A 72,089-nucleotide genomic window follows, 5' to 3' on the forward strand; every position below is an offset into this window, starting at 1 on the left:
CAGATGCTCCCAGTGGATGTGCCCAGTGTGTTCTTGGCAAGGCTAAACTATACAAATCAGTATCTTGACAACGTATGTGTAGCATCCCTTTTTCTGTGAAACACTATATACATAGCCAGCATATTATAAATATAAAAAGGAAGATTAAAAATATTTCCCAATCAATAAATATATACAGTTCTCAAAAAATGAAGTCAACCCCCAGTGAGTAAAAGCAAAATGGGGGGGGGGAACGATGGTTTGCTACGGTCAGTATAGTGTGTGTTTCGTTTCAAATGAGAAATCTGATTTGCTTGGAGAATGACAGTGTGGTTTTGCCTACTGCTTGCCTAATTAAAACAAGGCAGTTTTCACACAATCACTCCAGTACAGGAATTCCAAGTTGAAAAATAAAACCAGCAGAGACATAAGTTCAGCTTTTTGCATGCAACAAATACCCACTCAGTTTGATTTATTATATTGGTGAACTGTTTTCTGTTTAGCACCTTGTGGTTGTCAATAGAATGGGATCAATCCACTTTAAGGGAATGGAACATTGGTCTTGAATAGAGGTGCTTCTGTTCTCTTCCCAACAGGAATTTAACAGTTACAGATAGGTAGCCGTGTTGGTCTGCCATAGTAAAAAAAAAAAATTTTTTTTCTTTCCAGTAGCACCTTAAAGACCAACTAAGTTAGTTCTTGGTATGAGCTTTTGTGTGCATGCACACTTCGTCAGATACACACGAAGTGTGCATGCACACGAAAGCTCATACCAAGAACTAACTTAGTAGGAATTTAACAGTCCCTCGTGCAATAACCCTAACCTTGAGTGTATAGATGAGGCGGAAAACTCGGCTACTGAAAATCATGGGCAGTTTGTAACAAATATTCACCTCTAAGCTTCCACATGCTCCTCTAAAAGTACTTAATGCTAAAATAGACTTATTCTTTTCCTTTTTAAAAGAAATTCCTCTGTATTTACTAAGATAATGTTATTTTACAGGAGACAAAAGTTGAGCAGCAGCAATAAAAGTGAGAATTTAAATACTGAGCAAATGTCATTTGGCCAAAACCAAATCCACCTTTCATGTGAGCTTGGGGTTGCACTGATACACTGTGTGTGTGTGTGTGTGTGTGTGTGTGTGTGTACCCATCCCACATATATGCAAATGAATTGTGCTCAGTTTGCATTGGCCCTGTGAGTGCAAGGTGGAAGAAGGGTAATGTAGGGATAAGGTGATTTCTTAGCTTAGCTTTCACCAACCTGGTGCCCTCCACATGTTGTTGGACCACAACACCCATCAATCCCAGCCAACATCTGGAGGGCACCAGGTTGCCAAAGGCTGGTTTAGGCTCATATGCTGTAAGTACTAATGTGTAGCTCAATTAAGCTGAACATAGTTTATTTCAAGGAGAGGAGGGCTGCCACAATTGGACATTGGAGGGTTTATGATATTGGTGCCTTCAAAGCCTTTTTTTCTTCTTTTCTTCGCCTTAGCAAGATCTCGTTGTGTGATACCCTAAATGTGCCATTTGATTAGGCAAAGTAATTTATTGGTGTTAAATGTGTGCTCAGAAGCAAATGCATCTGAAACACGTGGCTGAAAAGGGGCCTCGTCTCTCAAGCACTCCTGTTACTGGAAGCTTTGCTCAGAGAACAGGATTTTAGCTGCCAGGGCTGCCTGTGCACTTCAAGAATCAAAACCTCAAAGAGTAGCCTTACTGAAGGCAGTGGATTATCTCCATATCAGTGATTGCAGGTCAGAGATCTTCCTGTCACTGGCAAAATCGTTGGGGGGGGGGGCACACACACCAATAGCATCCAACTGATGTTAAATGAGGGACAGATCATGTCCCTAGGCAAGATGCAGTCTTTGTATACACTCAATGAAGCCAACAAAAGAGAGAGAGAGAGAGCAACAAAGAATAAAATGGCCTTAAGAGGAGGAAACTGGTGGGGTTGACCACTTTTCCATCTGTGCCTCAACTGTAGCTTGATATGCATCAATCAGCTAAGGGCAACATCCTCTCCGTGCTGTAAAAAAGTAGCATTTGCTGATTTCTGCCTATCAAGTTCTATCATTTCGGCCCATGGAGGCTGACTGAAAAGGACTTAGGGAATGGATAGAAGGATCTTTTTCAATAACTGCCTTAAAGGGGGGGGCGGATATTGAGGGGTTGGGCAGGGTCCCTACTAAAGTGTTGAGAACATTAACTCTCGATTGCCAGTGGTCTACAGGTAATAAATAAAAGGTTGGAGTAGTGTGGGGGAGGGGGCTGAAATGGATATCACCTTCTAGGAATAAGAACCCTGTTTCAGCTGTTGATGTACCTGCCAATCCCATCTGTTAATTATTCTTGTGGTATGTAGACTTAGCAAGCAGCCAAGACTAAGAAATGAACAGAAGCAGTCTTCAGATTGCCCTATCTAGTAGATTTCTGCCTTTGCTCTGCAAAAAAAAATATATATTCAGAAAGATCCTTCAGATCCCTACTGCATAATAAGTACAGATCACCACTTCCACAACCCCCTGAATAATCCCAAAGTGCTTCAGTTCCTGGAAAGAGACATTTCCCTTCGTTTGTTGAAAGCAAAAGGCTGACACGTTACACTCGCAACGCAGGTTATGAAACTCCCTTTCCTGTTGTTTTTCGGCACTTCTCACCCCCACCCGCCCCTCCTCCTCACTCCAGAGATCAAAATGGCTTCCCTGGCCTGCTGCCAACTTTCCCTTCAGGTGATGCTTTGCAAATCACACTGTTTGTGTTTTTGCACCGGCATCCAGGCCGACTCACTTGGTCGTAGCATCGCTGCGACAGCTTCACGCAGCCGGTGGCCGGCAGGTAGCACAGCAAGCAAGGCAGAACCAGAGAGAGGGCGCTCATGAAAGACCAGCGAGCGCAGCAGTTCGAATGCGAGCAGGAGCAGGGGTGGTCTGCGCAAGAGCCCTCGTCGTCCTCGTTGGTACAGTGGTAGAAGACGCCCTTCACCAGACACATGCAGGTGGAGTAGTTGACCAGGTTCTGAGCCGAGCACAGGCACTCCTGGTTGCACACCCAGCAGGAGGGCAAAGTCCTGGGCAGGGCGCACTCCTTGCATTTGCATTTCCCACAGGCTTCACACAGCAAAAAGTGCTTGTCCATCTCCTGAGAAGCAGGTCCCTTCAGGTCCAAGGGCTTGCAATTAATCGCCTTGGGCTGTATCCGGACAGCCCTCGGGGAGGACTGGTCTGCTACCGGGGCTGGAACCATGTGATCCAAAAGCCTCTGATCCGAAGATGTGCTGCTGCTACTGCTGATGGAACTGGGCCGCCCGCTGAAAGAGATCCACGGGTGGGTGATGTCCTGCTCACATCGCGGGGGGTGGGCGGGCTCGTGGTGGCCCCGGGGATGTTTCTGAGCAGCCAGTTGGGCCAGGGTGGGGTTGTCTATGTAGTCGTTCTCCAGGTGCGTGGTCTTCATTTGGTCAATTGGAAGGATGGTCAGAGGATGCTGCAGCCTGCCGTAGGGGATGCGGCTGTCCAGGAGAGGCTGGACCACCACGGTGGAATTGGGAACCCCAGTAATGCTGTGAGGCGTCCGAGGCTCCATTGCTCAGGCTGTCCTTCAGCACCGAGAAACGCGGCTTTTAAGTGTCCTGAAAGAGATTGAGGGAAAGGGAGAAAGGAAGGAAGGGGGGGGGGGGAAGCGTTCAGACATTAGCTGTTGCTGTCACAGTTCCAACGAAGCCTAATTGCTTCAGCTGTTCCCATGCCAGCACTGGTCAAAGAGCCAGTTGCAGTGTAACTCTTTGTAGTGCCATCCCTGTGGAAGCGATGGTAACACAGACCATGTTACGTGTATTGTGGTGGCATTCCAAGCGATGCTTTGCCACCACAAAGGGCAAGGCCAGGCCTTCCGCTAGAGGGCCCTGCTGCGACTGCCACCACCACCTGCCCAGCAAGGCTCTCTTCCTCCATCACTTCCTCCCGTTTTTCAAGAAGGGCCATGGAGGTCCTTCTTCAGAGCGAGGCATTCTGGGAGGGATGGCTGCGAGAGCTCAAGTGACACTCCTGGGGTTTGCTGCCGTGGCGAAAAATGGAATGTTACTGAACTTTGATGCCTATTGTTGGAAGCATTTCATGTAAACCATTTTGTGAGGGCCACCTGAAAAACCGTACAGAAATATCTTAAATAAGTGAATACACCTGCTTTTAGATATGTACTACTTATCTTTGTGAAGTCTCTCCCCCCCCCCGCTCAAATCACTCATGCACACAAACACACCAAGGCAACCAATCCAGCAAAAAGCCTAGTGACCATCCATAAAGAGACCACATGTTCATTCTGAACACTGTTCAGTCTTGCCCACTGCTGGAACTGGGTTTATAAACACTAGCTTTAAAAAACACAGCATTATCTACCCACTTTCCCCCACTTCAGGGATTGAACTGCCTAACTAGTCATGGAGAAAGAGGAACACTCAGACCTGTTGGGGTGTCTTTGCACATGCCTAGAATTAGATGGTGTCACACTCTTTCCGTTCTTTACCTGGAGAGCCAAATAGTTTCAGACCAACAAATTAAAAGCAGATATTTAAAATATGCACCCATACAAAATGGGGGGATGACGACCTTTAATTTGTGAACTATGAAATAAAACTATTCCCTAAAAGCCTGGTCAGGCTTTGCCATCTTATCATGAAATACACTCATCCTGAACATTAGGGTTAGAAAGGTTGGTTATTAATCCACTCAGGAAAGAAAACTAAGAACACACACACCACCCTAATGCTTACAGCAGCAGTTTTCAACATTTCTTCTGATATGTGGAAATCACATATGAACTCACACCCCAAATATTCACTTAAGTATAACAAATGATCAGAAGCAATAAGCAATTTTGCAACTCGTTTTTACTTCGGCTCTGGCCCATTTGCTCTTAAGAGTCAGAACGGTGCACAGATTTGGAGCAATTATATAATGGGTACTTACATTCCTCAAGCATCCATTACTTTCAGATCGGTAAATTCTTGACTAGGACACAGCTGCATCTTCACGCAATATTGTCCCTCCTTTCCTCCAACACATATTGGAAACTTCCACTTCCATTATAGATTATCCACAATTTACTGCTATGTCCAAACCCTAAACTGAGATTAGCTTTAACTATGCTTTGTTGAAGCAAGTTAGCTTCATAAACAATGGTTTGAAGTTGGCTTGTTTCAACAAGGCATAGCTGAGATTGCATGAAGCCTGAAAGCTGAAGTATGGTAAATCTAAAATAAAAGCAAAAGCTTCTGGTCTCCTACTTGTGACTGTGCTGAAGGAGAAGCAGGGAGTGGTGCATAAGGGAGTGCAAGTTTTGTAAGGTGTGATTTAGCATTAAGTTTTTGAACTGCCAACGCTTTCTGCATTTTCACCTTTCTCTTCCCAGTAGTAACAGTAACCAGAATACAAATTTCTTAAAAGCAGATTTCTTAGTTTCAGTTTCTAAAATCATTATTACTAGTCCCCGACGTAGGGCTAGAAAAGTAACAGAAGGTAAAAAATAACTTCAGAGAGGATGGATGAAAACAAAGTTTAGTGACCTAGCTGAAAATCGGAGTAGAGGGCACAAAATCCTTTCAAATATTCAGACTATTTTTCATCCAAACACCAAGCAGCATAGTATTTGGTTTAAATGCTGTTTACTAGCTGACCCATCTATTGCTAGTCTCTAATTTCATTGGAAGAGTGCAATTTATACTGGAGCCCATCCAGAGATTCAACTGGAGGGCAGGACATGAAACCACAGGAAGCAACTAAACTTAAATCAAAGAGCGGAAATGGCTTGGTTCAAATTTAGAGAGTACACATTGTTTTCTGGTGGAGCTGCCACTTCCTCACTGTGACCTTTATATTATTTATTAATTATCTTTTTAAAAGAACAATTTAAAGAAGCAGCCGACCAAAACCATTCCTAGCTAAGGGTGAGAGGGGAGGCTCTTAAAATCCGTAGAAGGACTGAGAGAGAGAGACAATTAGAGGAGGAAAACTAGAGCTTCAGAAACCCAGAGAAAAATGTGAGGACTGGCACAGTGCGCCTCATCAGAAGTAACGCACAGAGAAAAAAATAACCCAAAAGACCAAATATAGACACAGACACACAGCACATTTAGAGTAACAGTGAAATCCTATATGCAATCTACTCAGAAATAAGTCCCATGGGGTTCAATGGGCCTCACATGCATCTAGGATTGCAGCCCTATGCTTTTTAAAATCTCATTTATTTTAGATAGGAAAGCATGTACTTAAACACTCTTCCCCATGAAATCAGTGGGACTTGCAGTGCTTTACTCTGGCTCGATTTTGGCTCACAGTCCACAGAGTTAAACCAGGGGTCAGCAACCTTTTTTAGCCATGGGCCGGTCCACTGTCCCTCAGACCTTGTGGGGGTCCATACTATATTTTTTTGGGGGGGGGAATGAACGAATTCCTATGCCCCACAAATAACCCAGAGATGCATTTTAAATAAAAGGACACATTCTACTTATGTAAAAACACGCTGATTCCCAGACCGTCTGTGGACCAGATTGAGAAAGCGATTGGGCCGCATTCAGCCCCAGGGCCTTAGGTTGCCTACCCCTGTTAAACAAATAAACTTTTAAAAACAGAGCTCATCTTTTTTTGGCTTGTGGAGTCCGCCTTCCTCCTTTGCCCCCTTCTCCATTTCAAAATGCATTGGAGCAGATGTGCTTTTCAGCAATTATAATGTTGATCGCAGTTGTCTACCTCACCCCTTCTCCCAAAATCCTCAGCCAGGCTTTCCAGCTATTTTGTTTTTAAATTATAGTAGGATTAATTTATTTAAACATTTATTTGGCCCTTTTTATTTTATAAAAGAAGAAAGTACATTTTAAAGAGCTACCCAAAACAAGTCCCCAAGGTTGGTGGGTTTCTGATGCTGCAAGCACTGGCCAATCAGTGCTGAGCATGATAGGTTTCTACCACAAACTGGCAGTTTCTCCTGAGTTTGATCCTGGATAGGGAATTTTATGCCTCTCTACAGAATGGTGGCCATGCTGTTGCAGTAGCAGCAACAAGCACAGATGACATTCTTAGCTAATCCTCAACAAGTACAACTCCTACAAATTTAGGGGTGATTATGATTCCTCCGCACATTCTTGCTCTCTGGAGGGGCTACAGTGCAACAAATGTGGAGCAAAAATAAGCCAGAACCTTTGCTGTATAAAGAGTTACAGGATTTCAGCAGGATGCTACAGGGTACGCACAGACTGGAACCACACCATGGGACCACCCTGACACTTTTGAAGGTGCATCAGGAGCACAAATCCTCATGAATGTGCAATTAAAAGGACATCTGGAGGAGTCCTTTGTGACATACCGGTGTGAATATGAGAAAAAAACCCTAAGAATAAAATTAATTTTCATGACCTTCTGCGAGGAACAATAATCCTGCACAACAGCAGCATGACTTGGTGGGGTCTTCTAGACTGCAGGGTTCCTCAACTCTGACATGGGGCCAGAGCAGAGGTTTAAAATGAAACTGAGCTGAGGAACCTCCATCCATGGTCAGGACATATTGTACTTTAATTTTCTGGTTTAGGTCTCACTATACTGGAAGCTTGGTAACAACATGTGCCCAAGAACAAGATAGACATTATCTCTAGATTTCTGGTGGCACTGAACTGCATGCCAATGTCAGATTTTAACAATATTTTGAGGAAAAGTCAAACACCTATTATTATTATTATTATTATTATTATTATTATTATTATTATCCTTTAAAAAACAACAAGCACCCCATTTGTTGTCAATTAATCTTTTAAAGTTAGGAATTTTTGAAACCTGTAAAAGAAATATGCTAGATCTAAAAACATACACACACAACTAAAACCTGTCAATATGCATGGATTCAGGGAAAATTGCATTTTCTTTTTGTTCAAAGGCCCAATGTCAGCAGTATTTGCTGAAGGTTGGAATGTATTAGCCATAACAGAGCTTAGGGAGCTATGCTATACAGCTTAGAAACATGATTTTTTTTTCATTGAGGAGCTACGGTAGTTTTCAGCCTTGATTGTTGATGGTTCAAATGCTGACAGAAATATATAAAAGGATTGAGGTTAAGCAAGCCCACCAGTTGCCCTTTATTTCAGTGTTGATGGAATCACCAGCCCAGATTTTAAAGGTTGAGCGTATAACTTCAACTGGGACAGAAAATATATTTTTATTTTATAGCTTTTGAAACAAAATGTATAGGTGAACTGCAGATAGAGCTCTGGCTGACAAGATATTGAAATAGTTAGATCTATTCACCACCACCTCAGCACATTGGGTTTTCAGAACAGTCATCTATAACTAAATTTCAAATATGCAGCAACCATGTGTCATTCTTCATTCTAAACTATATCACTTTAGAAGGCAAGTGGGAGAATACGTATTTGAATGTTTCCCGCTAAAACATTTTCCTGCTTCACTTGGAAAGCTCAGAGTGCGTTTCTCCTTGCCTTCTTCCTGACTTGCTAGCTTTTTACATGCAGAGATCTTTTCCTGCTTTTTTTAAAGCACTGAATGCTCAGACATACAATTCTCCACCAGCACTCTGGAGAACTGAACCTCATGCTATTCTTGCACATTTGAAATGGCCCTGAACTAAGAAGCATTGCAGCCTATGGACAACGAAAAAAACAGCAAATTACTCCCTACGCAACAAATATACATCCAGTTTCTTAAAATTAAGTCTTTCCATTTGCTCAGCAACTTTCAGTGTAGATCCTTGAAATTTGTCCACAAGGTGTGTCATTTCAACTCAAATTTTAAATGTAATGCATTGTTTTATGAGGCTGCATCTGAATTCCACTCAACTCTCCAAACTGACCTGAGTGGTTTTGGGGGTGAGGGGGTGTCAGTCATGTGTTCTTTTCCCATTCAAGAACATTCTGCACCAGCTTAGCTTCAAGAGATGCAACTACATCAGATACTTTCAGGACATTGAGTGCAACGATCTAGTGTTAAGATGGGCACTAACAGTTCATGCCCGATGTGGGGAAACATCAAAGACAGAAAGGGATGCATAAGATAGAAGACATTACAGGTCCTCCTTTAAAGACAATAAAAAAGATAAATAAAATGTTCATGTAGGTGGAATAAGCTTTTCCAATATAAAGTACAAACTAGACATTTTCACCACCTGCATGTTTCAGCTCAGCTGGAAGCCCCCAGCTTTATTCAGGAATTCTAAATCCTGGCATACTGAAAACTGCATTATTGCTAGCTAAACATTTGTTTGCTGATCTGGTAAGTCAGAGGAAGCAGATTTAACATCGCTTGCAGGTTCTGAGTGTTTTAGGTCACCTTGCAAGGTCTGGCAGAGCTCTTGGGCTCTATGTGTGATGCAGGAGACAAAACTGTGTCCCTGGCTAGGCACATAGGTCTCAGACACTGAAAGGTATAGAGCACAAGTTGAGAACTAGTGAAATGTTTTAAAAGAGTTCTTCAACAGGGCCATACAGTGCAGTGGCATATTAAAGCCTTTATAAAGATCTATTTGTATACACACATTGCTCAAGCATCCCTTTAGACCACTGTTAAACCTAACTATGGTTTAAAGGTGAGTGTGCATGGGAGGTGCATGGGAGTAAATCACAAGCACTTCACTTCTCATCCGCTCCTGCAGCTTTAGGGATGGCATAGCTATTGCAAGGGACCACATGGCCACCTATTTTTAAATCACTAGCACTTGGATTCCGTGATTCAAACTTGCTTTGGGGGTCGTCAATGGATTGTTCATCAGTGCAATGGGGCAAGAAAGGACAGAGTACACCAGCCGCCATCGAAATCATTAGCACCTTGAGTCACTTCTCCAGACTTTGCCACTGCTATGTATACTTACTTTTTCACCTCAGGATTTCAATCAAGCACACACTCAGCTTCAGCCTGAGCTTGTCAAGTTCAACGCTTGCCCCCTTTTGAAATGCGACCCAAGATTCTAGAAGTGTTTCAGACCACATCTGTCTGCCCTTAAGTATTCCAATGCAAGTCTCACTGATTTAAAATGAAACTTGATTGAAAATGGAATCCTAGTACACCTAGAAGAGAAAGGATCCTGTCCCTAAGAAATGAAATCAGTACAAGTAGCACTATAAACAGGAGTCCAGAAATGATTCTATTACTTTAACTGTTTTTTTTTTTGGTTTTGGTTTTAACTGTTTTAATGGCCATGTTTTTTCCTTAAAAAATAAACTTTAAAGAACAGAATTAGACCAGTTACAACAAATAAAGAATAAAACCAAAATGCCTTGTGAGAAAATATTCACTATGACTGGCATGCTTTTTAATTGCTTGTTTTGTTGTATAACTTAATTAAGGATGTTTTAGTGACCTGGTAGAATTGTTGTTGTGTATTTTAATTATATATTGATTTCATAGTTGTAAACTGATTACATAGTTATAAAGTCGTATCTTGGTTTTCAAATGGCTTAGTTCATGAACAACTTGGAACTCAAATGTCGCAAACCCGGAAGCAGGTGTTCCAGTTTGCAAACTTTACCTTGGAAGCTGAATGTCCGGCATGACTTCTATGACTTCTGATTGGCTGCAGGACACTCCTGCAGCCAATCAGAAGCCACACCTTTGTTTCTGAATGTTTCGGAAGTTGAACAGACTTCTGGAACGCATTCTGTTCGAAAACCAAGGTACGACTGTATAAGTGGTAAATACATTTAATAATACATGTAGTTGCTATTTTTTGAACAGAGCTGCCTGTTTGGATTTCCTCCCGCAAAACCTGTAGCACTTGGAGAAGATGTTCTGTTTAAAATCCTTGTTTTCCCATTTTACCCACATTTTCTTGCTGAAAAACGTGATTTGATGGCCTCAAGATTTACTGTGTCATAGGAAGGAAACAAAGCAGGATCTTTTACTATATTAGGTTTGTCAGTCGCAGATGACCTAAATCCTCTCCAAATTGTACCAAAGCCAATAATATATTCTCTGAAGAAAGAGGGATGGGGGAAGATTAGTTGTTTGTATTTTTCCTGTGTTCTATACATCCAATAAAATCCTTGGTTCAGGGGAAGCCAACAATATATTCTGATTACAAACACGTAACTCTTCATTAGCCTATAAGGGGCGGTGGGGTGGGGTGAGGTGAGAGGATAGAATCCATAGTCCTTTTCATTATTTACCCTATACTTCCTTTAGAAAGACTTACATGAGGTATCTCCCCCACCCCCATACAGGCAAGGGTCTAGTTCACACCTCCTTAGCTTCAAGAATGCTAAAGTATTTGGTGCTCCCAGGCCTATGAATACATGGTGCAATAAGAACAGAAGGGTAGCGTGTTCCACCACTACTGACATTGTCGGGCTCCTCCATCAATTGTCACTTAGCAGCAGCTACCTGGTCAGGCTACAGGGATGCAGGAGCTGCAACAGCTCACCTGATAAACCAGCAAATTTCAGCACCTCCTCTCCTTGAGGTCTTTCTGTTCCAGCAGGTCATTCCAAGAACTTAACAAAAAAAGGACTAGCCCTTAAGTCTGTTTTTTCCTCCCTCCAAACCCCTTTTACTTTTGTGACATGCCATTTAAATTGTAAGTCTGTCTTATTATTGGTATTCCAGAAGCTGCTATGGGTGGGTGGGGGGAATGCTTTAAATTTTAAAAAGTTTAAAACTACAAATGGACCGTTAGCCAAGAGTCAACGTAGCGCTAGGACACGGGAGACCTGGGTTCAGATATGCGCTCAGCCATGAATCTCACTGAGTGACCTTGGGCTAGTTGTTACTTCTCAGCTGAATCTACTCCACAAGGCTGTTGCGAGGATAAAATGGGAGAGATTGTGTCGATGCCTTGAGTTCCCTGAAAGAGAGCTAGGAATAAATAAAAAAGCCTCTGCAGACGTCCAGACCTCAAAAGGGGGAAAAGGGGAGGGGGGATGACAATAGGAAAGTTACAAAAATGATGGAACCCATCAGGCACACTGCCCTGGAGTCTTGATTCGTTTACGTGGGTCTTCTGCATATGTGTACTATTGAGACACACTGAGTGTGCAACAGTGGTAGCTAGTAGGCTATGCACTGCTTTGAGATGCCCATTGAAATAAAAAGGACTGTCATCCTGAAATGCCCAAGGCTCCGGATGGCTCTAGTGCAATTCATTTGTTGTATGTATGGAAATCTGCCTCTATGGTTGGAGGCAGCAATCCTTCTGAAAACCAGTTGCTGGAAACTATAGGAGTGGAGCCTGCGCTTGTGTTCAGGCCCAGCTAGCAGGTTTCCCATGAGTCACTGTGAGAACAGGATGCTGGACTAGATGGGCCTGCAATGGCCTGATCCAGCAGAGTTAACTTACGTTATACTACACTAGATGATCCTTGAGATCCCTTCTAACTCTAGAGTTGTATAATTCTAAATTGTGGCAGAGAACACCAAAGCTCAGAGATCACGAGGAAATTCACCCACTCTTATGCCAGGGGAAGTACAAATGAGAACATCTCAGGCAGATCAGGCTGTGATAACATCTCAGAATGGATGGAGCACTCAGTGGTCTGAGATGGATTTTTGAAATAAGAACCTTCCTCCAGGAACGCATCAGTCCACCCACTCCATGCAGTTACCTTCCGCTCAACAGCTCACCAAAATGGGACTCTGAACACCATAGAAACTGCTATGGGACTGCCCTGGATTTCTTCTTACCACCTTTTTCTTCCAGGAAGGTCAAAGTACTGAAGTAAGGCTGCACTTCCTTGCACCCATACTTGGGGGTAAATACCGTGCAACAGAATGGGATTCACTTCCAAGCAGATAGTAGGAGAGCCAATTGAATGGCAGAGGATATTAAATGTATAGTCTAAAATGAGTGCACATTCACATAGAAGATTGATTTCTCTGGAAACCAGCCCTTTGGCCTCCTCCAGAAGCTCAGGAGACATTATTGCATATTCATAATAAAAAGGGGTGGACTGTCTAATTAAGTCTTATTATTATTATTATCTCCATTTATATCCCACCTTTCCTCCAAGAAGCTCAAGACGGCATACATGGCTCTCCCCCCCCACTCTGTTTAACCTTCACAACAACCCTGTGAGGTAGATTATGCAGAGACAGTGAGTGACCCAATGTGAAGGACATTGCTGGGTGCAGATTTGAACCTGGGTCTTTCTAGCCCAGTGCTCTAAGCTCTACACCACACTGGCTCATCATCCTATCTACGCTTTTCCATCTTGGTCACCCCTTACAGCGAACTATAGCAAGAAGCTAGCATATTTCGCAGGATACTAGCCAAGAATTATGTTTTGAACAACACATGCAGGCATGATTCAGCTAAGGGCTTCCAAGTCCCGTTGAGTGTGGTTGGATTGTGGATTGTGCCCTTGGAACAGAGTGCACTGTACCTCTGAATGTAAAGCAATGTAAATCGTGGGAAGCTTGGAGAACTTGTAAGTTGTCCCCAAAAAAGAACAGGTCAAGAAAGAGCAGCAGAAGCCTTCTGAACGGAGCAAACATACAATAGCTGTGGAACTTTTAACGGCTCTTGCTGAATGTCCCAGAGAAGCCTGGCAGGAATCGAGAGGGAATAAGAAAGTATTCATTCCTCTTGAACAAAAGAACTTCTGGAAACGAGCAAGGCAACAGGGAAAGAATCTGAAGAGAAGCTCTTTGCTTTTCTGAGTAAATGCAGGGTGCAAATTGTTTGTGCGGTCATGAAAACAGAAGACAGCTTACCTGTCAAGAGGGGTCAAGCAATTGTCATGCTGCAGAGAAAAATCAAACTAGAAAGATGCTATGGCGAGTTCATTTTTTAAAAACGCACACACACAACCAAACAGGTGTCACTCCAACAAGCCACAATTCTTGATAGGGTCATGACTGCAGTCTCCCTTCTATGCCTGAGCAGGTAAACCTTCTGGAAGCAAAGCAGAGGGGCCCAGCGTGAAGGTCAGCTGGATTTCCAAGCACATCCCATCTCCCTGCATTGCACAGCACTTTGTGTGTCCTATGAGGAACAGTTGGAGAGCTGGCTCTAGTTAGCCTGGGGAAAGAGAAGGTTAAGGGGAGACATGATAGCCATTTCTATATCCCTGGAGGGCTGGCATGTGGAAGATGGAGGAGACTCTGCTAACCCAGATGGCAGGACTAGAATGGAAATGGTAATAGGAAGAGATTTTGGTGAAAGCTCAGGAGAAATGTCCTCTTGCCAAGAGCTGATTGCCTCTGGTAGTGGTGGACTCTCCTTTTCTGGAGGTTTTTAAGGAAGGTCAACTGTCAGAGATGCTGTAGTTGCAGGCTGCACAGAGCACGGGTTTAGGCTGGATGACCTTCAAGATCCCTCCCAGCTCTGATGAGTTATACTGCTGCATGCAGTTATTGTTTTTCCAGTTGCCAGGGGAATGCACCTTTAAGGAGGAAATGGCCCCTGCTGAATTGGACCAAAAAGTCTACCTGTAACTACACTGTGATGTGTTGCCTGGTGACACTTCTAGCTTTACTAGTTCCAACTGTGAGGACAGGAGCTTGAAAGCTGAAACACGACTATAAAAAGGGCAGAAAACTGAATCACACAGCAGGAAAGCCCTAAAGGGCATCAGAAGGATTTCCCAGCTCACCTTCCACTGGAAGGAAGCAGCAGATTCTCAGGAACTGACCAGGCCAGCAGTAGGAAAGGAGCCACTGTTAACAAGACTCAAATTACATGTAAGCACTGTGGGATAAGGGGAAGGGAGGTTGGGAGGAAAATAGAGCATCCACCTTCACAAAACGTCCCAGAGTGTTAAAAAGCTACATTAAAGCACTTTCTTGAAACCTATCAGCAGGTATGCATTAAAAGGTTTGCTTCCAACCCCACGTATTTTACCAGGTCTAAACAACACCCTACAGTAAAGCAAACTAGTATCAGATTTCTTCACCAACCATTTTTGCCCTTTCCAAGCCCTGCTAAATCAAGGGAATCGAGTGGTCCTTGTGCCCAGCAGCCTTGGCTTCTTGGAGAGAAACTAAACAAATAAGCAAGACCAGAAGGATGAGGTCCTTGAGAAAAGGCACCTGAGTGCTCAACGCAAGACATCAAATGGTTGCTGGCGATTGTGAAATCCTGAAGTGACTGAACAACTCTTTTGGAGAATCATGGCCAACTGTGCATTATTTCAGCTCAAACACGGCTAGACCTTTTTTTTTTTTTGGCAGGATATCCAAATCTCTGGGAACTCCTTTTTTGTTGGCCTCTAATATACGCACCAAGCAATACCTGATTTCACATTGGCAAACATCTCTGAGGTTTCGCTTTGTTTAAACTTTGAATTATTGAGATGCCAAAGTACAGGAGACTGTGCTAAGTACACAACCCTAAGCACGCTTACCAGGCACATTGAACTCAGTGGTTCTTACTTCTGAGTAAGTGTGTTTGGGATCAAACCTCCAGCAGCCTTTTAAGGTTTCCACAACCTCCACACTCCCATCTGTCAAAAGCGAGAGGCAAATCTAACAAGAATCCAGGCCTGGTAAATTGTGCTCTCAATACCTCTAATGAATTTTATGCTCAATTTGAGCCAGACTTGAGGAAAACTAGATATTGTAATGGAAGAAAAAAGGCTCCTTGCTGCCATTTTATGAAGCCCGATGCTAACAGGCTTCCGAAGATAACATCATCCTGCATAAACAGAGTTAGTCATTACTCAATAGAAACACTTTTGTTTTTTATGTTTTCAAAGATTAGCCACAGCTTTGTTTTTTTCTTCCAGGGAAGGAGACATTCCTTTTAAAAGGTGCTTTTATTTAACGTGTCAATATCAAACTAGGGCTCCTAGTATGAATGGGACACAGCAGGCTGTAGAAAGCGGCACATTTATCAAATGGAGACATCCTCAGAAGGGTTCCAAGAACTTGAGAACTGCCTCTCCCTCACCAGACACCATTTCTACCATTCATATACCGGTGTATATATATGTGTGTGTGTGTGTGTGAGCATGTGTTTGGAAGACAAGTGGGTTGGTGAAAAGGAAGCCAGTGGTGGAGATCATAGCCATTCAGTCCACAAGCTGACACTACTTTTAAACACATCATGGAAGCTATGTTAAATATTGAACATGCTAATTAAGGCTGAAGGACAGGGGTTGGGGGAGAGGAAGGGGAGCTTTGAAGCCCACTTGGAAATCTCTGCAAACAGCTGGCTTTCCCTTGCAAATTATTTTCTCTGTCGAAATCCTTCGGAGATACTAAAAAGAGGCTCCCTAGCAAAATCACCTCAGAGCGGAAATCAGCTGAGCAAACCGTCCTTTATTCCCCCCCCCCCACCTCAGTTTAGCAAGAGGAGATTTTGACATTGACATTTCAGGCCCGATGGGAAGGTTGGGTTGCAGGCGCGTCAGGCTCTCCCTTGCAATGCATTGCATGCTCTCCTCTCAAGGAAAAAAAATGAGGGTGGGGAGGGGGAGAAGAGAGGAGAAGAGATTGATTTCCTCCCCTCTCCTCCCTCCCCGTAGCATTCATCCCGGTGATGCCCTTCTGCACGCCCACTGACAAGCTCTACAGGCCGGCTCGCCCTCCTCGCTAGCAACCAGGGCTGCTGCCTTCGAGGTCCTGGGTGGCCAGAATCTGCGAAGGGTTCTAGGCTCCTCTCGGTTTGCCAGGCGCTGTGACGCCACGGCTGCTTCCAGCACAAACGCCAGCCTCGCCTATAGATCTGTACTACGCCATAGGTGGAGAAGGCCCTGAGCAAGAGAGCCAGGCGCTATTTTATTTCTTCATACTCCTTTTCTCCCCTCCACATACACACACACACTCCGGGTTCGCTGCGCACAAGTCCAGGAGAGAGCCCCTTGGCGCACCCAACCTGCGCAGTTTTATTCCAGATCTGATCCCCCGTTTCTCTCCAAGTTCAACATCACAAGATGGACAGAAAGGTGAAGTGAGGCTTTAAAATAGCAAAAAAAGATCGGTGGGGAGTGGGGTTGGAGGAAGAGAGGCGTAGTCGTCGTTGCAGGGCTGTTGCATGAAATAAAACGCGAGGGAGCAAAGGTCAGGCAGCCAGGAGCCGACACTCCAGCGGCTCGCCTTTCTAAAGTGCCCTATTATGGAGAGAGAGAGAGAGGAGGCTCCGGAGCCACTGCGCAGCCCGGCGAGGCTGAGGCGCAGGAGGAAGGAGGCGAAGAGCGCCTTCGGCAAGGCGCTCAGGGGCAGCTGCGTTTGTCAAGCCGGGGGCGCGTGGGCTCCGCCAGCCCTTGCACAGCGAAAGGTTCCCTCGCCACCACTCTGGCACACACGAGCAAGGGACAAACTCCCCCTCAACCGGGAAAGCGGGGGCGGCTAAAAGATTTTTATTTTTATTTAACAAGAAGAGAATTCTAAGGCGGATCACAACGTCCACTCATGCCTTATCTAAATGCCCAAATGCAGATGGCAACGGGAAGAGCAGGCGATGGCCAAGCCAAATTGTACAATCATCATCATCAGATCACAGATATCATTCATATGCATATATATGAGATACTTGGCTTTATTTTTAAAAAAGAAAAGAGAGAGAGAGAGAGAGAGAGATACGTGGGTCGATTTTGGCTGAGCGACACACGCCTTCCTCGCAGAAGGTCAGGAAAAGTCAACCAGGAAAGGGAGCAAAATGTTTCCTCCTACGGGGCATTATTATTTCCCCCCTCTTTCACCCTGTGCATTTAAATCCACAAAGATGAAATTCCTTACTTACTTGAAATAATCCAGCCAAGATCATCTCTCAACAGGCGAGTTAATCCTAAATCCGAGACAGTTCGCGAGCTGTGCGTGCAAGGGGGGCAGTTTGGCACGGAGCACCCCTGGCTTCTCCGGGAGCGACTTACAAGTGCTGCGCTGTCAGCAGCAGCAGCAGCCGCCGCTTCCCCCTCCGCTTCGCCTCGCTATTGCAACAACTGCTGCCTGGGAAAATGGCTATTTTATGAATGGGAGGGAAAGGCCCTCGTCTGCGCATGTCCGTCCTCTCAATTCTATGAATGGGTGGGCATTGCAGGGCCAAAGCGCATGCTCCGCTCTCATTCATGAATGGGGGGCCGGAAGGGAGCTAGTTGCGAGTTAAGGATGGATGGTAGGCTGGGGCTGCCTTTTTTTAATGAATGAAAGGAGGCAGCTGCAGCCAGCTGCGCATGCACCACACCCCCGCCCCAGCCTTGGGCTTCAAGGTAAAGCAGAACTGCAGCAGAAAGAGGGGGGGGGGGAGGTGGAGTGGATGTACAGTAACCGAGCAAAAGAAAGGGAAGCTCGGGCGTGCGGGAAGGACGTGATTTGTCTCTTGGCTGCAGCCGGAGGCTCCCTGGCGCGCCTCCCGCCCCGGTGGCCAGCAAAGGAGCGGGTGCTAGGGATGCGTAAAAGCGCCAGGCTCCGTGCGCTTTTTCCGAGCCCATGCCGGCTGCTTCTGGCAGCTGCTAGGCGCGGGCGTGCCTCCTTTGCCAGGCTCGCTAGCCCCGGAGTTTGGGGGTGTAAAGGGGAGCCTGCTGCCGGCCGGGGACAGCCAAGGGCGACCTCGGGGCCGCCGCGCCGGGGATGTCGCCTGAGTCCGCCCGCTCAAGTACAGCATTGCTGTGGGTGTTGGTTCGAAGCCCCCTCTTGGAAGAAAAGCGGGGAGATGACGGCCCGTTCTGCTGGGGTCCTCATCCTGGCCCTGTTTATTTCCCCATGGTCACTGAAGTGACTGGGGTGCAGAGGGGGACCGAACTAGAATTCCCTTGTTTTGTGTCATGGCTTTTTCCTGTCAGGTGCGTTTTTCAGCCTAACAATCCAGCGCAGTGGCTTTTCTGCATATAGGCAAAAGCCAACTGTTCGGACATTGTATTAAACACACACACACCAAGTCTAAAATGCCATAGCTGAAAATCCATCTCGCCGTAATCAGCCTGGAGGAATTTCAGGCAGCAAAGCAATTAAGAGGTGTGTGTGTGTGTGTGTGTGTGTGTGTGTGTGAGAGAGAGAGAGAGAGAGAGAGAGAGAGAGAGAGAGAGAGAGAGAGAGAGAGAGAGAATTCAAAAGGCAAAATGCATTGGAGAAAAGGAATACTGTACTGTTTCCTTAATCCCCCCACAAACCTCCCTCTCCCATTTACAGGAGGGCAGATTTGTAATAACTGCTCCCTGGTTGTAGCAAATAAGGAAGAAAGTGGATCTCTGAATTTGGATTGCCTCTATGCCAACTGGGCTGAACTCTCTCTCTCTCTCTCTCTCTCTCTCTCTCTCTCTCTCTCTCTCTCTCTCTAAAATTGGTTTTTTGTAATACACAAAGAAAAAGGAAAAGCACCCATTACCCCTATACCACACGGGGCTGAACTCACATATAGCGTTAACCGTGGGTGGGTGGGTGGGTGTCCTTGTTAACTAATTTCATTGACAATTTACATTGCCCAAATGGACAGTTTTATGTGGACCAGATATAACAAGTAGACCAAACCTGAATGAAACCTAGTGGTGTAGTTGCTTCTCCTTTACCCCTATGAAGAGCACCAGCTTTCTCTGGGGAGATCTGGCTTCTGTGTCAGCCCTGGTGCCACAAATGGAAGCAGGACTTTCCCGTAGCTGTTATGGGAAGGAAATACTATTTTTACTGAGAAGCATGCGGGGTGTCATGAATCTCTTTTTTAGAAACCCAAAACTTAAAAAGCAGTCTGAGGTTTACAGCCCAATCCTATGTGTGTCTGCATGGAAATTGAGTCTGACCGTGTCAAATGATGGTTACTCCTAGGAAAGTGTGCACAGAATACACTTGTGGCTAATGGAGTGGGGTGTAATGTTCTGCAATTTTTAAAAAGCTGTTTTTATAATCTTTTAATTATATTTTAGTCTGTCTTTGTTATATTTTGTACATTGTCTTGGGATGTATGTGGAAGACAATGGTGTTGATAATCATAATGATGATGATGATGATGATAATAAAAACCACTCAGAAAGGGTATGTGATAGATTCCCACCCAAGAATACTGACCTTCTAGAAGTGCCCAGAGATCTCCAGCAAACTGTGGTTGTTGTTGTGGCAGTCTGAACCACAGGACTTTGTGCCCGATTCAGTTTCACAATTCAATGAGAGAAAGCCTATTGGCACACACCGTCCTCCCACTCCCAGCAGCTCTTTCTGTCATTGCCAGTTGCTTGAAAACACCGGAGGGGAGAAGGTTCTTGTGCTCAAATACTGTTGCAGGTTTTCTCCAGGCATCTGGTTGCCTCCTGTGGTGCTTGACTGTAGATGGGCTCTTCTTATGTCCTTACCAAATGGATTCTGTCGTAAGTCAAGGTAACGTACGAATTGGGAAATTCTGGATCATGGCAGCACAGTAGTAACCCCTGTGACCTTTGAGCCTGGAAATGTACCTCTGATATGGTGTAGTATTGTCTGCACAGCAAAGCAGAGCACTTCCTCCTCTTTATCATAATGTGTGGACCAAGCCTTGAGGGTCTCCTGGGAGGTCACAGTGTTTCGGTTTCCCACATTTAGCTTAAGACAAGTTGGTATTTGTTTCACACTCATGTACGTAGATGAAACTTGTGGGTTTTTCCTCCTGCCTCACTTAAACACCTGGTCCTTATATCCTCCATGTATTACTCATGTCTGATACCTTTTTTTTTGCATAACCAACATCAGCTGTGTGTTTAATTTCCTTCCTTCCCTTGGCACTTCTTTTCTTGGACTTTGCCTAGAGATAAACATGCGCTCAGTACGTTTTCCTTTATCTTATAACTCTTCATCAGAAGTTGGAATGTGAACCTTGCTGTGCCAAAATAACTCCCGGAATTGGGAAACAGACTCTATCCACCCACCACCATGGTTTACTGGCAAGATGAACTGCATCAGATTTCCACTATCTGCCCCATTTGCTCTCCCTCCTTCCAGAATTCCTCTCTGGCCTCTGATCCTCTCTGCAAATTGTCTTCCCCATCCTTTGGCCAAACAACACTCTGATGGGAGGAATTGCTCAACTGCTGGTTTGGCCAAGCTTTGCGAGCGTTTCTCTAGCAGTAAATGTTTAAGTATTGCAGTTATATAATGGAGCGGAGGCATCTTTAGAGGGATTGCAGGGATAGGGAGCCTAGTATCCTCCAGATCTTGTTGGACTCCAACTCCCATCAGCGATGATGGAAACTGTTGTCCAGCAACATCTGAAGGGATGCTGGTTCTCTATCCCTGATCTTATTGTGCAGACTTTCCGCCATCCTGTTTTGATGGCAGCTTTGTATTGTACAGCTTTAGAGTGAATGGCTGGTTCAGTTAGTCAGAGCATGGTGCTGATGATGCCAAGGCTGCAGGTTTGATCCCCGTATGGGATCCCTATATTCCTGCATTGCCGGGGTTGGGGGGGTTGGGCTAGATGATCCTCAGGGCACCATCCAACTCTACACTTCTGTTATTCTCTGATCAAATCCAGGCCATTATTGCTTTCTGGTCTTGAAAGGTGATATATTGCTGCTAACATACTTCTTCACATTTAACAAAATCAGAGGAGAATGTGCCTTCATATTCAAGGCCAGCCAGCCCATGAGGCCCAGTGAGGTTGTTGTCTCAGGCAGAGGGCTCAAGATAGCTAGGAGGCGTGGCAGATCTGTGCCTGCAAGGAGAGCTCCCTGCCTTCTCTGCTTGTTTCCTGATACAGTGGTACCTCTGGTTGCGAACGGGGTCCATTCCGGAGGCCCGTTCGCAACATGAGCAGAACGCAACCTGCAGCGGCGCATCACGCGCAGGTTGCGATTCGCCGCTTCTGCACTTGCGCGTGACATCATTTTGTGGGTCTGCGCATGCAAGAGCGGCGAAACCCGGAAGTAACCCTTTCCGGTTCTTCCGGGTTGCTGCAGGACGCAACCTCAAAAAACGTATCATGAAGCAAGCGTAACATGAGGTATGACTGTACTGCCTCCTCCTCCCTCTGCAGCGTAGGACTCACATAGGTCCCTGTGCAAAAAACACACACACCACCTTGAGCACATGGAGGCCAGGAACATGCTGTGTCCCCACTCCACCCATGCATTTCCACACCTCCACAGTGCAAGAGTCTGACTAGGCTGTGCGCACACAACCCTTTGCTCCAGGTGCAGTGCATTCCCACTGTTGGTGTTTCGAGCAGAGTACACATGGCCCACATGACCTTAGCCACAATCCCTATGTATTCTGTAGGTCCTTGAGAAATGCTGCATTTCCCCTCGAGCCAGCTGCCATTTGATTTGAAAATGTAAGCCACGGTTAAGTTGAGGTGTGTACTTGAGACATCTGGTGCACATGTGACGATGCCAGCTTTGTGCAATAGAAATGGTGTGGGTGTGTGACAGCTGGGGAAAAACAAACTGGGCAATGTGCATTGGGTTAAAAACACTTATGCCCTCTCTCTGTTGTAAACAGCAACATAAAAATGCAACTTGAAAAGCAGGAGGGGGAAGCAGCCTCACTGTGTTTTAAGCCACTAATGTGTACATAGCCTTACATTTCTACACTTCATTCTAGTGCTGCATAGTTTATAAACTGCATTATATTGTTTTCTGTTATTTGTATGCATCGCAGGGAGGTTAAAGGTGTCATTAGGGTTGCCATATGTATGGAATTTCCCAGACATAGCAGTGTCTGGGTGGAAATGTCCAGGGAAACCCAGACGCATGGCAACCCATGTTGACAGTGCCGTTTTTGGCAATTTCCCTTAAAAATAGCTCAAAAGTTTCATTTTGATGTGTGTGTTTTTGTGTCTGGATTTTCACTTTTTGAAATATGGCAAGCCTAGGTGCCATAGACTCTGTACTCCCTTGCCTCCCCACTTGCCAATTGAAAAAAATCCAGATTCTGTCAACAGAATAAATTAAGCAGATATTTGAAAACTTCGCCATTTGCTTTCCATAACAGTGTTTCCAAGGCACGGGCTTCCTAATTTCTCTCTTTGTGTCATGAAACTGGAAACAGGCAGTCCTGGTTGTGGTGGTATTAATTTAATTAACAAATTTATATGCCACTTTATACAAAAATGGGCTCAACAGGAAAATTCAGACAAATGCATGTCATACAATCACAACATTTAAAATGAATTAACACAATCCCAGTGAGAATGATTTTGTTAGCTGAACAATGATAAATGTTTGATAGACAATCTAATGCCTTCTGATATATGTATTTTCATACCAATATGTAGTGCTCTTTTTTTGTTAAAAATGAGGTGCTCACTGGCGGAGGAAGAGGAAAGCGGGGGAAGTGCACCGCCCCCGGCAGCGCGATTCCAGTGGTGTGCCATCGCTGCTGCCCCCCCCATGCTGGGAACCACACCCCCGCAGGTGGCGTGCCATGCCCCCAGGACGCGCACCCACCCCCGCCAGCTCTCAGCCCCCCGGTGCCGGAGCATGAAGCTCTGCCACTGGAGGTGCTGGTACCCATATTTTGATAAAAGCAGAAAATAGCAGACTTGGGCAGTAAAAAAAGAGGTGCCAGCACTTGGTGCTGGTGTGAGTACTGTCAGGCACTGCCAGTATGTCTCATGTCTCCATCTCAATAATAATAATAATAATAATAATAATAATAATAATAATAATAATAAAAAATCCTTCCTTGGAGTACAGCTGAGACCAATATCTAGTGGACTCAGATTGTTTGTTAGAATACACACACACACACACACACACACACACACACACTGATTTGCAGACACAGATTTGTTAGATCAGACCTTTGTGCAGAGATGGAAATTCCATGGGCTCGATTCCACAATTGAGCAACCACTCTGATGTATTTCCTTTGCATCTAATAAGAAAGGAAGGTAGTGCAGTGCTGACTGAGGAATATGTTGATAGCAATCTAAACAATGTAGTAGATGTTTTCTGTGCAGATAGCAGTGCCACCAGTTCAGCCTCCTAAATCAGCAATTTTTACTTCTGACTCCTCCTGAGTCATCTAGGACCACTGTTATCTTAATGGAGGCACCCTTACTTTGAATGAGTGTCTTTCGACGTAATAAATCCAGCTGGTAAAATGACCCAGATGAGACGGTGGCTCCTTCACGTCTGACTTGCACTTGGCAATTATACTCAACGCTCCGGGGCCGGCACGAGATGGGAAGGGGTCCCATCCATTACAACCCTACAGCAAGAATTTGTGTCTCTGAGAACTATCCAGTGGGAAAGCCCATCCTTTTATATTAGCTTATCTAGTTCCCACAACACATTGTGTTGCCTGTTCTATTTAGCACTCTCTTCTACTGAATTACAGGTCTCAAAGCAAAATAATTTTTGCCGCCATTATCCATAAACCTCTTGAGCTGGTAAATTTAGAAGCATTGGCTTGAGGAGCATCCACATGACATACATGATGGGGATGAAAAGTGTTCATGTAGTCTGTCCAGCAAGACATCATATGCACTGGGACTTCTCTTTGAGCCAGTCCTATTGGCACACGTCTGAAAGGTGTGACTGCAAGATCAACTTGCGCACTTCTCATTGGCATCTGTGGGAACAGGCTGCTGGACTAGGTAGATCTGTGGTCCGAGCCAGCCAACCTCTTCTTATCTTCTCAAATGTGGGGCAGTGCAATCTGCTGTTGCCATGGGGTCTTACCATCCAAGACACATACTTTGCCGAGCGACTTTTCTGGTGCTTTGGACTATCATTTCCAGATAGGAGCAAGGGCATCTCCCTGGCAGACATACCTCTGGATGCAGTCCTACTACAGTAGTACTATGGTTCTCAAACGCCTTGGTACTCAAGCAACTTGGAACCCAAGCACTGCAGACCCGGAAGTAAGTAAATAAGGTTGCAAACTTTTTTCCAAAGCCAAACGTGCTCTGTTTTGAGTGTTACACTTCCATTTGAGTGCCTTACTTCCATTTTGAGGGTTACGCTGAGGTCTGTCTGTTTTTTCTATTTATTTTGCATTGTTGAGGCAATTTTTTGTTGTTTTTGTGACTGTGTGGAACCCAGTTCAGCTACTGATTGATTGATTTGTGACCGCAGTACATTGTTTATTGCTTTCATTTTATGGATCAATGGTATCGTTAGATGGTAAAATTCATGTTAAATTGCTGTTTTAGGTTGTTTTTAAAAGTTTGGAACGGATTAATCCATTTTGCATTACTTTCTATAGGAAAGTGTGCCTTGGTTTTAGAATGCTTTGGTTTTGGAAGGGACTTCCAGAACAGATTAAGTTTGAGAACCAAGGTACCACTGAATGCACATTGGTCTGGGAGTAAGTTCCATTGAACTCAATGGGACTTACATTCTGAGTACATGTGCGTAGGATCACACTAAGTCTTAATGGCCACAAGGTGTAAAAACAAAACTGATTTTAAATCGCCTTGAGCAATTTGAGTGGGCCATAAGCCACACAATGTGTGGGTTCTATAGGATGGGGAGTAGGGAACTTCAATCCTTGCTGCAAAATGTGGTCTTCCAAGCCTCTTAATCTGGCCCTTAGGACTCTGGTCCAAGCCACAGCCCTTTCCCTAATCCACACCCCTTAGCAGCCCTGCTCTATCTCAACCCTAAGTGCTTTTGCTGAGCTGGAAAGTGTCCTTGATCTGTGATGATGCTTCTAGTTTGCCTGGATGGAGTTGTATATGTGTAGAAACCTCTGTACAAATGAGTCACAACCATTGTTCCTCTCACATTTGCCTATAGCTCTGTCTACCAATGATATGTGGCCTACAAAATGTTACCCCCACAAGAATGTAACCCTTGGACAAAAGAAAAAGAGGTTCCCTTCCCTTACGCAGGATGTAAATTCGTAGGACCAGGTCCTGTTATATTACATGTAAAGAAAGTTACTGCTCTTATTCCGCAGAACAGAACTCAACACCTGGAACAAGTCGGCTGTTTCTAATGAGTTCTTAAGATTCCTGTGAGAGACAATTATCTCTTTTCACTGGAGTTTTCAGGAGCTAGTATAAAACAACGAAAAGGCAGGAATAAGTTTCAGTCAATTATCATTCCTTAGTAAACACTTAAACACAATTGAGGAAGTGGAATCTTTTGCATGTGTAAGTAAGGGGGGGTAAAGCTTCTGAAAAGCAACAATCAATATTGCTACTAGTAAAGCGGGCCTGCAAGATATATATAGCCACATCTAGCTGGCCTCTGGGCATTGGATAAGCCAATCACACGGATTTCTGGGCAAGTACACATTATTTTGAATACTTCTTCCTTTTCTACCATTGATTTTTGAACTAAGGCTGCAAAACCAGAAACTGGGAGTGTACTGGTGAAGGGCCACAAACTGCAGCCAGCCCAGCCTTGGTCACATCCACACCATACATTTAAGTCCCCCTTATAGACCATTTGACAGTCATGGCATCCCTCCAAAGAATATTGGGAATGGATACTGGGAATTATAGCTCTGCTAGGCATAAACTACAGTATTTCCAGTGTAGTCGCAACATAGATTTGCATCATCATCCTTATTATTAATTGAATTTATATACTGCCCTATATCCTGTTTATTGACAGTTTTATTTTCGATCCCAGCTCTAGATGATGCATAACATCTGCCAGATTCACACCAGACAGGCAAGTCATCGGGAAGCCCTGTAGAACCAGCAATCTATGTACCTAATATCCAAGTCACACACTACCAGAAGTACCCTTGGCATAGGAGGATATTTTTTCATCCCCAAGGAATGGGTCCCTTCTAAGGGATCATTTCCCTTTTCTGCAAAGTGATCCATTCCTTCCCTGAAATCCTAATTCTCCATGACATGAGGGAGTTGTCACCCTGGGAGCGAGACATCCCTATCACACCTATGAAGATTTCATCCTCTATCCTGACTCACCCTGCTTCTCCAGTTCAACTCCTTTGGCCTCAAGAGCAATTACCCATTTTTTTGTAAGCTGCTCTTACAAAAAAAAAAGTTCAATGCTCCTTTGGTTATAAATGTAATAGGCTCTTTGGATCCCAGCCATTGATAATCTCTTTCGCAGATACTAGAGATCTGATAATAGAGAATACTCAACTTTTCATGATGTCTAAAATATTCCCCAAGGGGTGAACTTTTATTTTTTGGAGTTGCCAACCTGGCTTAACCCTGGCCATTTAGAATCTGCACGACTAAGAGATAGAAATATAGTAGGCTCAAAACTTACATGGGGGTTACATTCCAGGGATCCATGTGCAAAGGCAATATCATGTAAAGTCAGGAAGATCCCTGGAACCGCTCCCCAAGACCCCTACCTGATTGAAGCCAGCACACTGAGTGAATGAGATCTTGGGAGTCTTGCACGACCTTCCTAGACTGCTAAGCAAGGCGTAGACTTAAAAAGCCTTTTCCGCACCAGGTTTTCCAGCTGCAGAAAGAGCTTTTAAATCCCTTTGCCTTTCTTACCAGAAGAAGTACCCCGCTTTCTCTACCCTGAATCTACCACCAGTCAATTTCAGTGGGTGAACTCTTCGTATGATGAGGCGAGGAGGAAAAGGTTCAGCCCAAGAGTAACATTTCAACTTGGGACTCATATTCTTTAATTTTCCTATTGCATTTTGCTTTTTTTGCTCTTGCATGTTACCACGGAGTCCTTTAGGTTGGAAAACACAGAAGCAGAAGGGAACAGATTTAACTACAAAGCAACTACTTAAGTACACTTGATGCTAAGACTTTATAATTCGGCCATTTTATTGGAAATACTTGTCTATGATTTGCAATTAGCCAAGTGGGTACACAGATGTAAAAAGGCCTTTTAAAAAGTACTGTTTTTAAAAAATATGATAAAGAAATTTGATATAGTGCAGTCTGAATCCATTGCAGTTAACAGAGTCCTCCCCTCACTTTGAGTTGTAAAACTCTGCTGGATTTTTCCAACTTTTAAAAAATAGATTAAGGCTGGGAGTAAGAATGGAAAACAAGATATTGTATTCCAAAGTAAATGTGGTTAGGATTGGGCAGTAAAGTTGCTATCCAGAGAGCACTCACTTGGTAGTAAATTCCACAAAATCAATGAGGTCTTCTTTCAAGTAACTATGCTTAGGATCAAGGTTAATCAGGAGGATAATATATAATTCAGTCTGACCTTAGGCAACCTGGAAAATAAGTTTGCCTGACTGGAGGTTTTTTTGAAAAAGATGGCAGTATTTGAAGGGTTGGGGAAGTCACACATTGATTTGGGTTAACTGGAAGATAATGCCTCATTTGAAATGAGGATTCATGTTTACAGATGGGAATAATCCAATATTTAGCCATGTTTACTCCAAATTAAGGTCCACTGAGTTCAACAGAATTTACCTGCATTCAACAATGCATACTGACTAGGGATACAATCCCACTGATCAAAACTAATTTATTTGTATGCAAAGCAGATGCATAGAGTCAGGATGTTAAAAAATACAAAGGTAGCCAATTTGGCCCATGGTGGTGGTGGGGACTCGGTGTGCGTTTGGGGGGGGGGATACCATCCAAAGCTGGGCAATGCATTTATCAGGACAATCCAAAAAGCCACAAAAATGAGCTTTTGAATTCTCCAGAACTTTTTCTCAAGCAGCATGTTGCACGAGTTAAGGGGTTGGTTGGATTCAGATGAAAGATGATAGTATCCCGATCCATTTCGGGTGAAGTTCACTTCCTACTAAACCTGCATAGGACCAGCCTGGGGAACTAGCCAGAGGCGAGAAGGAAACTGCTCTGTTTGAACTTAAGCTCTCTCTCCACATTCTGCATCCTGTTTAATGAAGAGATTCCACTCGGGGTCTCCTGAGCTCCATTTTTTCGCTCTGCAGCTTTAACTGCGGCAGGCCTTACTTCCTGGGTAAATATCCTGGGGACTCCTCATCTCCATAACCAAGCAGAGCGCTAATCCCCCTAATGGCATGCTTCCTTAGAGCAAGTCCGGAGGGGACATCCTCTCTAGCGTGCATCTTTAGGGCTGCAGGCGAAAGATCCCTGGGCCTAGCGCACTCGGGGAGACCTTTCCACGACTCCCGACTCGACCAGGCCCTGTAGGCGCGCGCGTCCGGGGAGGCAGAGGTTTCCCAGGTCCCCCTGGGCGGGGCCCCGAGCAACCGGGGACTTGGCTGCCCCAGCGACCCGCTCCCCGCGTCCTCTGTTGGCCACCGGGCAGGCAGGTGTGCCGGGTGAGGGAAGGAAGCCCGCGATCGGAGAGAGATTTCTGTGTTATTCTGCAGCGCCCAAGGCGGGCCGGTGCTTTGGCTGCCGCCGCTGCGATTGCTTTAAGGGAGCGAGGTCATCCGTCTGGCAGACGCCTTTGAGCCTCACAAAAGAACAGGATGTTGTTGATTTGTAACCAAACCACAGAGAGGAAATGATTGTAAATTTCCTCTAAACATCCCCACTGTCTGCCTCCCTCGCTTCCGCCTCCTCCTCCTCCTCTTCCACCCCCGCAGCAAAGGAGCTGCTGCAGTTTCCATAAGGGGGAATCTCTCCTGCGCAAATTGCTTTCCACCTTGGATTCTCTTTCTTCCTCCCTCTTTTTCACCCGTTCATTTCAGCATCACGATTTCTCTCCTCCACCACCACCCCTTTCCCCACCCGCCTTTTGTCTTTTCAATTTAGGCAGAGTTTACTTAGCAGTCCGCAGCTCCCGCTTGCTTGGCCGGGTGAGAATTGGTTTACAGCTGTAACACCTACCCTGCAAATCCAGAACAACCCGTCCCGGGGTGGGGGGTTGGGAGGAGGGGGGAGAGAGCGGGGAAGGCGCGCCATGAGTTCATTGTGTAACTTTCTCTCCCCTTCGCGAATGAGTTGCATTATTTACCCGTCATATTTGCTCATCCTTAATCCATTTGCGAGCCGGCAAGACTGCAGGAAATCGCGCGGGAGTCCAAACCAACCCCTTCCGCTCCGAATTCTTCAAAAAACAAATCTGACCCTATAGAGTTCTTATCATTAGAGGCCTCTCTCTGTGCTTAATTGCAGCTTTCTAAACGGCACACCGCGGTCGCCTGCCAGATGTCCCTATATTTTAAGGGGTTGTGCTCTTAGCTTTTCGTTGCCACGGGTTATGGCTTTCTCCGTGACAAATGAGATACAGCAAGCAACTATGTCCCTGGAATATGGATGGATTGATAGGTTGAAATATTCCCTAATTCACATCTGGATGTGGTCTGTACTCTCAGATCCTTACTTATATACAGCCTGATCCAGTTAAAGTTGGGAGTATGTGGATTCAAGCTCCTCCAGTCTCCCCCCCCCTCTCTCTCTCTCTCACACACACACACGCCAATGATTGTAGGTTTAGCTTTAGGAGTAAGCCCAGTTGATACCATTACAACTGATTTACATAGAAGTGTGCTTAAACCACAGCCTTGCTGACGAATCCCCTGCAAATCAGAATGAAGTCTATACTTCTTCATTCAGGTGGCCCCCTGGTAAAAATACAACTAAAATACAACTAAAAATCATACAGCATCTGGCACAGTACAATCGCGACAACAGGCAGAAAAATCATTAAGTGGTTCCCAAGATCCTCAGTAATTTTCAAGTGGGCCATGGGAAAATTTTTTTGGTAGCCACTGTTTGTTGTTGGCATCTGTTTTATCTCGAGACACAATGGGGTGCGCCTCCAGGGGTGAAGTCAAACGTCTGCATTAGTAGCACCAAAGTAACCTTTCCAGGGTGCAAGCCTGGTTAGTCTGTATGGAAGTCCTGGGATACACGGTTCTTGTCGCTGTATAAGACCAATGGTAAAAATGGCCTGCCTAGCTAACCTACAAAGGGATATTTTGCTTTATTTAACATGGCTACCATATGTACCTTTTGAATCAATAATATGAAACGCTCACTATAGTGTGAAAATTGTCAAATGGGAGGGTGGGGGAGAAATGAGAAGAAGGAAAAGGATATAAATCATATGCCTACTTTGTTTTAAAAAACTAACCAAACACACACAAAGCACAGTGATATTTTCAGCATGAATTGAAATGTGCCATTTGCAGAACAGGAAATATTCCTGAAAGCTTCTTCTTGTCCCCATTAAAAATAGTTGCAAACAGTTGAATCAACGTGGGCGATGCTGGCATCAAACTTCCCAAAGCAGAATATGAGAAAGAGGAAATCCCTGCACTGGACAGGAAATGAGAAATGATGAGCTATATCTGCGCTGCGGACCATTTTGAAGAAGACGTGATCTCTGGTGTATTGTCAAGTCCATTGCCTCTGCTGTCACAGGACTCCTTTCTTTATTGCTAACTAAGCCCAGGGGCTGCTCTGATTACAGATATACTGTAAGCAGCTGCTTAAGACGATAGCTATGGGAGGAGACAATGTCGATGAATCTTTAGGGGAACCGCTGCCGAGCAGTGACATTCGCTCACCTTCGGAAGGTTTGTGCATAATCTTTAGTTACGATAAGGTCTGTAGTCATAGACTTGAAGCCCCAAGGTTGAAAGGTCCTCCTTGATGGCTATGCATCCCAATGGTGAATAATGCTGCGCACTCATAATTTGCTGTGGATGAAAGAAAAACCCTCACGATGTCTGTTGCCTGATTTGTAGCCAGAGGAGAGGTTTTGGGATTACATTCAGTGGTTCTGTTAGGGCTAGATTTCAGAGCCTGGGTCCAGGAGCCCGCCCCTCACCAAATGAGCAGCAACAGATGATGGGGCCAATAGCGGCAGGAAACAGGTGTGGTGTCCACTTCCTAGCATCACACAAGCCATGTGGGGTCCAGAGACACTCTGAGGATATGAAAGTGGCAGGCACTAGGGAATTCATTCCACAACCCACTAAATCTGCTTGCCTTTTTTTTAGTGAATGCTTCCCCTCCCTTCCCCCAGCCTGGCAAAGTGGGCAGAGCAACTAGGGGAGAGGAGACAGCAGAGCAGACAGAGTACCGTATTTTTCGCTCTATAAGACGCACCAGACCATAAGGCGCACCTAGTTTTTGGAGGAGGAAAACAAGAAAAAGAATATTCTGAATCTCAGAAGCCAGAACAGCAAGAGGGATCGCTGCGCAGTGAAAGCAGCAATCCCTCTTGCTGTTCTGGCTTCTGGGATAGCTGCACAGCCTGCATTCGCTCCATAAGACGCACACACATTTCCCCTTACTTTTTAGGAGGGAAAAAGTGAGTCTTATAGAGCAAAAAATACGGTAATATGCAGGAGGCAACCAGCAGGCTTCTCCCCCTCCTCCCTGCCATCTTACTAAGTTTCCCCTAACTTGCCAGGGCCAGTGATGGAATATGTCAACGTCACTTGAAATAAAGAAAGAAAAGCTTATCTTTCTTAAATGGTTACAATGGTGGAGTCGTCAGAGGATGGTGAGTGAAAGCATTTTGTGCCTTATAAAACATTTTTCTTTTGGATCTTATAAAGGCATGGAAGTGGCTGTATAGCTATGCAGATGCTCTACAGAGACAATACAGGCAAGCAGCGGCAGTCAGGTTTAGGCATGCATCTCCTCCATTTTTGAACATTTTCAGAGGTCAGACAATAGATTGCCTTCCTAGAACTGTGCTGCTTGCAAAAGATTTGATCCAGAAACATTTACTGATGGTTAACTTAATAAATGTGTCAATGGAAGTGGTAAAATCGCCCTGCCTGAAACCTTCCTGAGGGATTGTGGGGCTTGCAGGTGGCATGAAAGTACAAACACTTTCCTCTCTTTTCCAACAGCCCAGTTGGGTGTGAAAATTAGGCCAGAAGCGCTCTGTGCACCTAATTATAATGTTGTTGATTGATGGTCTTGGGGTGAGGATGGAGCAATAGAGCACCTGTTTTCCACAAGCCTTTAAGTTGCTTTTATTTATCCTCTATTGGTGCTTTATCATCTGTAGGGCATGTAGTTCTCCCCGCCCGCCACACTTACGATTTAGTCTGCCTCTGCACAGACCAAGATAAAGTGCACACATATGCCTGTCTGTTCAAAAGTAAGCCTACAGAGTTCAAAATGTAGGCACTTACTGTCGGGATGCATGGCCATCCAAGGCTGCGTAAACACCATATGTTTAAAGCACATTATTTCCCCCCCAAAATCCTGATAACCATAGTGTACCTTCACAGAGCTCCAGTCCCCGGTGCCCTTCACAAACTGCAGTTCTCAGGATTCTGTGGGGAAAACAATGTGCTTTCAATGTACTGTGTGTCTATTTATGAAGCTCGAGCCAAGAGGCCTCCTTTACCTGGCTATGAAACGGTGTGCTCAGACTTTTTTAAAAAAAGAATTGAGACCCTCCAATGATATACAGTATGCGAATGTAAACTTCATGTGTTACATGTGCCCTATGGGTGATATGCATTGAGAGCACTGATGAAACTACAGAGGTGTGGACCTTGCAATCAACTTTTACAATCCGTTTAATATCACACTTACAAAATTGCAGATGGCAGGTACCTCTTAGAAAAACCATGCCCCTTTCTCTCACAGGAAGAAATGCCTCCCCCCACCTTCAGCCACAAATAATGCTGGTTATGGCATGTGCCCATATTATTGGAAAGCAAAGTGTGCTTTTTCCCCAAAGAGAGCATTCTTAATTAACATAAAAGCATATGCAGACTGAGTAATCAAGGTTTCTTTAATTGGATGGCAGCCCTAATAAGACACTTATAAGTAAAATTAAACCCAAATCTCTTGAGCTGCAGAATTCAGATTCAAGCATCTTTTAAAGAATCTAGACTCCAAAGTCAATGTAAAGTTGTTTCTACCTTGAGTAAGACTATTCATTTATTGCTGTGCTATAGTCCCTAGGAAATTGCAGCCCTTATCTTCAGGGCTGCAGATTGCATAGCAAAAGTTATTAGCCTGCAATTTTGTGTACATTTACCTGAGAGTAAGTCTCATTGAACTAAGTGGGACTTACTTCATAGGACTGTGCTGTAATTCCAGGGGATTGAACTAGGGCCGAATCAGCACTAAGCAAGGAAGCTGCATTTCTGAGTTGCTCAAAAAAGACTGAGCCAGCCAAACAGTCTCCAGCATCTCCCTGGTACTCCTAGGTGACCTCACAGCTGATTCGGAGCCAAGGAAAATAATGAGCGATTGAAACAAATTGCACAGAAGGGTGACATAGGAAATTGCCTCCTGAAGGCAAATGAACAATATAGGATATATAGAAATGAAATAGCACGGATGACACTGTAGGTTTTTTCAGGTACAGTGTGTGAATATTTGGATTCTGTTTATTCTTTCAAAGTGGCACAACTCACTGTTTTTCTTCTTCTTCAATAATTCAGTTTATTTTCCCTTTCTTGCAAATTAATGTAGACATTTTCAAGTACTGTACTACACGTTTAATCTAAAAGATATACACTAATCAGTTCCTGGTGTAATTTTCTAGGTAGAAACAGCAGGATGTTGAAAAAGAAAATCGGGTGAGTTTTAGGTAAGCAGTTTTGCACCTTTGATTGCCTTAGGAACGCCTGGAATTTTTCCAGGCACTTAAAATTTTTCACATTAGTTATAATACAACTATTCCACAAAATTGCTGGTTGCAATCCGGCCACGGAATGCACAGAATAACTGTTGCCCTGCCCTCAGCCAAGTCCTATCTAGGTAAATAACAGCGCCACCAGTGTTATTTTATTTAATTTTATGAATTTATATACTGCCCCATACCCGGAGGTCTCAGGGCGGTTCACAGTGTTAGGAGGGCAGCTCTATGGATCACCTGCCCCATGAGCCGCCACTGTTTGGATGTTCTGCCATGGGACAATGAACTACCTCCTAGTGATAAGGCTGAGAGATAATGTAGATGGGCAATGCTCGCTGAGGAATATATACCTCTGCACATGTACTGACATAGGTCTCCATCAGACTGACATTGATGGCACACTGGCTAGGTGGCATGGCAGATACACAGGTCAACATATAGCAGGTGAGCTAGTCTCCATGTTCTCAATAGCACCTTCACAAATACAGTATTTACAAAAAAACCTTTTGAGTGTAGGAATAAAATCCTGACAACAATTTTTGTGATCATGCTGTCCTATAGTGCTTCTAGGATGTAGGTGGATGTTGAGGACGAGCAACACTGCCCATTCTGGGGGGGGGTGTCCATCCGTCTGTCCATTTCTCATCCAGTGGTTCTAGTATAATCTAGGTTATTGAGTGAGGACATGTAGTCCCATGTAGGCTGTTGCATTCAACAGGGGTGAATGGGAGCGTGCAGCTGAGATCCTCTTCTTGCCTCAACTGGAAAAGGAAGACCTTGCATTTTATCACTTTATCACAGCTGTTTCTATCAGTCAGCACTAGGCAAAGAAACTGCCTTAGGCAGTGGGTGTTAATTGGCAATCTAGGTCCTTCCTGTCATGAAGTGTTACTTTGAGGTATTACCAGCTTCTGCTAACACTTGAGTCCTTGAATAAAGGAAGCAAATATGCAAGAGGGTGTGTGTGTGTGTGTGGCAATTGCTTGACTCAACTGAGTTGTGTGTTTTCAATATGAGTAGTCACCTCTGTTGTGCTTGGGGTTAATTTTGAAAGTGGGATTAGGGAGGCTTGTCGTGCCTGACCATGAACTGCAATTGCTAGTAACTGTGCTGCTTCCTATCAAAGGTGCTGCACTAAGATTGTCAGAAAGACCTTTAAAAATATTTGATCATGCACCTGCAGCAGCAGGGTGTTGTGCAGAAAACAAGTAATTCAGTACAGTTTCTCCATGCAGCTTTACAGTCTAAAGGAGCCTTCCACAACCTGGTTCCCTTCAGAGGTTTTGGACTGGAACTCCCAATTTGTGATGGAAAACACTCTGGGTGGGACAGAAAGGAGTTGTAGTCCAAGCATCTGCAAAGGCAGCAGGCTGGGGATAACCAGTCTAAAGCATGTTAAGTAAAGGTAAAGGGGTCCCTGACCATTAGGTCCAGTCGTGACTGACTCTGGGGTTGCGTCGCTCATCTCGCTTTATTGGCCGAGGGAGCCGGCGTACAGCTTCCGGGTCATGTGGCCAGCATGACTAAGCCGCTTCTGGCAAACCAGAGCAGCACACGGAAATGCCGTTTACCTTCCCACTGGAGCGGTACCTATTTATCTACTTGCACTTTTTTTAATGTGCTTTCGACCCGTCGCAGGGATTCGAACTGCCAACCTTCTGATCGGCAAGTCCTAGGCTCTGTGGTTTAACCCACAGCACCACCCGCGTCCCCTAAAGCATGTTACATGAAGAAAATAAGGGAGAGAAGGTGAAGAGGAATTAAAGTAGGAAACAAGGGGCTGAGCCCAAGAGCAGAGAGGAAAAAAGAAAGTTTGATTATAATTGTTTTCTGTAATTCTCTCCAGAAATAATTCTTACATCTATGAGGATCTGAGCCTAATGCCCAACTTTGTAAATAACCTCAGATACAGAGTGGCAGAAATCTAGAAATCTTTTGGCACAGTTATTGTTTTGCTTTTTGGTGTTTGCCACGGGGGCTCCTTTGGGAGGAAGAGCAGGATAAAAATGGAGTAAATAAAATGAAATTAAAACTTTGGTTACCAAAACTTCTTCTTCCATGGTGTAGAGAAGCCATGGAGCTTAGAGAAGGAATTTCATATTTTGTCTGTGTTCCTGTACCAGAGTCCTTTAGAAGATTTTTTTTTTTTTAATCCAGCAAGAGGATAAAACCATGGGTAGGCAAATTAAGGCCCAGGGGCCGGATCGCCCGCGGATGGTCCAGGAATCAGCGTGTTTTTACATGGGTAGAATGTGTCTATTTATTTAAAATGCATCTCTGGGTTATTTGTGGGGCACAGGAATTCATTTCCCCCAAAAAATATAGTCCAGCCCCCCCACAAGGTCTGAGGGACAGTGGACCGGCTCCCTGCTGAAAAAGTTTGCTGACCCCTGGATAAAACCATAGATGTGATGACCATTTGGAACAAATTTTGAACTCGGTGAGGATGGCTAGTTTTGGTCCTGTTCAGGGTCTGCATATGAATGGAATGCCTGTCTGAGCAGGAGGGAATGGGGGTTCTTTAAAGCCACTTCTCTGAAACTACTCAAAAGCCATTTTTGAACTGGATTAAGGTTTTTAATGAATGCTTCAAGGTTTACTCTCTGCAGGGAGCATCAAAGAGTACAAGAGGGTTCTTTGGTGGTTTACTGTTTCTTTATATAGGATCTTTTTCCGGGGCTAGCTTTTCTTCCTTTTTTAAAAAATATGACCACAAGTTACATAAAACATGGATTACGGAGTCAACGAGTTACATGACTTTTCATTTTCTTCTTTCTAAAATATAGTCTTGGGAGGTTACATATGACCCACCTAGTCTGGATTCATGTCCATGCTGGTAGAGAGGAGAAACCAGCCTTTCTACAGCAATAAGTCGTAAGATAGTCTTCATGCATCAAATAACATCCAGTCCCTAGAATTTGGAGAATAGATTGACAGACCACGAGTCATTCATGTTTACTACCCTTCCTTAAAATCCTTACTTCTAGCTTTCTTTGGCAAATGTATTGATATCCAATCCACCTTTGACTCTCACTACATCCTTGGCTTCGCTTGCATCCTGTGGCAGTGAGGCCGCAGTCCAAATATCTGCGGTGTAATAAACATTTGTGCCGAGCACAAATTAATGCTATTGATCTTGGAGAGGGCTGGAGCTTGCTTCTGGTCTTTTCTCACTCTGGGACCTCTTGTTCTTCCTTCAGTTTTCAATTTAATTCCTCTTGTGTGGCTCTTGACCCCGCATAATCCGGAGTCCTCGGTTCTTGCCTGGATGTGGCTACAATTCCCCTACCCACGAGTCCTCTATCCAAGCAACATATGCTATTTCTACAAAGCACATTCACCACTGAATTAGCATAGCTAATATGCAGAGGTTGCAGCAGGTGCTCTAGTTCTGTCTTAGGTGCTGGAAGCAATGAGGCAGTTTGAAATCACTATCAAAGAGGAGACTTTTCCCACCAGGGCGAACTGTCTTCTCTCAGAGTACAGTAATGTATGCAAGAAATTAGTGATAATGACTGCATGCTGGACTCTATGTTCCAGACAACCAACATGCTCTGAACATGTTGTTGGAAATAAACATGTTTACTCAGAAGTAAACAACAACCTTGCTCCAGTCATAAAACCATAGCATTGCAGGAGGCTTTGTAGATCTCCAGAACCGAGCGGTAAAGTTTTACATGAATTGTACCTATTTTACCTTTAAAATTGTCAGTCTTATTCCTTCCTTCCTTCCTTCCTTCCTTCCTTCCTTCCTTCCTTCTCTCTATTTGCACTCAAGTTCCTTGGGAACAGGGATTGATTGTTAAACTAATTGTACCCCTGTGAGGAGAAGTGGAGTCTCCTAAGAACTCTCAGCATCCTTAAACTACAGTTCCTGTGATTCTTGGAGGGAAACCATGATTGTTCAATGTGGGATGATAGTGCTTTAAACATATAGTGCACATGGGGCCTCACAAAGTGACTTTTCCTCCTAACATGGGCCTACCTAGTAAAGTTGATCCTTGGTATATCTTAAACCTGATGTTTTGTCCATAGTTTGCCCTGTTGCTGTAATTATTGATATTTACCACGCAGTGGTGCCTTTAGAAGAAAATATCACTGTGTGAGAATAACTTGGAAGTGGTAGCTCTGTAAACCAGATTACATTTGACTTATGTGGCTCCACAGGTGGAAAAGTTCAAGAAACGGGCTGTGCGGTAATAACTGTAATCACATGAATGGCATGGAAGTCTGAATCCAACCTGAGCAGAATCTGAAACCTGATCCACTGTTCTGGCATGAGCTGGTCCATGGCTAATAGCAAATCATTAATGGAAAAACTTTAATACAACATTTTAGAAGTGGGCATGATTGCAGAGGGCAACTATTTTGTCACGATGAAGGGGTTTGTTTTTAGTTCGTTCCAGGAGCGCCTCACAATGTTTTAATACTATAATTGCCAGTTTTCTCCTTTTCCACCTGCTAACAATGGAACAGTCCATTGTTAGGGAAGCCTTTGTTCTCCAGCATTAAATCTGTTCTCTGCTGAAAATTAGAGGGCAAATGGTGAACTGGTGTGGAACGCTGTGATACTTTTAAAAGGTGCTTATTACAAGGAATCGATTACTCGGTATCGATAAGCACATTCTGTCACCGTTTGGGTACCTGATGGTTGCATTCAAAGGATCACCTGAAAAAAGCTGGTTTCTCCCCCTACACAAAAAATAGAGAGAGAATTATCCATACTTGGAATTAATTCTCACGGGAGCTTGGTAAGATGTGAAAACAAGCCCTTTTGAATGGCTTGACATAAATGAAAGTGTAAACGAAAAGCATTTTATTCAGTTTTCGAGGCAGTCTTTTGGGAGTCAGTGTGCCACGTGGTCTGGAACCAAATGTTATGGATAGCAGATCAGAACAAGGAGCACTGTGAATGCTGAACAAAAAAGGAAAGGAAAGGGAAAGAATGGCCCAGCCTAAGCTGGAACAGCTGAAAAGCAAGGAAACAACGAGTCTTCTCATGAAAAGCAAATAGCCAGGGAGAAGCCACCTTCAAAAACAATGTTGCCTGAGCTGCATATAACTCTCTTTTTCTTTAATTGCACATTTTACTTATCTAGTCCTCTTGCTTCTCGGTCTCGATGGCAATGCCTTCGTTTTTACCCACCTGTTTTCTGCATATTCTAAAATAATTTAACTTAGCTGGTGTGATGAAGGCTGAGGGGTGGGTGATGTGTTGCTCTCAGGCTGCTGCCTCTTTGGTTGCCTGCCAAGAGAGCGCAGTGGGGCTTGCTTCAGTAGCATTTCGTTTCAAGCGGAGAAAAGTTGCCTTTGCTCTCAGACAAAGCAGAAGGGAATCCGTAAAAGGACTGCACATAGGCAAGGGATATGAGAGGGAGAGGGAGATTTCTTCTTCAGCTGCTTATTTAATTTGACACTGTCCTCGGACATAAGGTCATTTTATTGCCGGCCTGATGCCTGCCAAACTGAGGAAGTCACCTTTTAAGGAAAGAGCTGGACCGTACTGTCTAGTTGTAAATGCTATATTGAATGAAGGCCATAGCTTGGAATATCTAGAGAGTAGTTCTTTGTGCCACAGTTTTCACTCTGCCAAAGCACTTTCCATAATCAGACCTAAGGCATGTTTACATTCCTGTTGTCTTTGGTACTGGGCACATTCTCTCGCTCTATGCTCCCTCTCTGTGCAGTACACATCCATCTTTGAAACATGCATATTTGGGGTGCTCAGGCTAACTCTGTCTCATAATAATAATAATAATAATAATAATAATAATAATAATAATAATAAAATTATTTGTACCCCATCCATCTGACTGGGTTGTCCCAGCCACTGTGGGCTGCTTCCAATATATTTAAAAACATAATAAATCATTAATCTTTTTTTTAAAAAAAAACCTTCCCTATACAGGGCTGCCTTCAGATATCTCCTAAAGGTTGCTATAGTTGCATATCTCGTTGACCTCCGATGGGGTGGGCCAACTTTGTCCGGGCCAACTAAAGGCCCATCAAAGAGGTGGACATCACCATTTCTACAGTGTACCTTGGTGGCCCTGTGTTCTACTTCACAGTGGACAGTGCTCTATTTTGAGGGCTGTCAGGGGACAGCTGTTATTGAAGGGCTGTCTGGCTGAAGGCTAGTTTAAAAAGAAAGAACCGCAAGGAGGGACAGCAGGAATTGGCCGCCGGTTGCTTTCACCTGAAGAGAAAACTTAGCAGGCACACAGGTCACAGTTCCCCCCACAACAGTGAGATAGAATGGGTGGAATTCAACACTGGGCTCTTCCTTTTTTAAAAAAAATAATTTTTATTAACCGACCAATCAAATCACATCACATAAATTCCGAATTACAAAGCCGAATTTTAAATTTTTTGTTGACCCATATTTCAAGTTCCGAAGGGGATTCCAATCATCTTCTTGCTGCTGCGTTAATATCCACAAATCTGTCCAAATAATGTTCATAATTCTATCCAGTCCTATCTTGCTGTTCCCACATCTCATCTTATTCATATATTTTTTTTGTTTTTTCTTTATGATCTCTTCTGATAATCTCCTTAAGCAGGTAAACACTGATTATAATCCTGTGTGAATTTTTCCGTTCGTCCGATCACCATATCAATATGGTTTCCATATATCATCACTTCCATAAATAAAAGCACTCTTTCCCTCATTAATCTTCGCAAATCTGTCGCCTTCTTTAGTCCCTCTGAGGAGGCTTGCCCACAATATGAAAACAGATCCATTCCTCCTCCCAGACATAAGTCTTTCGACAGAACTTGCCAAAATGGCGACGCTGTTTTTTACTGCGTCATCCCAAAGCTCTTATACTTTCCACAATCTCCTTAAAACATGCTTTTGGTTAGAAAATTACCTCCACACAGTCTTAAATCATCAGCTTAGGTCATTTAAGCGGCATTTCTGACTTGTGGGGGGGGGGATTCTTGGTTAATCACATAGATAAAAGAAAGGAAAGTTCCCCCCCCCATCCAGTCCCATTGCCGACATACCGAGCCTTGGTGTGTCTTCTCATGATATATTCCTGTTTATCCGACCCGTCTTCTTTCTCAGAGATCTCTTCAATTAGCAGTCTTTACTCCCCTTTCTTCCTTGAAATATGTGCATTAGCTTCCTCCTAATTGTTTCTTTTGAAGTTGCTGCAGCTAGAGGCACGAAACAGAGACAGCGTCCAGGAGCGCCGAAGTCCACACAAGTGCCCCCACCCCCTCGAATTCAGGGGTGGTATAGGGCACAGCAGGCAAGGGCAGTCCACCCCCCACTTGCTTGGGGGGGCCGGGAGGCTGCTTACTCCCATCACAGCCTCTTAATTACCTCGTGTGGGTCGGAGAGATGTTATTGTCGGCCATCTTCCAATGCACCCCTAGTGCCCCCCCCAACATTGGGCTCTTCCACTCATTCCATCTATGTAAGCATTCCAGCTTGCTAGAAGGAAAGATTCCCCCCACTCCTCTCCCTGCCCCATGCACTGTTCCAGGGTTCTCCTGACCCCACCCAGAGCCAATGGAGTTTGCATAAATGTGTATATTAGTCAAAACTGCATTCAGAAATATGCTTATTGGGATAAATTCACCCTAAAACGCTGAAGAATTTTAACGAGGTTTTTAAAGATTCACAAATTGCTGCAAGAATATTGAGAACTGAATTTAAGACAGGAAAAGTGAGAAACTAAGAAGGCTGAAATCAACAGAGCCTTCCACCCCTGGCGGGGATTGTAATTGTATTTAGAACTGTATCCTTGAAGAAGAATATTCTTTGACACGTGATCAGACTTTTTTCCCAGTAGAATATTTCAGTCTTTGGTGCTTTCCATATAAGATGCTACAGTAAGTGCTCAAGTTCACAAAAGAAAAGAGTGTATTCAAGGTTTATGTGATGTCAAACATAAGCTAATGAGATAATTTGTCTGGGAAATGCTCAGGAGCCTTGTAGAAATTTCCAAATATTTGGTCACAGCAGCCTTGTGTGAGAGGAACAGTATCTCACAAGAAGCATCAAGGTTCTTGGTCCCTCTTCTGTCAGTTTATTTCCTTCATCTGGGAAATGTTTTGGTATTACATTGTTAGTATCGGCCTTGATAAAAAAACCCGTTGTGTAAAAGACAAGTGGGCCCCATTAGACAAGGGGTGGGTAATACTTTCCCCCCTCAGGTTTGTGTGCTGGTACTGGGTGGGGCCAGATCCAAACATGAGCGGAGCAAGTGAAAGATGGGAGAAGGGTGGGAATCATCCCACACTCTTTCCTTCTTATTCACACGCAATCCATACAACTATTCACACACACACACAAGCATGCACCCCAGTCCCCCATTCATTCTCTCTTTCTCACATACCTTTCACCCTCATTGTTTCATTCACACACAGCATTCCATCACTATCCACCCACCTCCCCCCCCCACAAAGACATACATACACTTTTTAAAGTTTAGGCTAGTGTCCTGTTTCTAACAACAGCCACTTCAACCCTTTCAGGGCTATTTGCATAGCAGGAATTCATTTGTTGTGGATGATGTGGAAGAAGGTCCACTATTTTGCATGTTCCTTTTTATTTGGTGCATTAAACACACACACACACAGAGCAGAGACATATTTGTGGCATCCTGGATGAGTCATCATTCCTCTCTATAGCTTAGTTTATTAGAATTCTTAAACTCCTATGTCTCAAAGCGACTCAATGCATCTTACAGCAGATTAAAAGAGACAAAAGTTAAAACAAGGCAGCAGTACAAAACAGTATCAACAACCTCTTAGTATCACAACCAGACAAAACAACAGAGATAATCTGTGCTCAAAAGAGGCATAAAAGCAGCTGTCTGATCCCAACAAACGCCTGGGAGTAGAGGAACGTCTTGACCTAGTGCCGAAAAGATGTCTGAGGTTGTTGTTTACTTGGATAAGAACTTAGGATGATCCCTGCTGGATCAGAACAAAAGTTTATCTAGTCCAGCATTCTGTTCCCACAGCTGCCAATCAGATGCCTGTCCTGTGGGAAACCTGCAAGCAAGACCTGAGCTCAACTCTGCTCTTCCCAGTTACAGTCTATAGCAACTGGTATTCAGAATCATACTGCTTTGGAAAAGGGACGGCATGGCTAGTAATGATAGCCTTATCCTCCATGGATTTTTCTAATCTTCTTTTAAAGCTATCCATGTTGGTGGCCATGGATGTTGTGGGAGTAAATTCCATAGTTTAACTATGTGCTGTGTGAAGTATTTTGTCTGTCCTGAATCCTTCATCTTCACTGGATGACCCTGAGTTCTAGTACTATGAGAGAGAAAGAAAAATGCCTCCTTCGCCACTTTCTCCAAACCTTGCATAATTTTAGACACCTTATCTCCCCCCCCCCACCCTGCACCAATGCCTTTTATTTAAACATCCCTTCACTGAGACTATCTCCTAAAACCCCAGCCCTACGGGTGATTTCTTGGAAACATGTCAGTGTGTTCAGTGAGGCTTCCTGCCACATGAGGGCCAAGCTACACAGTGCAAGAGCATTTGTTGGGGGGGGGGATAGCTTCATAGAATCATAGAGTTGGAAGGGACTTCAAGGGTCATCTAGTCCAACCCCCTACAATGCAGGAGTCTCAACTAAAGCATCCATGACAGATGGCCATCCAACCTTTGCTTAAAAACCTCTAAGGAGGGAGAGTCTGCAACCTCCCGAGGGAGTCCATTTCATTGTCAAACAGCTCTAACTGTCAGAAAGTTCTTCCTGATGTTTTGTTGGAATCTCCTTGTAACTTGAATTCATTGATATGAGTCCTGCTCTCCAGAGCAGCAGAAAACAAGCTTGCTCCATCTTCCATGTGACAGCCCTTTAGATACTGGAAGATGGCTATCATATCTCTTCTTAGTCTCCTCTTTACCAGGCTAAATGTACCCAACTCTCTCAGCCGTTTCTTATACGGCTTGGTTTCCAGACCCTTGATCATCTTGGTTGCTCCTCCTCTGCACATGTTCCAGCTTGTCAATATCCTTCTTAAATTGTGTGCCCATAATGGGATACAGCACACCAGTTGTGGACCAACCAAGGCGGAATAGGGTGGTACTATTACTTCCCTTGATCTGGAATTATAATTCTGTGATGCAGCCTAGAATAGCATAAGCTTTTTTTTTTTTTTGCTTGCTGAACAGAAGGTCGGCGGTTCGAATCCCCACGACGGGATGAGCTCCCATTGCTTGATCCCTGCTCCTGCCAACCTAGGAGTTCGAAAGCACATTTAAAAAAAAAGTGCAAGTAGATAAATAGGTACCGCTCCGGCAGGAAGGTAGACAGCGTTTCCGTGTGCTGCTCTGGTTTGCCAGAAGTGGCTTAGTCATGCTGGCCACATGACCCGGAAGCTGTACGCTGGCTCCCTCGCCCAATAAAGCGAGATGAGCGCCACAACCCCAGAGTCAGTCTCGACTGGACCTAATGGTCAGGGGTCCCTTCACCTAATTGAGAGTAGAGACGCAACAAGCAGGAAGGTTAAGTATCCCCTCCCCAAGCTGATATCTTAATTCCAAACTCTACCATGCCAAAAAGCAAGCTTTTATTCCATAGGTATATATTACCATGTGCATTTTGGGCCCTAGTGTACATCGGAGTTCAGCCTTGGTACAGAGGTTGCCGTTTAGTTAATCAATCTCCGCCGGCATCCTTCTGCTGCCTGCGAAAGAGCACTGGGTGCTGTTTCTTTAAAACACTACTGATTACATCTGACCCTTGAAGCAGCGCTGACACAGTTTTCTCAAGGTTTTGTACACAGAGCTACAGGAGTGTTGTTTCAGGCTGACAGATATATGTATTTTTACTCGCAGCTCTTTGCTTAGGAGTCCCAGATGTTTGTGCCACTTTTAACTTGACCTAAGGTCCTTTTGTGGCGCGTTCGCCTTCTGAAGACTAACCCAGATCCCAGCTTGGCCCATATGGCCGCATTTGTACAGCTGACAGACTCCAGAGCGGTTTTTGCCTACACCTGGCTATCATCGCTATGGACGATGGGTGCGGGGAGGTGGAGCAGGGAGGGGGGAGTGAAGCAAAAGCAGGATGACTAATTCTCAGGGTGTTAAATGAAACAGCTGCACAAAGTGCAAAAGGGAAGGGGGGGCAGGAATCAGGAATTTAAGTGGGCTTTAAATTCCAAAGAGCAACTTGCTTTGCTTTCCTGTCCACCATGTGGTTTTTCCCTGTTCATGCTGTGTGCTCAGCAGTATGCTGGGGCAAGAGGCTTCCAATAAATTCAGCCTTACCAAATGTCAGAGTTTGATCCAGGCAGTTTGAGCCGGTGCCATTTTTCTCACTAGCAAAGAAAAACGGGCCGAAGACTGGATGAAGGGCACTGGGCTAGTGACAAACTGGCAACTCAAAGGGAAATGTCTCAGGCCTTGCATCTGTACACACAGGCAGGGGAGTCTGCAGTAGTTTGAGGCTGGCTGGATTAGTGCTGTGAGAAACCATGGTGGAAAAGTAGCAGCTGGAGCAGCACTGAAAACTTTTGCCGGGCTTGCAACCAAGGAAATCCATCCTATAATTATAAAGTTCCTGGTACTATTTTCAGCTATGTAGAATTGGATTACCCTTTCGCTTGCTGTGTGTGTTGAACATCGACTCTTGTTGGTACATTCTGTTCAATATAGGGTTTGTCAGATTTATTTATTATTATTATTTTTTAAAAAAGAGGGAATTCAAGCTATTAATTTTAAAGATAGACATAGTTGGTTTGCCAAAGCATGAGTGAAGTGACATTCTTTCCGGAATCAAAGTTTTGTGATGTTTTTGGCCTTGCCTTAGTTTCTACTTGAGGACCATTATTGATATTTATTTCTTCAGTAATAAGCATTTCTTTCCTTTAGCTCATTTTGAGGGAAGCCTGCTTTTGTTTCTTGCTGCATGGAGTTTTTGTTTCTTGGCAAGGAGTTCCAACGGGCAAGGTCTGCCACACTAAAGGCCACCCGAGTCCAAAATGCCCAATCAGGAAATCTCAGTGATCTTTGCGAAGACTACAGCTCAGGAGGGAAGAATGAATCCTGCCATTCACTGCAATCTCCATGAAGATCAACCGCCACCCTGCCCAGGCCTGCAATTAAATTTGAGAGAAGCTCCAGTTATTATTTTTCAAATCCGATAGCTTTGTGTTTGTGTGTACACACACACATGTATGAACGGAGACGTATGTGTGTATGACAGCGTGAGTGGCCTCGCCCCCTTTTTTATATAGCTCAGTTGGATGAGGGTCTGGGGACCTCATCCTGCAAAATGCCCCCTGTCCTTGACTTAGAGCATTATGAACTCTTGTAAAACTGGTTTGGCCAGAGCTGGTGATGAGACCCCAAAAATGTGCATGAGGATTCTGCTGGTGACGACAACCCTGCAGTATGGCTTCCTCTTCTTTTTGAGCACCACTGTACAATGAAAAAAATGGAAGGTTGTTTTTTTTTTAAAGACAAGAGTGGCCTGTTTTTAAAATGGGCCACAGTCACTGACTTGACCTAATTGCATCAGCACATTCTTGAGGCTGACTCTCTCTGCTCTGTGAAGCGCTTGCATCTAGTTCCTCCACTGAATGCTAAACTTGCTAGATTAATTTCCTCGGGCAATTCTGGCCTTCATACCAGTGGAGGCCATGACCAAGATGACAATTTCCTCAATGGGGATCATCTCCCCATGCAGGAAAAAAAATGTGTTCTTTGTCTTTCCCTGTGTCTACTTCCAAGTCGTTATGCTTGCAAATAATAATAATAATAAAAATTCAGGCTGCAGTGCAAGAGATTTCAGAGCACATTCCCCCCCGCCTCCCATCTACATGGAGATTGATATTTTGGTAGGAAATCATAATGATGGAAATGGCTCTGAGACAGGTTATTATTTTGTAAAATAACTTCAGTGTTATGCTATGACAAATGTTCAGTCTGGGCAAGCTTATCACCTTGCCTAACGGAAAGACCCCTCCTCCTCCCCTCCATGTACTGTTCCTGATGCCACCCAGAGCCAATTTTGGGAGAAACAGGGAGAGCACAATGTGCGCAGTCAGGGAGGGGGGTGCCTCATTCTTGTCATCAGTAGCTTTTTTAAAATGTTGGTGAGACCCTTATTTACTTTTGCATATTTCACTGGTGAAGCAGTGAGATTTTGGAAGTTTTGCCATTGGATTTCTTCCATTGTTATTATTTTTGAAAAGTGGACTACCCATTGGTAGATTCGGTGGTGTAAAACGTACATGTCGTCATGACTCTGAGCTACAGTGTTGTGGGAGCATTTCGTGTTTCCAAGCCCTATTCCTACGTGGAATGAATGGGGAGCTTGTAGTGAATGCACAAGAGCCAGAGGGCAAGAACCTGCTAGGTAGGAACTTCCCAATTCCTCTCCACCAATCCATGAAGGAGACAGACTGGGGATGATGTTGAGCTCCCATCCTGCTGGGGACCTGGCAAGGCAATCTTCTGGCTTTTTCCAAGGCCCTGTCTTGAAGGTTCATGGAGGATAGTTCTACTTCTCTACTGTGGACTCTGCTGGCTTAGACTCCCCTTGTTCCAAGTGGCTTTTCATACTGGGCAGGGGATAGAAAACCTTTCCAGTATGCCTTTAGCTTTTAGTGAACACCAATGATGTGCTGTTTTGTCCATTCATTTATTATTATTATTATTCAGACATCTGCTTCTTGGCCACAATGAAAATGTACCAGGAGATTTTAAAGGGATGGGGTGCAGTGAGCTTGCATGCCTCTGGAGAGCATAGAGTGAAGAAAATTAAATTACGCATGGACACTGATGTTACTGACGTTGATTTAAGGAAGAAAGTATGAATTGTGCATTCCTTACACTGCACAGTCTTATCATTCCTCCATTGGATGGGCTTCAAAGCTGGGCTTAGAGTTTTAATGGAAAGATTTGTATTCCTGCCCCCCTCTCTCAAGAAAATGAAGGAAGGCTCTTAAATAAAGCCTTGTCTTGTTCCATGTTTGGCAGCCAGGCACATTCGCAGTCGTAACAGCCGGGGGTGGGGGGTGGGATGAGATGGGAGAGTAACCAAACCCCCATCTACTGATCACAGGAACTGGCTAGCTGATCCTTTGATATCAGGCTACAAGAGGACAAAACAGTGTGACATGGGACACTTCCTGTCCCGAATGGGGGCAGTGATACTGGACACCTGAAACAACAAGTGCACAAAAGGTTCATAGTCCTGGTCCAGGAATGTCCTATCTGGGCTGAAGTTGTTTCTCCCGGAACCTGCATCAAGGAATCAAGTCCTGCACATAGATGTGGGAGAGAGGAATTTTTTCCCTAAGCAAAATGAATTGAGGTGGACCTGACTGGAATTTTTGCATCACAATCAGAAGATTGCTGAAGGCAAGGGTAGGGAGGCCGGATTTTTGTCTTGTAGGAGCAGAGTGACATTTTTGTCTTTGCAAAAGGAAAGGAAATGGAAGGAAAACCAGATAAATGATAAGAGTTTTGACTTCTTGTATCTGATAGAGAATAGAACAGATAATAGAATTACGGTATAGAGTGGGAAGAGACTTTTTAAAAACTGCTGGCTTGTTTCAAGAAGTTTGTCACTTTTGATTGAATTAAAAAATGCATTGAAAAGCACCAACAATGATTTTTGCCCTTATTTGTAGATGTGGAACAGAGACATATGCTGATAGCTTCTCCAAAATGAGGGCCTTGAAATTTTGCTGAGAAATGTAATACAGACACGGGTGGCGCTGTGGTCTAAACCACTGAGCCCTAGGGCTTGCCGATCGGAAGGTCGGCGGTGACGGGGTGAGCTGCCGTTGCTCGGTCCCTGCTCCTGCCAACCTAGCAGTTCACAAAAGCACGCCAAAAAGTACAAGTAGATAAATAGGTACTGCTCTGACGGGAAGGTAAACGGCGTTTCCGTGCGCTGCTCTGGTTTGCCAGAAGCGGCTTAGTCATGCTGACCACATGACCCAGAAGCTGTACGCCGGCTCCCTCGGCCAATAAAGCGAGATGAGCGCCGCAACCTCAGAGTCGTCCGCGACTGGACCTAATGGTCAGGGGTCCCTTTACCCTTTACCTTTAAGCACACTTGCTCTAGAGTAGGTCCTATTGAAATTAAGTGGACAGTTCTGAGTAAACCTGGATAAAAATGGGATGTACAAGTAATTCATGAAAGTTTACATTCCTAATTATTTTACTTGTTTATAAATGTTTATAACCTGCTTTCCATTTGACATCTTCAAAGTGGTTTGCAACAGTGGACAGTGGACTGAGCAGGCACACACAGTCTACCTAGTCACAGGTTGGATCTAGACACCTCAAAGAAGCATTTCAGTTAAACTCGTTTTAAACTTTGTATGAGAAATCGGGTTAGCAAAAACGGAACTCCACAGCGCCATCTGGTGTCACAGTATTAGAATGCATAAACAACTCATATACAAAGCGCTTTTTCTTTGCCAGTGTAGCTGAGTCTCCAGTCTTCCCACTGTGGTGAGATGTGCTGCATTACTATTTCAGTAGTGATTATTTCTAAATTTCCATCTATACAGGGAAGAATTCAACGCCATGCTCTTCTGATCATCCCATCAGCACAAGCATTTCTGCTTACCAGAGGGGAAAGCTCTTATGCTAGTTTCCTCTAGAGTGCCAGTGAATTGGATCCAGGCCATTAATTGGCTATGCAAATTTTATGCAGATATAGGCTCTCTCCATGTGTGTGTGTGTGTTGTGTAAGTGATCACCCTAGCAAATCTGCATAGGAGCAGCCTATAAAAGAATACAGTGGTACCTCAGGTTACATATGCTTCAGGTTACATACGCTTCAGGTTACAGACTCCGCTAACCCAGAAATAGTACCTTGGGTTGAGAACTTTGCTTCAGGATGAGAACAGAAATCGTGCAGTGGCGGTGCAGCGGTGGCAGCAGGAGGCCCCATTAGCTAAAGTGGTGCTTCAGGTTAAGAACAGTTTCAGTTTAAGAAGAGACCTCCAGAACAAATTAAGTTCTTAACCCGAGGAACCACTGTAGTGGCAACTCCAGTTTTTCAGTAGCTGGAAGAACATAAACAACAGAGAAAATTCTTTTAACCTCTAGAAGTGGGATGATTACCTCTCCCCCTCCCTCTCTCCATAGATCTGTTCTCCCTTGAACTGCAGTGACTTCAAGAAATACAATAGGATGGGGATAGGAGAAGAAGATGGTATGCAGGTTTCCCCCCTCCCTGTTGACATCCAAAGGCATCTGAGGAGCATGAGGTCTTTCCTGTTTCTAAGAAAACAGTTTCCCAGGAGGACACCTGAAACAACAACCGCCTTCTTCTCTTCTCTCTGTATCTTTGGTGAGAGTCACAAATCACCTCCCCCTCCTTTTATATCCCTCTCATTTATCAAGTCAGTTTTGTGTTTTGCTTTGTTTTCATTCCTCTGTGCCAGAACAAATCTCTGTGAGAGGCAGGTGCCAGGAAGTGCAGTAATCAGAGGAATGTGTTTCTAACTTTAGTTCTTTCAACTGCAGTGACAATTACTGTGTTATTTTATTTAAATAAACACAAGCCTTTTACTGGAAATGTGAATTAGCTTCTGTATCAGGAGCTGCGCGGTGGAAAGAGGTGTGTCGGTAGACACTTGCTGCTGAATGGTGGAACTGTGGCAGAGAATATCAGCGTTCCCCTTCCATTCTGGATGGCCCAAATGCCACAAGGAGAAGATCGCACCATTGTTCTCTTGTCAATGACCTTGGGGACACAATACGTTCTCCTGGGTGAGCCCCATTGGGTCAAATACAGCTGTGGCTATGGAGGAGCAATTAAGCAATTTTAAATAAATGGACAACTAGAATTCAGCAATTCTGGATATGTAATCATAGTTTTTATTAACGAGTTTCATTTCCCTAACAGGAAGGAATGGGGGGGGGGGAGACCAAGAAAATGATGTGGATTATGTGCTTGGTGAGATAATTAGCATCCTTTGGTGCAAATGTTCAAGGTCTGCCCATGTATTAAGAATTGCTGTAGAGTAGAGTTCCTTCCCCAAGTCCTTTAGCAAAGGTATGTCATGCATTCAAAAAGGAAAGGGACTTTTCTATGGTGGTGCACCCAACTTTGGAATGTCCTCACTAGAGAGACATATGTAGCACCAACATTACAGAGCCAGGTGAAGAGCCAGACATTTTAGATTATTTGTGCAGTTGGCATCGCCTTACTATTTAGTTTTAAATTTTTTTTTAGTCTGTCTCTTATCTTGACGTGTGTTTTATGTTTGTTGTTGGTGTTTGCTTGTTGGTGTACATGGTTTTTATATGGTGTTGTGACTAACTTTATTCACACTTTTGCACACTATCCTGGAATCTTTAGATAAAGAGTAGGTATGAAATATTTCCACCAGGCTCTTTTGATTTCTCATTCTGCCTGGTCAAGTAGTTCAGAAGCAGCCTTTGATATTCAGTAGAAGTGCCCATGTTCAATAGTGGTTGCCTCACTTAAGGGTACTTTGATGTCTTAACCAGGGCTGGACCAAGGCATTTTGCTACTTTTGACGACATGCAGAAGGCATCCGGCCATACTGGTAGCTGCATCAGCATTGGGGCAGCACCCTTCACCACACCTGACGGCAGCAGGCTAATTTAGGGGGTCGTGTGACACACAGAGAGTTCTGTCCTCTATAATCTTGTCACCGGTCCACTTGGTGCCTGCTCAGTATCTGCTTAAACAAACACCATGGTGTAGTGGTGGCAGCACCAGCATGCATTGGCTGAGCAGAGCAACACATTCACAAGCAAGATGGCTGCTGGAGTGTGAGGCCCAGACAGGCCTCTTTGCCTGCTCAATGAGTCAGGGGCCTTTCCCAGTGGCACCATAAGTGACGTGTTGGAAGAAGACAGTCAGGACTGGAGGGACAACCAGACAGCCAAGGCCAGCAAGCAAGCTTATTGGCCTGGGTGCTGATTCTCCCAGCATCTACAGTGATACCTTGGTTCTTGAACGGCTTGGCTCTCGAACAAATCGGCTCCCGAACACCGCAAACCTGGAAGTGAGTGTTTGCGAACGTTTTTCGGAAGCCGAACATCTGACGCGGCTTCTGCGGCTTCCAATTGAGTTCAGGAAGCTCCTGTAGCCAATCAGAAGCCACACCTTTTGTTTTCGAACCGTTTCAGGAGTCGAACAGACTCTGAGAATGGATTAAGTTCGAGAACCAAGGTACCACTGTACTGGCTCCTTCTGCCTAGTGGTAAGGCTGGCTTTGGATTGCTAGTTGATTATGAAATTGTTTCCTTTCCCTGCCCTGTCAGCCGCATGTTGACAGGTAGAAATCCAGCCTTTCTCAGCAGGAAGATGAAGTGCTTGTACTGGGAAAGGGCTTCTGTTAATTTCTGCCTGTTGTAAGAGGTTAAAGGCACAGGCTCTTTGCCAAAAGAGAACAGCAAACTCTATTTGGAAATGTTGTCTAATTAGACCCTTGTGTGTCATGGGAAGACTGCCCTATCTGGAGCATCAGACAGGAAGCATGATTAGATGGGAGTGTGAGCCTGTACTGCTATTGACTTCATCACTGTGGTGTTTAGGATTGCAATTTTTCTTTCTTTCTGTTTTGTTTTTTTTAAAAGAATTCTGGCAGGGTTCCTGTGCCATTTAACAGCTGCATAACCATCAGAGATTCAGCAGCTGAATGAAGCTTTTCCTGACTTGGAGATGCAGTCATGGGAAAAGCGTTGGCTGCTGAATTTATACTTGCCATGCAGCTGTTAAAGGTACAGGAGCCTTGCCAGAAATAAAAGTGGCAACTTTAATTGCATTTGGTCTGTATAAAATATGGAGGGTGGTCTGCAGTTAGTACGGTTACACATTTCACTTAAGCACTATGGCTGCTTTTATGCACATCACATAATATAGAGACCAAGTCCTTCAGGCTGCAAGTTTCTTTTCAGTCTCTATGCACACGTACTTGTAAAACTTGTTGAACTCTGTGGGCTTGCTTCTGAGTAAACAAGCGTAGGACTGGACTCCAAAAATGAAGATGAAGGTCAATGACTTTAATGGAAAAGTCATTGGATACCCAGCCAAATGGGCGGGGTATAAATAATAAAATAATTATTATTATTATTATTATTATTATTATTATTATTATTATTATTATTATTAATGGTTCTAACCAAGAACAGAATTACCTGTTCTCCCCTGATCAGATGGCATGGTTAACTTTGTGACAGGCCTAACATTTGGGCCAGACACAATGGGGATGGTTTCGTGCCCACGCCACCCAGGTATGTTTCACCCATTCATAATGCTAGTCGACCCCACCAGCATTCTGCATCTTCTTCGGTTGCTAGGAAACGAGACAATGTGAAATGCTCAGTCATTACAGATGGGGAAGCTTTCCTGTAATTATTATATAATTTCCCACCTGGCTACTGCATCCTTTTCACCAAGCATGCTGTTGCCACTTCCTCCTCATGATTATTTTATCTATTACTTCTATTGCACCTTTTATTGTGCTTGGCAACCAAGGAGGGAAGTTAAAATGTATGGGGGAAGAAGCCCCACTGTGAGATGCTTTCAATCTAAATTAGACTGACAGTAGTACGCTGAAAGCCATAGCTCAATGACAGATGGGGAGGTGGGTGGATTTGGGAAGGCACGGACTGAAAACAATGAAAAAGGGATGTTGGTCTCAGTTAACCTTAGTTTAGACTCTGAAAAGCAGTTCTGTGTTTCACAGTAGCTAAAAAGAAACAGACTCATCGTAAGCAGAAAAGGAATTGTAAGTTGCTAGGAAGAAAGTAAAAGTTTCCTTGTTCTCAGATAAAAGTAAGGGCTCCCAATTAATGCCCTCTGCTTTGTTAAACTAGATTTATGAGCTGTGTCAGAGTATGGAATGATGGTACATTTTTGGTTTTACACTGTAACCTGCCTTGATAACATTAGGCTGTTTAAGCAGGATACATGCAGGTGTTTGCATATTCATATTCAAGATTTTTATGCAGACCTTCAGTGGAGTTTTGAGGGTAAGTTTACAAAAACACGATAAACACAAAAATAAAACAAAATAACATGTTCAATGTATGTGTGCGTAAAATACAGTACACACATGCCCACACTACCCTAAGTAAGCGATGGGGTGGGGCTCCTGGGTGCTTGATGAAGTGCTACCCATGTGACGCTCTTTGGTGCTCTCATGCTTATGAGTGACTCTGATTCTTCATTTTGCTAATTGATACTATCATTGATCTTGCCCTGCTTGAGGAAGAGGCAGGCTGGGCAGAGTAGGTCTGACCTAGATTTGCCCCTTAGAGTACTCCATGCAGCATCAACATGGGCTGGGGACACAGGGCAAGGGATGGTGGTTCATAGGATGACAATCTTTCTCACCTGGAAGCACCTTTGTCTTGGGGATGGGCCTAGGAGGACCTGCATATGTTGCTGGGACATTGAATGGGGATGATGTTGGTGTACTACTCTCCTTACTGTCCAACTACTCAGTGTATAGAGCACAGCATAGCCCTGGTTTGGTCTTTGTAGCTTGGGAGGACTCTTAGCTGCATCACTCACTGAAGGCAGTGCTTTTTCCCAGCTTTGGCTTGTATGCCAGATGTGTACGTTTCTGAACAAGGATCGCTTGGCCACAGTGGTGCAACCTTTGGTAACCCAGCTCATTGCCAATTCCAGGTGCTGACCAGGTCAGCACTTCCTGTGCCTCACCCGAATCCTAGAAGAGAGATAGAGGAGGGTGTTGTCAGCATCCTGATGATATTTCGCCCCACATCCTTGAATGACCTCTCTTAGCAGCTTTGTGTAAATGTTAAAGGCATGGGGCACAAGATAGATCTGTGCACAACTGCCATAGCACAAATACCATGTGCTGAACAGGAGTTCCAAAAAGGCACAGGAAAATGAGCCCCCACCTACTTTTGCGTCTCATAGGACCCAGATGTAAATCTTGAAAAAGTTGCTAGTGTTCATGATTTTTCAGAACATCTTGTACCTAGGATGTCAGTGCTTCATAAATTAAAGGACAAAAGGAAAAGGAAAAAAACCCCAACAACTCTGATGTCATCCAAAAGTATAATTATTTTTTAATATCAGGCTTTCAATTTAGCTCATACTTTTATAAATCTGATTTATAACATGGAGTTGAAGGTACATGAACTTTTGCTTACCCCAGTTATCTAGCAGAATAATTCATGAGCTTTTAAAATTGTTCTCTGGTTTTGCTGCTGTTGTTACTGAGTTTCCCACTCCGGTCATAAAATAAAAGATAGAAAGGGTGTTTCTATACTCAAGAGTAGACCCATGGAATCAATAGGCTGAGACTGAGGAGAAGGCTTTGGCAGGCAGTGCTTTGGACTGGGTAGACACAACAGTTAAAGGTCCAAGAATTCATCTTCTGGTCCCTGAATGTGCAAACACTGGGAAAACACATAAACATTTCTCAGGCATTTTAACCTGCATAACATCTGCCACTTATTGCTGGGCTGGCTAATGTGCACCAGTTTTCTCAGTGTACCAATTACCAACATAATATTGTCATGCTAGTGAACAACACATTTCTTTAAGTAAGTGCATGTGGCAAATATTTAAGCCCCACCTCCAGAATTTAACAAATTAAAGACTCTATGAAATGGTGTGCTCCAGACTAGAGTATGTAGGATAGATGATCTCGTATGCTCCCCCACCTGCTTCTTCTCTTTTAAAAGCTGGATCAAAACTGAATGACAGGCAAGAAAGCTTAAGAAATGAAGTTTTCCCACTCAAACTACCATCTCCATGCTGGAGAAAGCTTCACTGGCTGAATTTCTACCTGTTCTGAAGGCAATGGAAATTCTAAACACATGAACAGTACCAGTCAAACTGGTTGTCCTAGAATAGCCATATTTTGGTAGGACATTTATTTATTTCATTCATATCCCACCTTTCCTTCAAGAGGCTCAAGCTGGTGATGTTTTTCCCCTTGGTCATTCAATCCCCACAACTACCCAGGTAAGTAGGTTAGCTGAGAGAGAGTGACTGGCCCAAGGTAACCCTGTGAGCTTCATGGCTGAGTGGGGAGATTTGAACCCTGTTCTCTCACATCTTAGACCCATATTCTAACCACTATACCATACTGGCTCTTTGGACCAAAGAAAATGTGACAGTGGGATATCAGGTCCTCCCTTAAAGAGGGCACGTATTGCGGTGAGACCTGGACAACCAACACCCTGTGTTGTGGGTGGGTACATTCGGTAAGCCACAACACCTGATTGGTAGGTCCCTCAAAGCTGGGTGCAATCTGGGCAATGGGAAGCAGTCCAAACGGTTTGAGGGACCTATTTATGCCCATTCAAGTGACCCAGAGCTTCCTCTTTCGGCTCGGGCATTCGGAACACCCGCCCACCTCTCTCTACTTTTAGGGCTTGTTGCGCTTGACCTTGCTATGCCGTCGTGTGTCGTCTGTCATTGGGACAGGGGAACGGCAGAAATTTCCCCCACTTGGCTGATTGGCTGTTGCCATTTGGGTTTCGCCTGCCACGTAGCAAATCGTCACAACTTGTATGGTTGCGGATAGGCTCTGGTTCAGGTGATAGGGATGGGAGAACGCTCTCGCCATCCATATGTGAAGGGTATTCCATTAAAGGAATCCAGGGACTCGATGGTTTGTTCAACTGCTGTGAGTGGGTTGTGCCCGTGCCTGAGTCCAGGGGGATATTTGGGTGGCAGAGTGAGCCCGTGCCCGGCTTTCCTCTTATCCAGGTGTTCACCCTTGGCTGACCTATGCTGGTGCCCTGGTCAGCGTTACCTGCATGGCAGGGAGCTAGTCAAACCAGAGCCTATGCAACCAGTCACTTTCTGTAATCAATAAAGTTGTGGCCTAAATTCTGCCAAAAACCAAACCAAAATTTGAGTCAAGTGAGAATTTATTTAGGGGGGAGGTTTCTGGGTCTGAACACGCAAATATATATCATTGGATTAATTTCAAAAACTTAATTGCAGCTGTGGTTGGGGTGGGTGGGTGAAAGGAGAGCAAATCCAGTTGGGTCATGATACAGAAAAAGAGAGAGATCAAGCCTTCCCACACTTAAGTTTACTGATAAAAATTAAACCCCCTTTCTCTAATGCTGTGGTTCTGATATTTCCTCTTCTTGCCCTCCTGTCATTAAACTTCTTTAAAAGACAGCAAGAGATCCAGTTACAGCTCTTACTGTCACATGCAGTTATTTCATATGTCATCATGTTAGTAATCTCCCACATCCACTACCTGCTTCAGAAAAACATTTTCAATCCTATATGTTAGGTCCTACACATTTTTAGGTCCTATGTGTTGAGCTTCTGAGCAGAGCTTAGTGGTGATTAAATGCATGTTTTGTGTGAAAGGTCCTAGGTTTAATCTCCAATTAAAATGATCTTATTGTAAGGCTGGGGAGGCCCTCTGCTTGAGACCCCGGAGGGAGAAGGCAATAGTGGACTGTCACGGCCCGATTTATCATAAGATAATTTTTGTGATCAGAAAAAGGCTGTGCAAATTTTGTTCCACCAAAAGCCGGAGAGAGAAAAAATAAGGGTTGTAAGCTCCTTATTGACAAATAAGGTGGTCAAGATTTTTATTATTATTGTTTTTGTCCTTTTTCTTCCTCTTCTGTTGGTATCAGCTTTCAGCTCTTCTGGTTTTCACATCCTGTTGAGGTTGCAGTTCATATGAAATAGCAAGATCATCAAAGGGAAGATCATGAATTTAAAAACTGTTTTATGACATGTCTTCAAAGTGCCTTTTTAAAAGTTCAAAGGACATTAAGAAAGGAGGGGATGAAAAAAAATCAAAGGAAGATGGGGAGGAAGAAAAGAAAATTAAAGCCTCAAAGGATCTTGATGGTGTGTTTTCTGTAACACTTTCAATGCCAAAAATCAAAAGTGTTCACAGCAAAGGGCTTTCTGTTCATGTATAATCAATGCAAGGAAAACAGGGTTGCTTTCTCTCTCTCGCCCTCCCACCCCAACTGGTTTTTTTTGCATGTAGAGATTTCAATACAGGGGGGCAGGCAAGCCATCTCCATGATGTTTCGGCTAACTGGCAACAGGCATAGGCGTAGCCAATGGGGGGAGGCAGTGGGGCACCTACCCCTCCATCAAGTAAAACCACAGAAATACTTAACTAACTGATCCATTTATTATTATATGGGAGAGACTGTGAAGGTCCCAGAACTTGATTTAACGGGAGGGAGATAGTGAGCATAAAACTTATTTAATACATTTCTATTCTGCCTTTGGCAGGTCAGCTGATAATCTGCAGTATTACTTATTCATTTATTGCCAGCCTGTTTCCAAACGAGACTTATCAGTGCGAGCCCTGCATAACACAACAAAACCTTTTCTTCTTTCTCCCCCCCTGCATGCCCCCATACCCATGAAATTGGCTTTGCAGGGTTATACAGCTTCATCAACCCTCCAGATGTTTGGGACTGCAATTCCTATCAGCCCTAGACAGCACAGATGTGGAGGGCATGAGAGTGACAAAGGCTGCAATTAAACAAACATTCGTTTCTTTAATCATTTGAGTTTTAGCCAATTAATTTACTGCATCTGCCTATTAAATTTGCATAAACTTGCACATGGGAAAGAAGATTATGCACACATGCTATACAGCAGGCATCCACCTCCTGTGTGTGATAGGATAATGTCTCTTTCAAGGTGACCATTGCCACCTGCAGTTTTTATTTTTTTAATGCAAAACAATCATTTATTGAAAAATGGGACTTGTTTAAATTTTAAAAATGCTTTTACTATATAAGCTTATAAAAACTGCAGGTTTAAAGAATCTGCTGCCCAATTAATCAGAGCACCTTTTTAGTGATTTAATAGTGCAATCCTATATATGTTTGCTTAGAAGTAAGCCTCATGGCATTCCGTGGAATGTACTGCCATGTGAGTGTGTATATAGGACTGCAGCCAAGAACTTCTTTAATTGATCAGCCTTACTAATTAATAATTTTTCTTTGCTTATTGCATATAGTAGTTGTTTTGCCATTCCTTTTGTTGCTTAGACATGCCTGTGATCTGAGGCACAGCTTTTGCTATAGAGCCATAATATGTAATTCTTCCCCTCACTTTGCCCTACCATCCTCCACAGTACTAAACATGCATACAGCCAGATGGGCTGGATATAAATAATAATAAATTACTATTATTATTATTAATACATAATTTTACTTGTATACCACCTCCACAGTTCAAACCATACTCAAGGTGAAAAAATACATAATTACAACATAGCAAAAGTAGTCATAAACAATAAATAAAGCAACAAGAGAATACACAACCAAACTGAACAATTTCCACGTAAATCATAAGATCTGTTTTTTAAAAGCAAACAAAAATCAATAACAAAAATAACACCCTCCCCAAAAATAAAACAATACCCCTTAAACAGTATTCCAGCCAAGGAGTCCATTCAGCAGTCTTAGCTTTTGTAGCTGGAGTCAGTCAGGGGCCCATCACCCCAGGTGACCCCTACCATTTCATAGAATTATAGAGTTGGAAGGGACCCCAAGGGTCATCTAGTCCAACCCCCTGCAATGCAGGAATCTCAGCTAAAGCATCCAACATCCTTCTTTAATTGTGGTGCCCAGCATTGGATGGAGTATTCCAGGTGTTGTCTGAGGAAGACAGAATAGGGTGGTACTATTACTTCCCTTGATCTGGACACTATACTTTTGTTGATTTGTAATCAAATTGCCCCATATGAATAGGGTAGTTTTGAGCAGGACCACACCAAATGTCCTCTGGTTTCATCTCCCTCCCTATCCTCCAGCAATTTGCTTTTGAATTCATTTGTAAAATACTGTATAATTTAAACAACAAAACATTGGACTTGGATATGTACCTTTATGCCACCCCACTCCCCCAAAAGGCCTCCATATTTTTTTTAACCTTCTAACAATGCTTCCCTACTTCTGGAAGGGCTGTACACAGATAGGAGATTATTAGTTGTGGGTTTGGGTTTTTTTCTGCTTAATTAAAAAAAAAAAGTCCTTAGGAGGATTGATCCAATGATTCACAGGTGTTTAAAACATTAAGTAAAGAAAATGCAATATATTAAGGTCAGGGAGTCCTTTTCCTTGCAAGTAAAGGATGTAGTTTCCCCAACAGAGGATATATCACCTACTTAAACTAATAATATCTGGCTTGCTCAGACGCTTGGTCAGGTTTTACCACTCATCCCTAATATAAATGTGGAAATCACTTGGCTGTCAAGATTACCAATAAATGCAGAAGAATAGAGCGGCGGCGACTGAGGGGGGGCGCTGCTCGGAGTTAGCCAGAGGCGGTGCACGATGGCCGGTAACAACGTAATGGACCCGCGGCGGCCAAATCGCGTTCTCAGATACAAACCTCCATCCACAGAGAATAACCCTACCCTGGAAGACCCCACACCAGACTACATGAATCTACTGGGAATGATTTTTAGTATGTGTGGCTTGATGCTGAAGCTAAAGTGGTGTGCCTGGATTGCTGTCTACTGTTCATTCATCAGCTTTGCCAACTCTCGGAGTTCAGAAGATACCAAACAGATGATGAGCAGCTTCATGTTGTCTATCTCGGCTGTAGTGATGTCCTATCTGCAAAACCCACAACCCATGTCTCCTCCTTGGTGAAAGGTTATTGCCTCTCTTCAGAGCTCCTCTTGCAAAGCAGAGGTGCACGCCCTCAACAGAGAGGACTATTTTCTCAGGCAATGCAGATCCATTTGCACGTGTCTTGGGAGTACTCATTTTGCTGCATTAATAAAGTGATGGTTATTAGAGATGCTTTGGCTACATTGCCAACTTGGCTTAGTGTGTTAATACGTAATGCATTTCACTTGAGCTGTAGTTTAGTTCTTAGCCAACCAAACATCTACAGTGTGCTCTGACTGTACTTCCTGTACTGTTCGGGTTTTCTGCCCAGTTAAAAAAGGAAATACTCTTATTCAGAATAACAACGTCCTTAACTTTTACAAACCAAAAAAAAAAAAAAAAAAAAAAAAATGCAGAAGAATAAAATATCCTGGAGTCTTACTAACTCAGCAGTTTCCAACAATGTGTTCTGAGCGAAATGTTTTCTAATTATAGAAAATTATTTCTGCAAACATGTTCCTCGGAAGGGATTTCTTTTTTTGCAGTCCAAGAACAGGAATGGAATAGGATGCTGAGAAGTCTTGGGGGACAAAAATCCTAATAAACTGCAAATAAACTTACTCCCAGTAAAAAAAGTTGTCCAAAAGTCTGTTTGAAATAAAGGATTGATCACAGTAATTCATTTAAAAAGTAAAATTGAGTACTGGTACCACAGACTTAACTGGAATCTCTAAGCGGCAGATTTGTCTACCCTTCCTAATATCAATGCTACAAGTGAAACACATCTTTCTGAAAATAATAAGAATGCCACCAACTTACATCTATTATAATCATTGAAGCAATAAATTTCCTGTTAAGAAACATATAGCTCAATAATAATGAGGTGTAATGTTTTCCTGTTCAGTTTATATTCTCTTCCATAACAATAATCTAGATTAAGATTTTAATCTATGAACTCTTCCAGTCAAAGTTAACTCTTGCATTCTTAAATGTGTCCCACTGAAATCAATGAGTGATATCCAACATTAGTCATGTCCGGACTGAAGTCAATTGGTTTCGTCTCATCTGCTCTGAGTGTGACTAAAATTGCATATCATCCAAAAGAATTAAAAGTATGTAACCTTTGCCTGGATTCTGAACACAAATCCGCAACCGTCACTTTTCTAACCAATAAAAGAGAAGGTTGTTTTGGGTTTTGATATTTGTGGATTGGCTCCAATGGGATGCCACCTTTCCTGAGCCACCTCTGCACGGCTTTGCAAAGCAGCTCAGGGAGGGCAGCATGAGAAGTAAGGACACCATGCGCCCTTCGATCGCAGCCTCAAACCCCCCGCCCCCCCCCCGGTTTGGGGACCACAGGTTCCCCAGCCCTCTTATTAGCCGAAGCTATAGTGTGGCTTACAAAGATAGTAACAATAAATAAAGCAGTAAATATCAATAACAGAACAAAAAGCAGAGCACATCAAATTCCAGCATAAAAAAACAAAAAACCACTAATGGAATTGGTGGAAATGTTTTAGCAATGCACTTCAGGTACAGAGTCTATGAGAAGGATCCACAAAAGCCATCCACTGTTTTTATGTTCCCCTCTTCTCTATTTTGCAGCCATGCAATCTCCATCAAACTCCAGGAAGACCTGGGAGCCCAATAATTGCATGGTTCATTGGTTGTCCTATCCTGTTCCTGGACAGCAAATTTTATGATGGTGATTAAAAAATTGTTGTAAATCGTACCATGAATTTTAATTAAGTCTTCTGCCCGTATCTTAACTTTTCTAACACCCGTGATTTAGTTTGCCGTGTTATCTCTATGTAAGCTGCTCTTTAGTACATCGGTTAAGAACTAATGAGAGGCTCCTATTTCTTTCCTTCTTCTTTTTTTTTAAAAAAGAAATAAAGTTACTTCAGCTAATTATACAGCCATCCATTTAGCTGATCAAACATGTACCGTTTCAGCAGATAGGGGACCCTGCCACAGCAGAGCCGTTCAATAGTCCAGCAATATCACATGACTCAGATTGTATAAAGAGTACGAATGATTTCCGCTCACAGATATATAATGGAGGTATCTCTTTACAAAGCCCCTACTTCAGGCCAGCTGAATGCCTTAACAGTGCCTCAGAAACCCTGCAGCCCTAATCCCTTTAGCAACAAAGATCTGTTTCTTTGCTTAGCATGAAGTAGGCCTCAGAGGCCTGTGTGTGCCTTGGCCTCTAGGCCAAAAGCCTCCTGTTTACAATTTCCCTATTCCTGTTTTTAATGTTGTTCTGAGAGGAGCCACAAAGGGCTAGTTTTGTCCATGAGGAACAAGGGAGCTATTAGAGAGGGCCGGAGGAAGGAAGGAAGGGAGATCCAAAAGGAGCAGTCCAGGAGGGATTAGCATACACAGCTGTTCCCTTAGGGAGTGCAGCTTTATGCATTTTATAATTTCCCGCTCATTTACATTTTATTATCTTACTTCCTGGTTTTCCTATCTCATCCATTTTTTTACAGTATCATCTGCCCGTTTTACTGGATTGGATTGCTAAACTTTAAAAATTAGTATGCTAACCCTTGCGATTATTATCAGTTAAATTCTCAGGGTGTTTGAGCTGCCCTGGTTATTATAGAAATTATACAGGTTTTGGTGTTTCTCTCCTTCTTCTTCACGTTGGCCATCAATCTCCACTTATCAGGACCTGTCACTTAAACACACATACATGCACATACAAGTCTGCTCATAACACTCCACATTTACCAAGACTTGATGAATTTAGATCAATTAGTATGCAATAATGCCAGTTAGATAGTAACCAAACACAGATGTTGGCTCCTGCATTGCTATACTTTGTTTTGGTCTGTTCAAGGAAAAGCAATCATTTAAAACTTTAAATATTGGCATATATGATATTACATTATCAATATTTCATAGCAATAAAGTTTTATTTAGTAATACAGTACTGGATTTTACATCACTGCTCTGCTATCAAAACATTTCTGGGGAACAGAAACAGTGCTATGGTGGTAGGAGAAATTACGGTAAGTGTTCAAACAGCACTGGTGCTACTATGTCACAAGAGACTGTACAATCCTACCATGGTTTTGAGATCTTCTTTTAAGTGAAGAGCATGACTTTTGAAATTATAACATGAACCAGATGTAAGCAAGATTTCACCAGCTATGAAGAGGAGAATAAATGAACAAGCCTCTTTTAGATGTAATGCTAAACCATGGCAAGCCTTGGAATTGCACTTTTTTCATGTGCAAAGGGGGAAATGAGATGCTTCTGGCTTGCAACAAACCACTTTCCTGTTTTGCCTGAATATGTGGAATTGTGACTTGTACAAACTTTATTTATTTATTTATTTATTTACGGCTATTAGCCCATAAAATATGTACAAACATAAAAACACAGGGACATAAAAACAGATATATCCGACAACAGAAGGTGAACACCACGATGCAAGGGTGGGTCATTGAGCAGAGCCAAGTGACGGCTTGGGGCCAGGAGAGCTCCAAGGGATGGATCACAGAAAAGGAAAACTAAAGACGAACTCCGACATGCACTCTCAACATAACAGTCCAATTAGTTTTGATGTTGTTGTTGTTTTTTGGTGGTTTTTGAGTGTGAGATAACCGCATTCAGAAATCTCGCCACCTGCAGAGTTACAGAAGGCTCTGTATCCTGCAAAAGCAGTGCGGCGTGTGACTCAACAGGCCTGCCAACCAAGCGCAGTAAAACAGGACCCAGGAATTTAGCCCTGGCTATGCTATGTAGGGGACAGTTGAACATTATATGTGAAAGAGATTCAACAGTTTCCCCGTCACACACGCATAGCGGAGACACCAAACCATTGGAAAATCTGTGGTTCAGCAGGTTTGATGGAAAGACATTGAACCTTGCACGAATAAATGCACGTCGGTGTGGTACTGATGAAAGAGATGACATGTATGATGGAAGGCCAAGTGGTGGGGTTATTCCGTGATACCTGGGGGAGCAGACACCCCCACCCCTGGCGAGGTTGTGTTGATTTTCAATGTCTGCTAATCTTTGCTCAATAAGGCTTTTGGCTGAGCGTAAGTTCATCTTTAAGGAGTCCGCTGGGGAAATTCCGATGTACAAACTCTTGTTTTGTCACAGGGTATCAAACCAGGATCAGATCCTATTTTGTGAACAAACTCTGGTTTCCTATCAACTGCCTCATTCTGATTTGATACCTGGTTTGTGAGCTAATAGCTTCACTTATTCAAACAAAGCAGCACAACGTACTGACAGAAACATCTAATCTCTCCCCTTCACACACAGTGGCAATCTGTGGTTGGCCATTACATCTGAACTCAGCTTAATGCCTTCAGAAAGGAGGCCAGTTAGCTGGCTTTATTGCTATCAACTTGTTTCCCCTGTTTCTCAGGTAGAAGGGAGATGATTTCTTGGAGTGCATGACTGGCAGTAAAGGTAAAGGGACCCTGGACCATTAGGTCTAGTCGCAGACAACTCTGGGGTTGCGGCGCTCATCTCGCTTTATTGGCCGAGGGAGCTGGCGTACAGCTTCTGGGTCATGTGGCCAGCATGACTAAGCTGCTTCTGGCGAACCAGAGCAGCGCACAGAAACGCCGTTTACCTTCCCACCGGAGTGGTGCCTATTTATCTACTTGCACTTTGACGTGCTTTCGAACTGCTAGGTTGGCAGAAGCAGGGACTGAGCAACTGAGCAACGGGAGCTCACCCCGTCACGGGGATTCAAACCGCCAACCTTTTGATCAGCAAGCCCTAGGTTTAATCCACAGCGCCACCCACGTCCCCATGACTGGCAATACTAGCACTGTTTTGCCATGATTAACAAGGATTACAACCTATAAACTATAAAGTCAGTTTTTTAGCATCAGGCAGGGAAGGAAAATAGATTTCCCTTAGCTGTTATTATCACAACAACATTGGAGATGGAACAGATCTTCAGAGTTTGCTGTCATATTGTTGGAGACATATTCTGCAGGGAAACCAGGATGATCCTATGTTTCTGGGCTTGAGATGCTTCCAGGTGGGCCTTAATATTGCAGACAGGTTGCAGATTAAGTGAGAAATATGGGCTGAAGAACGTGGACACTGCAAAAACACTTGAATGCATGAGGGCCAACCAAACCCACAATAAACAGCAGTCAGAAAGTAGCATTACCTAATGGCTCTGATTTGGAAATAATACCTTTGGACCTAGGTCTGCACTCTGCACATATGCTAGTATGCTGTTTTTACGCAGAGCTCCCCAAGTGCTATTGCTTCTATTGTAACTGGTACTTGGCCTTTGTTTAATGCAACACAAAACTCTGAATTGTACATGACATGGAGAAAAGCAGTTACATTTTGAACATATTCTGTGTTCTAATGTTTGTATTTACTTTGTAAAGCTATATCAGGACCACTCAACATTTTGCTTTTGCAGAGTAGCTTCTGCATCTCCATAATGTGTCTGAAGCCGTCAGGAGGTATAATCTGTCTTTGCAAGAGCTGTCTCTCACCCTTCAGGATATTTCAATATTACAAATTAAACTTTATTTTAAAGGAATTTAGCAAAATGAATCTCTTTCCTTGCCCGCAAAACATTTTAAATACTTTAAAACATATCTGAAATAAATGTGTCATTCTTCTAAGGAAATATTCTTAAACATTCTCATGGAATTTGAGTGTTTCCTATAGGAAGCCATTGTAAACTGGTCTTGAGTAACAGAGAAATGTCTGTGATTAACATTCTCCTGATTTACCCTGGGACATCAAGTCTAAACCCTTCCTTCCTGCCCAAAGTGGAATTATCATTAACTGGTAACTAGTTTTCAAGAGGAACATTTTTTGTAGTCTGTGGAATTCTTCCAGGTATATACTTTTTTTTCAATTTTTATAAATTAAAATGGGGAGTTGAAGCCAGATGCCAACAAAAATGCACTTACTATATACCAGCTAGCCAAGGCAGCAAACCACAAGTTAAGCAACACAACCTCTAAAATATCCTTTCTAGCACTGGCTGGTAAAAACACTTTACAAAGCCACAGTTGCAGTTACTCTTATTACTCATAATATCCTTTATGGAGATGAACTTAAATGATACTTTAGGGAGCATAAGCTTCAACAACCCCAGGCAAACCTTGGTTTTTGGTTCTGCAGCAAAGTTTTCTTTTACAGGATTATACACTACAAGCAATGATTGCAATGTTGACAATCATGTCTGCTCTTTAAATCACTATCTGCCTGTGTGGAAAAGCCTTTCTCTTCTTTACGTATTTAGGAGAATTGCATGGCAGATTTTTCTTGCCTAGAGGTGTTGTCAAAGAGATATTGGGAAGGATATGGTCCTGAGTGCCATTTTCAAAAAGGGAGCGCAGTTGGGAAAAGGTTGTCACTCATCAGTGTTCTGTTATGGACATTTTACCCAACATTTTTTTCATTTCTTACCCTCCCTGTAAAGGCTTTAAAAATACTTATTTAGAACTACAGTATGTGAAGTAGTATGAGAGAGACTGAGGGCGCTTTTACATGGCAGTTTTATTGTTGACTTGGTGCATCTCATGCACAGCCGCCACCAAAATGCTGTTCCACATTATTTTCCCATTTAATCTGGGGGGAATATTTCCAAGGAAAATCCACTAAGTAACAAAACAAAAAACCTGTAGTAATGGCAAATCAGGATGAAATGGGAGAGAAAGTGGGATGACATTTGATGAGGATGACATTGTGAGGATGCTGTGAAAAACTTGCATGCATGAGCAGCACTGAGTACTGTACACAGTAAATTTCTGTGTGGAAGTGCTGTGTGGAAGTGACTGGACACTTTGTGTCATGGAAAGTTGAGAGGACATATCAGTCAGGGTTAGTGCTTTTTTTCTAGAAAAATAGGTGCCAGTACTTCCCATGAAGTTGTTACAATAAGTGCTACACTTTTTAACAACAACAAAAAGAGGTGCCGGTATTGTGTATCTTTGAGTACCCCCCTCCCCGAAAAAAAGCACGGGCCAGAAAAAAGCACAAAGTCAGTACTTTGTTGCCTGTTAAACAAGAGCAGAGCAAGAACAGAAAACTCCTGCCTCCATTCAGATACAACTAAGTCCAGTGTCACCCAGGAACTAAGCTATAAAACCATCCCCATACCCAGTGACCTTTATGGCTCAGCAAGTACTTGTGCTGTCAGTTGAGAATTTATTGTAGAATCAGTATTGTTACATACCTGCATTTTTCATAGCACCCACATATCGTAATAAAAATTCTGCATTCAAAAATGTGTGTATTAGGAGAGTTTGCACTAAAATGCCAATGAATTTTCCTAAGGATTTTTGGGGGGAAATGCTGCAGAAATGCAGAGAACAAAATTTAAGGTTGAAAAATTGAACAAGTTAGAGAACCAAAATGGACAAATCCTTCCATCACTACTCCCAGGTAACTGTATAGGATTGTAGCCCAAAGCTAATAATGCTTGCTCTTGTACTCTTGCACATTCCTAGTAATGTTTTTTTTTAAGGTGCACACAAACAGGACAAGAAATATCTGCACACTTACTCAGAGAAGGAAAAGGTAGTGGAAGGTGGATGAGGAATGAAGAATGGGAGGTGGGGGTGGGAATAGTGCAGACACATTTTGCCAAGCTACACCTCCTGGTTGTGAACCGTCCTGTGATCCTCAGATGATATATATGCGCAACCCAGGACCCTAATACTTCAAGGCATTAGCACCAGCTTTTGCCCACAATTGAGGGGGCTGATGTCATGTCACGTGACGTCCCACACATGATGTTGCACAATGCCATGACATCACCACTGGATATTTAGGGGGCTTAGCCCTCTTCTTAAAAACTGGGGGGGGGCAAAGTGCTGCTGCCTCAAGGACTGCCTCTCCCCCCATGAACCCACACATACCCTGTGTTCATCATCTGAGGAAATTCTCTGTGTGCTCCTTTCCAAGGGAGGTGTGAAAGGGCTTCTCAGTGGTGGCTCCCCATTTATGGAATGCTAATTTTAAGTGTCATGCAAAAGCACTTTTATTTACTTAGGCCTTGGGCCCTAATTTCCACATATTGTTAGTAGGGTTGGGGTAGAGTTGTAGCTGCTCTATTATGCATATTATTATGAACATTTTAGGTTGTTTTTATTATTATTTTATATTCACTTTAAAGTTGTTGTTTTTTTGTATGCTGCTTTGATTTCAGGCAAGAAAACACACGCACAACAATATAAGACCAGTAAAGCAATAAAGAAACTCACTTATCACAATTCTTAGCATTGGAACAGCTAGAGTGAAACAGCATAAGGAAATTTTCCCTAACTATATAATATAAGTTAAACATGGCATTTACATCATAGTCAGAAAAAAATATAGGCACCTGTATTTGATTGGAATTTGATCAGAAGCTTGAAGGACTTCCAGACAGGAAATAAATGGGAACCACAGTGCCAAAATGTATTTTAAAAATACATACATTATTTCTGGCTTCATCAAATAAGTTGACGGATATTAAAAGCCACTGAAATTGAATAAGAGGTGAGAAATTAACATATTTTGATTTATTGTTAGGTCCACTTCATACAGCATTGCGGCAGCCAACTCAACTCAGAAACTAGGCCAGATTAATAAACGTGAAGTCAATCTAGTCAAAGGAAGATGTACTCACCCAGTGGCGTAGCATGGGTTGTCAGCACCCGGGGCAAGACAAGTAATTTGCGCCCCCTAACCCGTGGATTTGCGCCCCCTAACCCGTGGATTTGCGCCCCTTAACCCACAGATGTTGCGCCCGGTGCGGCTGGCCCCCCTGAACCCCCCACGCTACGCCACTGTACTCACCAAATGTCCAGAAAAAATGGGACATCCTGTTTTGTTGCTCAATATCATGGTGGCCATTTGGGTGCTGCAATCTTACCCACAATCTCATCCCAGAAAAGTGTTTTATCAGGGCGAGATTGTGGTGCAGGTCACGTGACTCACATGGGAGCACATCCTAGAAGACACACATCCTGTTTTTTTATCTGAAAAAGTTGGACAATATGAGGAATATCTGCAATGCTCTCAAATCTTTACCCACATTTTCGCCAGTTTCTCAACTGGGATTTGTTGGCTGCTTCAGAATAATATGAGCTGTCTGCAAACAGGACCAGTGCTGTAGGTTACAGTCCTATAGACCAGGCTTCCTCAGCCTTGGCTTTCCAGATGTTTTTGGCCTACAACTCCCATGATCCCTAGTTAGCAGGACCAGTGGTCAGGGATGATGGGAATTGTAGTCTCAAAACATCTGGAGGGCCGAGGTTGAGGAAGCCTGCTATAGACCCTTATCTTGGGAACAAGTTCCATTGAACTCAATGGGGCTTTACTTCCTAGCAGACACATATAAGATTGCATTTTTGGGTTAAAACAACAACACTGGGCTTCACAGTCTACTTTGTAATGCTAGGATGACAGAACTGATAAGAAATGAAGATATATCGGCATGCTACCCAGCACACAATACCATTTTGGGGATTTCCAAAATGTAATAAGAAAGAAGGCATGGCAGTAGACAGTGGGAATTTCTGCTTCCTTTTTCAAGAGACCCATGTTTTTCTCGCAAGCTGCTCCATTGCTTGGAAAGGAAATCCCCCCCCCCGAAGTCTCCTATTTTGCTAGCTTGCTTTTCTTTTATTCCTCTTGTCACCAGGCACCTCCCAGTTCAAATTTGTCACCTTATAAAGATCTGGCTTTGCTGAGATGTTCTAGTCCTTACCAATGAACGGCAGGATATTGAAGGATTTGGGCTGCAATCACCAAGCTGCAGCAAGCCTGCCTCTTTAATCCAACTCATTTCCATGCGAGATATAACTCATTCAGCTCTTGATTTCCTAGAGTTAATACTCTATTTCCGAGAGTTCATGTTGCTAGTCACTAAATCTTTGAGGATATATATATGAATCTGGTGCTTGTGAATGAAGGTGAAGGTGGTTTTTTTTTAGCTATATTCCTGCAGATCAGCAAAAAGGTTCAGACACTCAGATTGCTCTCTTGGTGTAGAGCTAACAGATAACCTGATAGATGCAACATCAGCTGCGAATCTTGCCCATATGTATTGTGAAAACTGCACAAAGGAACACTTGGAAGAGGATCAGGCAACCTTTTCCCCCCCTGTTAAGAGTTGAGGTCTTTTTGAGCAGCTGGTGGGAGCTGCATGCTGGCGGTGGCCAAAACCAAAACTGGACAGGGACATCCCCTTATCTATGTCTTTCTGCAGATGACTTCCTCAAAAAACAAAAATAAATCTTGGGAACTGTAAAGGTAAAAGGACCCCTGACCATTAGGTCCAGTCATGACCGACTCTGGGGTTGAGGCGCTCATCTCGCTTTATTGGCCGAGGGAGCCGGCATACAGCTTCCAGGTCATGTGGCCAGCAGGACTAAGCCGCTTCTGGCGAACCAGAGCAGCGCACAGAAATGCCGTTTACCTCCCTGCCGGAGTGGTCCCTATTTATCTACTTGCACTTTGACATGCTTTCGAACTGCTAGGTTGACAGGAGCAGGGACCAAGCAACGGGAGCTCACCCGTCGTAGGGATTTGAACTGCCGACCTTCTGATCGACAAGTCCTAGGCTCTGTGGTTTAACCCACAGCGCCACCCCCGTCCCACCCTTGGGAACTGTAGTAGAGACTAAATTCCTAGCACCCTTTACAAACTGCAGTCCCCAGGATTCTTTGGGGAAAGTCATGTGCATTGGACATACTTTTAATGTATAGAACGACTGTCTCTCCCTCCCAACCTTTCTACACAGCATGCTGCCAGTGATTTGATCTTGCTAGAGATTTGAACTGATGGCTTGCAGAGGTCTTTTGAAATTAGGCCAAGTTTGCCCACTCCTGCTTGATGTTCCTGTTTCCTCTCTTGCACTAGTAGAGATCGGGCAAAGGAGCTTCAGGAAGTCTGCTGCTGTAGGCCTGCGATTTCTCTCCCCAGAATTAGCCAGTGGCGCCCATTTCCAATTCCAGCTGGATCTCTTGACATCAAGCAGATCCTCTGCCGCCTTTCCTTCCTCTTCTTCCGTCCAGTAGCTTTATCCTCTTGGAAATGTTCCCCCTGGTAGCTGAACAAACCACTTGGCTGGATCGTCTCCCTCCTGGGCTGTAGCTTAGGCAGGCAAGTCTGGAACAGGAACTTAAGAAAGAAATTTTCACTCACTGTAAAATGTGCCTCGTGCAAACATTTCTTCTCAGAATTAAAAAAAGAAAAGAATACCCAGCAGCACTGATGGCTTTTGCATATTCTAAGCATGTGCTGTTGGCAATGCTGACTTAACTGAAATGTGAGGAGAAGCAAAGAGTAAGAAACATCTATCAGACAAAGG

At 43.7% G+C, this 72,089-nt stretch overlaps 2 protein-coding genes and 1 long non-coding RNA gene across 6 annotated transcripts; 2 read left to right on the top strand and 1 right to left on the bottom strand.

Annotated features, from left to right (window-relative positions):
* Positions 1–1,486: 1,486 nt before the first annotated feature.
* SPRY4 (sprouty RTK signaling antagonist 4) lies at positions 1,487–17,881 on the bottom strand. The gene is made up of 2 exons (XM_083600192.1): positions 17,656–17,881; positions 1,487–3,616 (listed from the first exon to the last, which is right to left on the bottom strand). The coding sequence occupies exon 2, from the start codon at positions 3,568–3,570 to the stop codon at positions 2,677–2,679; it is 894 nt and encodes a 297-aa protein (XP_083456318.1). The 5' UTR covers positions 3,571–3,616; positions 17,656–17,881; the 3' UTR covers positions 1,487–2,676.
* Positions 17,882–17,996: 115 nt separating this feature from the next.
* On the top strand, positions 17,997–50,699 carry LOC310756364. 4 transcript variants are annotated; one of them, XR_014544834.1, is made up of 4 exons: positions 31,149–31,196; positions 32,039–32,131; positions 34,148–34,192; positions 50,330–50,699. It is a non-coding gene; the product is annotated as an uncharacterized lncRNA (long non-coding RNA). The 4 variants fall into 4 exon arrangements; XR_014544832.1 differs by lacking the exons at positions 31,149–31,196; positions 32,039–32,131 and adding an exon at positions 17,997–18,121; XR_014544833.1 differs by lacking the exons at positions 31,149–31,196; positions 32,039–32,131 and adding an exon at positions 19,410–20,216.
* Positions 50,700–60,446: 9,747 nt separating this feature from the next.
* Positions 60,447–60,963, top strand: LOC310752715 (PAT complex subunit Asterix). The gene has a single exon (XM_083593638.1). It carries the CDS (start codon positions 60,494–60,496, stop codon positions 60,812–60,814), a length of 321 nt encoding a protein of 106 aa, XP_083449764.1. The 5' UTR covers positions 60,447–60,493; the 3' UTR covers positions 60,815–60,963.
* The last annotated feature ends 11,126 nt before the right edge of the window (positions 60,964–72,089 follow it).

The sequence above is a fragment of the Podarcis filfolensis genome (genome assembly GCF_964270895.1).
Source record: "Podarcis filfolensis genome assembly, chromosome: 2".
In the NCBI taxonomy this organism is placed as follows: Eukaryota; Metazoa; Chordata; class Lepidosauria; order Squamata; family Lacertidae; genus Podarcis; species Podarcis filfolensis.

Bases quoted from the DNA above. Each gene is read 5' to 3' on its own strand.
- SPRY4 (XM_083600192.1), bottom strand. From the start codon at position 3,570: ATGGAGCCTCGGACGCCTCACAGCATTACTGGGGTTCCCAATTCCACC.
- LOC310752715 (XM_083593638.1), top strand. From the start codon at position 60,494: ATGGCCGGTAACAACGTAATGGACCCGCGGCGGCCAAATCGCGTTCTC.